The following is a 72,089-nucleotide window of genomic DNA, read 5'->3' on the forward strand; positions in this document are numbered from 1 at the left end:
TTCCCCAGATACAAAATAAGAAGAAGAAGAAAAAAAAATATATATATATATATATATCACAATGTAAAATCTCACCCCCTTTCCTAACTAGTCCACAAGTGTTACTGTATTGTTTTCCCATTGAGTAGAGGATGTCTCAGAAACCTAGTTAATCCACAAAGTCATTCCAATAAAAATATGTCACCAAAAATTTTATTATTGACCACTATCCTGCTTATAATCAAAAGAGAAAAACACCTATATTCCGACCTAAATCGAGAGATGGACGTCTTTCTCTCGCGAGTGCCCAAAACGGTATAATCAAAAGCCGATTTCGGGCGTTTTAACTGTACTCCGTCGCAGGAACAAACAAAGTTGATGGGGGCATGTCGGAGGCGTGGTGAAGGCAGGACTTGGGCGTGGTTATCGGCTGAGCAGAGATGTACACCCTCGGCCGATAATCGAAAAAATAAAGGCGTTTTTAGCAAGAATTTAGGACACTTTTGGTGGACCCTTTTTTTTCACGAACAGGTCCCAAAAAAGTGCCCTAAATGACCAGATGACCACCGGAGGGAATCAGGGATGACCTCCCCTTACTCCCGCAGTGATCATTAACTCCCTCCCACCAAAAAAAAAACGAACTTTAAACACTTTTTTTCCAGCCTGTATGCCAGCCTCAAATGTCATCCCCAGCTCCATCACAGCAGTATGCAGGTCCCTGGAGCAGTTTTTAGTGGGTGCAGTGGACTTCAGGCAGGTGGACCCAGGCCCATCCCCCCCCTACCTGTTACACTTGTGGTGGTAAATGGGAGCCCTCTAAACCCCCCCCCCCAAAAAAAAACCCACTGTACCCACATCTAGGTGCCCCCCTTCACCCATAAGTGCTATAGTAATGGTGTAGAGTTGTGGGGAGTGGGTTTGGGTGTATTTGGGGGTCTCAGCACCCAAGGGAAGGGAGCTATGCACCTGGGAGGTATTTTAATGTTTTTGTCTATTTTTTAAAAGTGCCCCCTAGGGTGCCCGGTTGGTGTCCTGGCATGTGAGGGGGACCAGTGCACTACGAATCCTGGCCCTCCCACGATCCAAAGCCTTGCATTTGTTCGTTTTTGAGCTGGGTTGCTTCGGTTTCGATTATCGCTAAAAAATGAAAACGCCCAGCTCAAAAAACACCCAAATCCAATGCATTCGCCTGGTACAAATGGTATTTTCGAATAAAAAGATGGACGTCCATATTTTTCGAAAATACGGTTCGGCCCGCCCCTTCACGGACCCGGTCTCGGAGATGGACGTTCTTACACATAGGCATTCACGTTCGATTATGCCCCTTCACATCTTCTTAATTTTATATTCAAACTGTGTATAATATCTAATTTTATCTATAATATAACATATGTGAAATTTAGGATGGTCTCAACCAATGATGTAGTTTCTTTGTAAAAAAAAAAAAGACATTCAACTTCGACTTCCCAACAAAAGATAACAATATTTAAATTAATTCATCCTTTAAACAAATATTAATAATTCTTGTATTTTGATAAGCATTCTCTGCTGTTCCTTTCAGGTCTCAACAGAATAACGTAACACTTAGGGAAAAAGATACAGCCCAGAAGTCCAGCACTGGAGGCCAGAATAGCAAATATCTCCACAGCCACCGTGTATTTGCCCTTGGTACTCAGGTATGTTGGGATGAAGGAGACCCAGACACTGCAGAACACCAGCATGCTGAAGGTGATATACTTGGCCTCATTGAAACTATCAGGCAGATTTCTTGCTAGGAAAGCTACGATGAAGCTGATAGCAGCCAAAAGTCCCAGGTAACCCAAGACACAGTAAAAAGCAAATATTGATCCTTCATTACATTCAGTTAGTATTGTTCCAATTTCTGAATTCTTATTAAGATATGGGAATGGGGGAGCAGTGAACAACCAGACAAGACACAGAACAGTTTGAATAAGGGAACAGGAAATTACTATAGAAAATGAAACCCTGGAACCCATCCATTTCCGGAGCTTGCTTCCAGGCTTGGTAGCATGAAATGCTATGACCACAGTGATGGTTTTGGCCAATACTGAGGAGAGAGCGATGGAGAAACTGATCCCAAAGGCAGTCTGTTGGAGAATACAGGTCACTTTGTCAGGATGGCCGAGGAAAACTAAGGAGCAGAGGAAGCAGAGCATGAGTGAGATGAGGAGAATGTAACTGAGTTCTTGGTTGTTTGCTTTCACTATGGGGGTGTTCTTGTAATGAATAAAAATCCCCAAGATGACAGTATTAATGAAAATGAAGAAAATGCAGATGAAAGTCAAAGTTATCCCCAAAGGTTCTTCATAGGTCAGGAAAGTTATCACTTTCGGGATGCAGACATCTTTCTTCTGATTGGGCCATTGTTCCTCTGGGCATTTCATACAAACATCCATATCTAAGAATGAAAAATATTGTTCAATTAGCTCACAAATGGCATCAGTTATAGGACAGTAGCTTTTCCTTATAATAAGGCTTGTTTCAAAATGACAGACAGTATCAAACACTAAAGAGTAATGAACAATGAGCTTACTGGAAATGTAATCATGCATTATCTTTTAGAAGAGCAAAAGAGGAGCAGACCCACATAGAAAAATGAAATAATATTTATTTAATGCAGATACATAAAAACAGCATACAATTTTCCTCTAACCGCCCAATATGGCCATATTTCACCCTAAAAAGAGCTGCGACAGGGGGTTAACATAAAACTGTATAATGAATACATAAAATGCCATCAGATAATATCCTATATAATAATTTGCACCATGAACGTTCCATGAAGCTGCTTGGGCCCGTACCTCCATTCTGATTGGCTGTGCCTGGGACTGAAGCCTCGGATTACGTCATCCAAAGAGCCCAAGCAACAGCAGTGCGGCCCCGGGCCCCAGGCAGCTTCATCGAACGTTCATCTTGCATTCCCAACGTTCCAATGTCTCTGACTGCGTTCGTAACATTGGAATGTTGGAGGAGCAGTTTCAGCCCTTCGCCACGCCCTCCCGAGGTCACCGCTCCTCACCCCCCCCCCCCCCCCCCCCCGATGTCGCCACCACTCCCCCCCTCGGTCCGACGTCAGCTGCCATTTCCGGCCACTGCTGCTTCTCTTGTTGAGCAGCAGCGGCCGGTACAAAACCAAAAAAAGCAACTTAAACCTGAAAAAATGCTTTTAGAAAGGAAGCGGGGCACCGCAGGCAGCCATCAGGCATTGGCTGTCAGCTCTGCAGCCGCTCCTCCTCTCACGTCGCTGCGCTTCTCCGGGATTCTACTCCAGGGGCAGTGACGTGAGAGGTGAGAGGAGGAGCGGATGCAGAGCTGACAGCCGATGGCTGCCTGCAGTGCCCCGCTTCCTTTTTAAAAGCATTTTTGCAGGTTTAATTTGTTTTTGTTTTTTTTTTGTACCGGCTGCTGCTGCTCGACAGGAGAAGCAGCAATGGCCAGAAATGGCAGCTGAGCTGACGTCGGACGGAGGGGGGGAGCGGCAGCGACCTCGGGGGGGGGGGGGTGAGGGGAGGAGGGGTGGCACCCTGGGGGGATGGAGGGGTGAGTGGCTGCGACCTGGGGGAGGACATGGTGGTGAGGGCGGCAGGGGCGGGCCCTGAGACCACGGAGGGGGAGGGGGTCCTGAGACCAGAGGGGAGGGGGGTCCTGAGGCCAGAGGGGAGGGGTCCTGTAACCAGAGGGAAGAGGGGTCCTGAGACCTGACAGGAAGGGGGGATGGAGACCTGAGAGAAGGGGGTGGGAGGGGACCAGAGAGGGAGGGGGAGGGGGTCCTGAGACCACAGAGAGGGAGGGGGGAGGTATCTACACACACTCTCTCACACACACTCTCTCTTTCTCACAGTCAGTGTCTCTCTCACTCTTATACACTGTCTACCACACACTCTATATCTCACACTGTATCTCATTCACTCTCTATCCAGCTTATTTTCGAAAGAGAAAAACGCCTATAGTGCGATCTAAATCGGGAGATAGACGTTTGTCTCGCAAAGGTGCCCAAATCGGTATAATCGAAAGCCGATTTTGGGCATTTCCGACTGCACTCACGGAACGAATAAAGTTGACGGGGGCGTGTCGGAGGCGTGGTGGAGTCGGAACTGGGGCGTGGTTATCAGCCGAGGAGAGATGGGCGCCTTTAGCTGATAATCGAAAAAAAAGGCGTTTTTACCGCAATTTTGGGTCACTTTTTTTGGACCCTTATTTTCACGAACAAGTCCCAAAAAAGTGCTCCAACTGCCCGGTCTCCCCCAGTGGTCACTAACCCCCTCCCACCAAAAAAACCCCACTTTAAAATCTTTTTTTCCAGCCTGTATGCCAGCCTCAAATGCCTTACCCACCTCCATGACAGCAGAATGTGTTCGATCATGTCACAGCCTTTCCCTGGGTCAGATGTGGCTCTCGGGTGCAGTACAGAGTCACATCAGCATTGCATTGTGGTGGGTGTAGGGTATTGGGCTCCGTGATTTCATTAGTTTGTGTTACAGTCTCACGATGTTGGTAGTTGGTAGGCTCTTCTCCCATGGTGCTTTTCCCCCTGCCTACTGGGTCAGAGTGTGCCCTGTTGTGTTTCCTGTTGTAGTCCATGCGGTAGTGGCCGTTTTTGTAAGCCAGTTTTAGTTCCCTTTCCTGTGTTAGCCACGTTAGAGAACTTAGTTCTTCCCTTGAATGTGGCTGAAAGAGGGCATTGTACAGCATTCTGCCAGCTCTGACCTACTACTCATCTCAGTACCAGGGAGACTCGTTGCCAGTGGGGCACAACCTCTGATCTGCAGTTAACTGTGAGTAAATGCAGTTATTCCAATAAAGGACGTTTTCTGAGAGATTAGTCTTCAGGTGTCAACTGGTGTGCCAAGGTTATATAGCAGCAACCAGTCCTAGAGGCCTGCGTGTATGCAGGTCCCTGGAGCACTTTTAGTGGATACCGCAGTGCACTTCAGCCAGGTGGCCCCAGGCCCATCCCCCCCACCTGTAACACTTGTGCTGGTAAATGGGAGGCTTCCAAAACCCACTGTACCCACATGTAGGTGCCCCCCTCGCCCCTAAGAGCTATGGTAGTGTTGTACATTTGTGGGTTTTGGGGGAGGGGGGTTGGGTGTTCAGCACCCTTGGTAAGGGAGCTATGCATGTGGGAGCTTTTTCTGAAGTCCACCGCACTGACCTAGTGTCGCGTCCCTTACCTGCGCCGCCCTGCCCGCTGGGATGCCTCGCTCCGCGAGCAGGAGAGAGCGGGGTATCGCTGGCTATGGGCGGCGTGGGCGGGGAGTTGTGCCCCTCTCCTGGACTATGCCGGTTCGCCGCTTTAGCGCGGTGGCGGCCGGAGAGCGCCGGCGCTGCCAAAATGGCCGGCGCTCTCAAACTAGAGAGTCTCTTCCGGGTGCGGGACCTGGGAGCAGAGGAGACGCCCCTTCTGGGCCCGGATTGGCTGGTCGCGGCTGGACTCCGCCTTCTCTCGGGGACCAGCCTATCCAGAGCCCTGGGGCTGGTTGTGGGTCCCACCTTTCGAACAGCTGAAGAGGTTTCTCCAGATGGAGGGGGCTATTTAAGGGCAGACGCTGGCAGAGTTCTTTGCTTCGGCTTCTGCTTGCGGACCCCTGAGTTCTGTGTTTTGGATTGTCTTCCGTTTGCCTTTGAACCCTTCTTTGAACCTGGTCTTGCTGTTGCCTGCCGCCTGCCTTAGAACCACTGATTGAACCTGGACTTTGCTTTTGCCTGCCGCCTGCCTTTGAACCACTGATTGATCTTGGACTTTGCTGTTGCCTGCCGCCTGCCTTTGAACCACTGATTGAACCTGGACTTTGCTTTTGCCTGCCGCCTGCCTTAGAACCACTGATTGAACCTGGACCTTGCTTTTGCCTGCCGCCTGCCTTAGAACCCCTGATTGAACCTGGACTTTGCTTTTGCCTACCGCCTGCCTTTGAACCACTGATTGAACTTGGACTTTGCTGTTGCCTGCCGCCTGCCTTTGAACCACTGATTGAACCTGGACTTTGCTTTTGCCTGCCGCCTGCCTTAGAACCACTGATTGAACCTGGACTTTGCTTTTGCCTGCCGCCTGCCTTTGAACCACTGATTGATCTTGGACTTTGCTGTTGCCTGCCGCCTGCCTTTGGACCACTGATTGAACCTGGACTTTGCTTTTGCCTGCCGCCTGCCTTTGAACCACTGATTGATCTTGGACTTTGCTTTTGCCTGCCGCCTGCCTTAGAACCACTGATTGAACCTGGACTTTGCTTTTGCCTGCCGCCTGCCTTTGAACCACTGATTGATCTTGGACTTTGCTGTTGCCTGCCGCCTGCCTTTGGACCACTGATTGAACCTGGACTTTGCTTTTGCCTGCCGCCTGCCTTTGAACCACTGATTGATCTTGGACTTTGCTATTGCCTGTCGCCTACCTTTGGATCACTGATTGAACCTGGACTTTGCTTGTGCCTGCCGCCTGCCGTTGTAACCCCTGGTGGGACCTGGACTTTGCTTGTGCCTGCCGCCTGCCTTGAACTACTGACCGGACCTGGACCTTGTCTTTAGTCCTCTGTCTGCCACTGCCTGTCCTTCTTTGGAGGCCTCTGTCCTGACTCTCCAGGTAAGATCAGAACTGTCTGGCTGCCAGACGTTGTTTGGCCCAAGGGCTCACTTTTCGTGACAGAGGCTTGACACCTAGGGTGCCCAGTTGGTGTCCTGGCATATCAGGGGGCCAAGTGTACTTCGAATCGTGGCCCCTCCCACGACCAAATGGCTCGGATTAGGACGTTTTTGAGCTGGGCGTTTTTAGTTTCCATTATCGCTAAAAAAAACAAACGCCCAGCTCAAAAACGTCCATTTTTTTGAAAATACGGTTCGGCCCGCCCCTTCACGGACCCGTTATCGGAGATAAACGCCCATGGAGATAGGCGTTTCCGTTCGATTATGCCCCTCCACGTGTCACACAGTCACTCTCAAACACTCTCTCGATCTCACAGAGAGTCTGTGTATCGCACATTACTCTCTCACACTCTGTCTCACACACACACTCTCTCACACACACTGTATCTGTGTGAAACACACTCTCACTGTGGCTCACATACGCACTCGCACACACTCTCATTCTCACACACACACTCTCTCACAGACACACTCGCACCCACACTCACTCTCTCTCTCTCTCTGTCACACACACACACTCACACATTCACTCTCTCTCTCTCACACAGTCCCTCTCTGAAACATACACACTCTGAGGAAAACCTTGCTAGCGCCCGTTTCATTTGTGTCAGAAACGGGCCTTTTTTACTAGTGATTTAATAAAAAGAACTATAACTTAATACACCCTCCCTCAAATTTCTATAAAGGGCGCCTTAAGTTGTGTGCGCCAATTTGGTTAATTGATTAACAAGCCAATCAGTGCTGATAATTGGTAATTAACAACCAATTAGCAGTAACAATGAACGCGGACAGATCACCACCATGGATACCTGAATGTGGAGTCCCCCAGGGATCCCCTCTATCACCAACATTGTTCAACCTAATGATGATACCTTTAGCCAAACTACTAGCCAATCAAACCCTCAACCCCTACATTTATGCAGATGACGTCACAGTTCACATCCCATTCAAACAAGATCTAAATGAAATTACCAACGAGATCAACCAAAGCCTCCAAATAATGCACACCTGGGCAGATGCATTCCAATTAAAACTTAACGCAGAAAAAACACAATGTCTTGTACTCACCTCACAACATAACACAAAAAACTTCAACGCCATAAACACACTATACTGTTCTCTTCCGGTCTCACAAAACTTGAAAATTCTCAGAGTCACCATTGACCGAAACCTCACTCTTGATACCCACGTGAAAAACACAATGAAAAAGATACACCATGTGGAAACTTAAAATAGTAAAACCTTTCTTCCCGAGATACATCTTCCGTACCCTGGTACAGTCAATGGTAATAAGCCATCTGGACTACTGCAATGCACTATACACCGGGTGTAAAGAACAGACAATCAAAAAACTCCAAACTGCCCAGAATACAGCCGCCAGACTCATATTTGGAAAAACCAAATATGAAAGCGCAAAACCCCTAAGAGAGAAACTTCACTGGCTTCCACTTAAGGAACGCATTGCGTTCAAGATCTGCACGATTGTACACAAAATCATTCATTCAGACGCCCCAATCTACATGCTAAACTTCGTGGACCTACCTCCCAGAAACACCACAAGATCATCCCGCAAATTTCTCAACCTGCACTACCCCAGCTGCAAAGGACTTAAATACAAGCTGATGCACGCCACTACCTTCTCTTACAAGAGCATGCAGATGTGGAATGCATTACCTACAGACCTGAAAGCAATCAAAGAAACATCTATCTTTCAAAAATCTCTGAAAACATTCTTCTTCAACAAGGCCTACAATGAGAACCTATAACCTCACAAAGTCCACTCAACTATGAACGCACACCTTCTATAACTACCCTAACAACTCTCTTCCTTCTTCCCTGTCCCCTTCCTTAATCGCTACACATTACTAACTGTATCTGATATCCTCTTATGACAATGTTATCAAATCTATGTAAGCCACATTGAGCCTGCAAATACTACTACTACTACAATAGGTGGGGGAATGTGGGATACAAATGCAATAAATAATAATAATAAATAATTTACATGTACAATTTTCTAGGCTTATTCTAAAATATAGAACACATAAATTCTAATGCACGCAGCTGAAAAGGGGGCATGGCCATGGGCGTGGAATGGGCAGGATATCGGTGTTTCAAAAAACTATGCACACTATTATGGAATACACCCGATCTCCACCTAAGCTAGGCGCAGGCTTTTAAGCATGGTTCTAGGTGGCCTAAATGTGTGCACCTAAATTTTAGTTGTAAGAATGGCATGTGAGCATATTCCATAAACTGCGCCTAACTTTAGGCATAGTTTATAGAATCACGCCAATCGCATGGTTTTTCAGTGCCAATACTTAAAGCACCATTTATAGAGTTTGGCCCCCTAACTGCCACATTCTATATCTCATGCCTTAATTTCCGTGTGGAAATTCATGCGTATTCTACAACAATGCACATAACTTAATTGGTTGACTAGCTAATCAGCGCTGTCAATTGGATGTTAAGAAGCAATTATCAGCACTAATTGGCATAAATTTGAATTTCCGTGCACTACTGTCAATGCGTATTCTGTAATGTTGTGCACTTAAATTCTAAGTCACATGGTTGAAAATTGGGTGTGGAATAGTCAGGACATGGACATTTTCCACTTGGGATTTACACAAGGTTTTAGTTACTGTAACTGACCATGACTAAGTTTAGTCGTGCAGACTCTTGGTCAGTGTATTCTATATACTGCATGGAAATTTAAACCTATTCTTAAAATGCAGGTATACATTAGAGAATACATCTAGGTGTATTTTTTTTTCTGCATGGAATTATCAGGCACCTTATGTAGAATCTAGCTCTTAGAGTGTATTAAGTTGTAGTTTTCTTGTTAAATCATATTATTTGATGGACTTTTATGTTTTCATTGTACAGTTTTATGTTAAGCCCCTGATGCAGTCTTTGATAGGGTGAAACATGGTCATGTTGGTTGGTTAGAAGAAAATTATGTGCTGTTTTTATATATGTGCATTGAACAAATATTATTTCATTTTTCTTCATGGTTCTGCTCCTCTTTTGCTGTTCTATATATTGCAAACCACTTGTCTGTGTGCTTTTTGGGATTACTTGTTAGAAGTACCTGAAATGGATGCTTTTAAAGGATTCCATACATCTTATCCAATCAGGTTGTGATTAGTTTTGCTGGCAGTATCCAGCTCATATTTTTGGATTAGACATAAGGTATTCCACTAGGCCACGTGAAGACCCATTTTATATAGAATACTGAGATTGTAATTTAGTTATCCAGATCAGGATGTCTCAATTCTGGTGATATTTTGAAAATGCAGGAATGGATACATATTTGCTAGCCCAGTTTGGTCTTCAATAAAGGCATTTAAAAAGGAGATAGAGCAGCTTTTAAACTAGAAACAGGGGGAAGACTGACAGTTGCTCAAAAGCACATGGTTCGGGATAAGGTATCTTTCAAAGACATTACCGAAACAGGGAAGATAGGGTATCCTGATATTGAGGTTGCAAAAGAGACCATAGTAGATCATTAGGGGCATAATCAAATGTCGCCGGCGATCTATTTTGACGGCGGCGCACAACTGGCAGGAACCGTATTATCGAAAAAAATGGCCGGCCATCTTTTTTTTGATAATACGGTTTAGCCCGGCCAAATGCCAGAGTTCACTGGGTTTGAGATCGCCGGTTTTGTTTTTCAGCGATAATGGAGAAAATGCAGGCCATCTCAAACCCGCGAAATCCAAGGTATTTGGTCGTGGGAGGAGCCAGCATTTGTAGTGCATTGGTCCCCGTGACATGCCAGGACACCAACCGGGCACCCTAGGGGGCACTTCTAAAAATTTAAAAACAAAATACAAATAGCTCCCAGGTGCATAGCTCCCTTACCTTGGGTGGTGAGCCCCCCAAATCCCTCCACAAACCCACTCCCCACAACTCTACACCATTACCATAGCCCTTATGGCTGAAGGGGGGCACCTACATGTGGGTACAGTGGGATTTGGGAGGGGGGGTTGGAGGGCTCAACACTTAGCACCACAAGTTTAACAGGTAGGGGGGGATGGACCTGGGTCTGCCTGCCTGGAGTGCACTGCACCCATTAAAAACTGCTCCAGGGACCTGCATACTGCTGTCAGGGAGCTGGGTATGACATTTCAGGCTGGCATAGAGGCTGGTAAAAAAGTGTTTTATTTTTATTTTTTAGTGTGGGAGGGGGTTGGTGACCACTGGGGAACTACGGGGAGGTCATCCTCCATTCCCTTCGGTGGTCATCTGGTCAATTGGGGCACCTTTTTGAAGCTTGGTCGTGAAAATTAAAGGACAAAGTAAACCCGGCGAAATACTGCTTAACGCCGCTTTTTTTTCCATTATCCGCGAAAGCCGGCCATCTGGTAGCCATGCCCATGCCTGCCCATGTCCCGCCTTCGCTACACCACCAACATGCCTCCTTGAACTTTCGCCGGCGAGGCAACGGGAAAGTGGCGATGCTGTCAAAAAAGCCACTTTCCATTATACCGATTTTGCCGCTTTTGAGAGATCGCCGGCCATCTTCTGATTTATGTCGGGAAATGGCTGGCGATCACTTTCGAAAATAAGCCTGCAGGTGTCCTTAAATAAAAATAGAAAGGAGACAAAAGATTGCAAATTAATACTGTCAAGTACTGAGTATGATGTAAATAGGAAGAACAAACATAGTTTGAAATGTCTATATGCGAATGCCATGAGCCTAAGAAATAAGATGGGAGAGTTAGAATATATTGCACTAAATGAAAAATTAGATATAATAGGCATCTCTGAGACTTGGTCTAAGGAGGATAACCAGTGGGACACTGTCATACCGGGGTACAAATTATATCGTAGTGATAGCGTGGATCGAATTGATGGAGGGGTAGCATTGTATATTAAGGAGAGCCTTGAATCAAATAGATTGAAAATTCTGCAGGAAACAAAACACTTCTTGGAATCACTGTGGATTGAAATTCCATGTGTAAAGGGGAAAAGGATAGTGATAGGAGTGTACTACCGTCCGCCTGCCAGGATGAACAGACGGATGCAGAAATCTTAAAGGAAATTAGGGGCTCAAACAAACTGGGCAACACAATAATAATGGGTGATTCAATTACCCTGATATTGACTGGGTAAATGTAACATCGGGGCATGCTAGGGAGGTAAAATTCCTTGATGAAATCAAGGACTGCTTTATGGAGCAGCTGGTACAGGAGCCAACGAGAGAAGGAAAAATTATAGACCTAGTCCTTAGTGGAGCGCATGATCTGGTGCGGGAGGTAAAGGTGCTGGGGCTGCTTGATAACATTGATCATAATATGATTGGATTTGATATTAGCTTTGAAGTAAGTATACTTAGGAAATCAAATACGTTAGCGTTTAACTTTAAAAAAGGAGACTATGATAAAATAAAAAAAACGGTGAAAAAAAAAACTTAGAGGAGTGGTTGCGAGGGTCAAAAATGTACATCAGGCATGGATGCTGTTCAAAAACACCATCCTGAAAGCCCAGGCCAAATATATTCCGTGTATTAAAAAGGGAGGACGGAAGACCAAACGACAGCCGGTGTGGTTAAAAAGTGAGGTGAAGGAAGCTATTAGAGATAAAAGAAAATCCTTCAGAAAATAGAAGAAGGAACTGACTGAAAATAATAAGAAACAGAATAAGGAATGTCAAGCCAAATGCAAAGCGCTGATAAAGAGAAATGGAAATGGGATTTGATATACTGCCTTTCTGTGGTATTTTGCAACTACATTCAAAGCAGTTTACATATATACAGGTACTTATTTTGTACCTGGGGCAATGAAGGGTTAAGTGACTTGCTCACAGTCACAAGGAGCTGCAGTGGGAATCGAACCCAGTTCCCCAGGATCAAAGTCCGCTGCACTAACCACTAGGCTGGACTTCGAAAAAAAGATTGCATTGGAGCAAAAACTAATAGTAAAAAGTTTTTAGGTATATTAAAAACAGGAAGCCAGCAAAAGAATCAGTTAGACCGCTAGATGACCGAGGAGTAAAAGGGGTGATCGGGGAAGACAAAGCCGTAGCAGAGAGATTAAATGAATTCTTTGCTTTGGTCTTCACCGAGGAAGATTTGGGTGGGATACCAGTGCTGGAAATGGTATTCGAAGCTGACGAGTCGGAAAAACTTAATGAATTCTCTGTAAACCTGGAGGATGTACTGGGGCAATTCTACAAACTGAAAAGTAGTAAATCTCCTGGACCGGATGGTATTCATCCCAGATTACTGATAGAATTTAAAAATGAACTTGCGGAGCTATTGTTAGTAATATGTAATCTATCCTTAAAATCGAGCATGGTACCAGAAGATTGGAGGGTGGCCAATGTAACGCCGATTTTTTAAAAACGTTCCAGGGGAGATCCAGGAAATTATAGACCGGTGAGTCTGACGTCGGTGCGAGGCAAAATGGTAGACACTATTATAAAGAACAAAATTACAGAGCATATTCAAAAGCATGGATTAATGAGACGTGAAAGTCAACACGGATTTAGTGAAGGGAAATCTTGCCTCACCCATCTACTACATTTCTTTAAAGGGGTGAACAAACATGGATAAAGGTGAGCCGGTTGATATTGTGTATTTGGATTTTCAGAAGGCATTTGACAAAGTACCTCATGAAAGACTTCAGAGGAAATTGGAGAGTCATGGGATAGGAAATAGTGTTCTATTATGGATTAAAAACTGGTTAAAATATAGAACACAGAGAGTAGGGTTAAATGGTCAGTATTCTCAATGAAGAAGGGTAGTTAGTGAGGTTCCCCGGGGGTCTGTGCTGGGACCGCTGTTTTTTAACATATTTATTTAGTGAGGTAATTACATTTGCTGATGACACAAAGTTATTCAAAGTCGTTAAATTACGGGAGGATTGTGAAAAATTACAAGAGGACCTTACGAAACTGGGCATCTAAATGTCAGATGACGTTTAATGTGAGCAAGTGCAAAGTGATGCATGTGGGAAAGAGGAACCTGAATTATAGCTACATCATGCAAGGCTCCACGTTAGGAGTCACAGACCAAGAAAGGGATTTAGGTGTTGTCGTCGATGATACGTTGAAACCTTCTGCTCAGTGTGCTGCTGGGGCTAAAAAAGCAAATAGAATGTTAGGTATTATTAGGAAAGGAATGGAAAACAAAAATGAGGATGTTATAATGCCTTTGTATCGGTCCATGGTGCGACCACACCTTAAATATTGTGTTCAATTCTGGTCACCGCATCTAAAAAAAGATATAGTGGAATTAGAAAAGGAACAGAGAAGGGTGATGAAAATGATAAAGGGGATGGGATGACTTCCCTATGAGGAAAGGCTAGAGCAGCTGGGGCTCTTCAGCTTGGAGAAAAGGCGTGTGAGAGGAGATATGAGAAAAGTCTATAAAATAATGAGTGGAGTTGAACGGGTAGATGTGAAGCGTCTGTTTACGCTTTCCAAAAATACTAGGACTAGGGGGCATGCGATGAAGCTACAATGTAGTAAACTTAAAAAGAATTGGAGAAAATTGTTCTTCACTCAATGTGTAATTAAACTCTGGAATTCGTTGCCAGAGAATGTGGTAAAGGCGGTTAGCTTAGCAGAGTTTTAAAAAGGTTTGGATGGCTTCCTAAAGGTAAAGTCCATAGACCATTATTAAATAGACTTGGGGAAAATCTATTTCTGGGATAAGCAGTATAGAATGTTTTGTACTTTTTGGGGATCTTGCCAGGTATTTGTGACCTGGATTGACCACTGTTGGAAACAGGATGCTGGGCTTGATGGACCGTTGGTCTGTCCCAGTATGGCAATACTTATGTACTTGTGAATATAGGCCTGATAGTGACTAAACAGTGCCCATGAGCGTGGCACATTAAAATATGAATTCACTCACCAGTTTGGTTGGAGACCTCTCCCTCTGGACAGGGGATACAGTCATAGCAGCAGAGAGGCTCTCCTTCCCTAGTTAATTTCCTGAAACCAGGAAGGCAACTCGGGCTGCATCTGGACTCTGGAGGTATCTGAAGATTGAGAAAAAATCTGAATAACTTGACATAATACTGGATTATGGCTTTGCAAATGCAGTGTTACTTTTCTGTCTAAATATGAGCCAGTTTTCCCATTTAGTTTTTGAGCTCTTTACCAAGCTATTTGGTAGAATATAGCGGTCAGTATGTGCTCTATTTTGACTGGAAATATAAATAATATGAAATAAGTTTGACCTGGAATCAGTCATTCAGGCTGATTGGGAAATTATCCCTTACTCATAAGACTTGCGCTGTGAGAAAAGGACTTTTAGTTGATGTCTTTGTTGGCTTCTTTTCTACCTCTAACACTGAAAATTTACCTAATGGATCTGCTCACCATTGTTTGCTTACTCTTTAATCATTTAGCTATCACCTTTATCCAGAGTGAGTTTCATTCAGGTACAAAAGGTGTTTGTTGTTTAAAGTTGTTGCCTTGTGAAATGGATATATTATGGCCATTTAAGGCTTCATATAACCCAAGTTTATCTTAATATCTGAAGGATGCAGCAAGGTTGTTTCAGGAACAGGGTCTAATGTTACACAAATAGCAACACCATTCTGCTACTGTCTAGATAACATATCCATTGATATGAAATTACACTGCAGAAATAGCAAGTCTAACTTTATATTATTAACTTATCTATATAAAGTTAGGCCGTCATATTCAGCAAGCTAAATTATATAGTGATATGACAATAATACACCATTTTTGCATAAACTTCACTGGCTACCAGTCCAACACAAGGCCAAATTTAAAACTCTGATCTTCAGAACCCTTAAAAGAAATGGCCCGGAGCACTTGCAGAACAGGATCTTCCTCTACACTCCTCCAAGGTCACTAAGGCCCTCCCAAGGAGTATCCTTAACCACACCCTCTCCTAAGGAGATCCCATGATGTGACACCTGCAAGTGAGCCTTCTCCACTCTGAAAGGCTTTGCTTCAAGGAGCAGGTAAAAAGTTGGTGTTTCAACCAGGCCTTTAATGGAAGAAGCAACTAACTTTCTAGTCACTGTTTTTCCACTCCAACCCTTGCTATGATAATATTAAAGCACTTTCTGACCTCATTTGTCACTTTCTCTACATTGGTATCTTATTTTCTTACTCCTGTTACTCTATCTTAGTAGCCTATTGGTTAGTGCAGTGGACTTTGAGCCTGGGGGGGGGAGTTGTTTGATTCCCACTGCAGCTCCTTGTGATTCTGGGTGAGTTACTGAACCCTCCATTCCTCCTGGTATAAAATAAGTATCTGAATATATGTGAACTGCTTTTAATGTAGTTGCAAAAACCTCAGAAAGGCAGTATATCAAGTCCCATTTCCCTTTCCCTATCTATATGTTCTGTCTTTGCTGACACCCTATCCTATTAAAATGATTTATTGCATATTTTGTTGACTTTGCAATGTAGCTTAGTATTATATCACAAAAGAGAAAGACAGCAATACTATCAAGTAATCAAAAAAACAAGAAAAAAGCTCTCATAATAGCTGTGGCACAGAAAAAAGTACTTGAATCTATCTCACTATATATATAAGGCTTCACATTGAGAGTCGTAGTGCTCTTCTAACATCGGAGGGGGTTCTCATCACAGACAGAAAAACCCTTGTGTTTCAAAAGGTAAAGGATACTAAAAGAATCCACAGAATCAAAAAAGGAGCGGATCCATATCAAAAGAACTAATAATAACAAGTTGAAATTAACTTTTAAGCATGCAGGTATAGATAAAGAAGTGTCATGGGTTCCAAACACACCGACTCAGGCCTCAGTTTCACAAAACATCGCTGTATCAAGGCGTGTATTTACCACAAATTTAGACACAGCTCTGTTTCCTGCTTGTTAGGGGGATAGATTCAAGTACTTTTTTCTGTGCCATAGCTATTATGAGAGCTTTTTTCTTCTTTTTTTGATTACAATATAGCTTAGTATACCATACTTTGTATTGTTGTTTGAATATTTTTACTACTGTAATTGTCTATTGCTTATGTTTGGCTTATCTTACTGTGCACTACCTTGAGTGAATGCCCTCAAAAAAGTGGTAAATAAATCATAAGTATAAATGTTACTATTGAATATAGCCTGAAAATATGCAGATAAATTAACATATCTTTAAGCAGCCATAGTAACATAGTAAATGAAAATTCAATTAAATTCAAATCAAATGCTGCAAGGTATTCGTGACCTGAATTGACCACTGTTGGAAGCAGGATACTGGGCTACATGGACCATTGGTCTGACCCAGTATGGCTGTTCTTTTTTTTTTTTTTTAATTTGTATGAAGTCTTTATTAAACAATTGTGAAGACATCTTCACAGAGTACAGCAAACCAGAACATATATGCAATAACATATCTAGCCAACACTACTACTACTACTACTACTTAACATTTCTAGAGCGCTACTAGGGTTACGCAGCGCTGTACAATTTAACAAAGAGGGACAGTCCCTGCTCAAAGAGCTTACAATCTAATAGACAAGTGAACGGTCGGTCCGATAGGGGCAGTCAAATTGGGGCAAAACTTCCAGGAGTGCCATACCCCCACAGAATACCACAGTATTTTTTCTTGAAGTAAACAAAAGATGGACGCCCATCTCGTTTCGATAATACGGGTTTCCCCGCCCCTTTGCCAGGAAGTCCTGCAAGGACGTCCTCAGGAAAACTTGGGAACCCCTTTCGATTATGTCCCTCTCTGTGTCCTAATGATACTCAGTAGCTGCCATTGATGAGTAATATTAGCCCACCAAACATTTGTCATTGGAGCACCACAGGTAGTTTACTCGCTTGGATCCAAGAAATCCTACAGCTTCCACTTCACCATGACATTTACAACTCACTCTCAAGACACCTATTATGGAGAAATCCAATCTGATTTCACATTCCAGACTCAGACCTGACCGAAAGCAGTCTGTGGTGCAAAATAGTTGACCACAAATACATGTTACTTGGATCTTGTACAAGTTCTGATGACCTGGTTTCAACTTTCCACATCATTTGTGGTCATAGTTATAAACCAGTTTCAGTCAGGCTATGATCAGTATGTATTCAATGAATGGCACTAGAGCTTTAAAGATTATCCAGACTGTCTATGTACTGTTTACCAGAAATTGGAATACATCAACAATACACGTCCACACACATGTCTGCCTGGTGGTCTTGAGGCTTTGTACACTGCATCAGACTCTGTTATCAACTGGCTTATTGAATGATAAGCATCTGTTTGTTTGTTTGTTTGTTTGTTTATTTCAGCATATTTGATATACCACTATGGTCTAGAACACACAGGAAGTGGTTTACAATTCATAAAAAAGCAAAGATACAGGTAGAAAGGAAGATCAGGGAGAAAGAACGAGATATTGATCAAGACATCAAGAAGAGAGAGGGAAAGCCATAGAGAACAGATAGTCTTTCAGGGCTTGTTTGAAGGCAGGAAAAGAGAACTGATTACATACGTTGAGTGGGAGATTGTTTTTTTTTGTTTTGTTACATTTGTACCCCATGCTTTCCCACTCATGGCAGGCTCAATGTAGCTTACATGGGGCAATGGAGGGTTAAGTGACTTGCCCAGAGTCACAAGGAGCTGCCTGTGCCAGGAATTGAACTCAGTTCCTCAGAACCAAAGTCCACCACCCTAACCACTAAGCCACTCCTCCAGATAACTAAAAGTGAACATTGTTGTTCAAATAGAGTCAATGATTGCTCAAATTGGCCACACTATTGCTTAATAGTGTGCCCTATTACTCAGTATTAAGCACTGTTGTTCTATAACACGTAATATTATTGAATAGGCACACATATCCTGAATGCTATATATGGCAACTACAGTTGCACATGCAAATTAGCTTGCATAGCCAATTTGCGTGTGCCACTTGATTAATGAACCAATCAGCACCAATAATTGACTGCTAACAATCAATTATTGGCCTTAATTGGGAGTTGGAAATATATATTGCATTCTATAATGATGTGCATGTACCTCCTAAAGCATATAATTTCAGGGGGGGGTTGCTTAGGAGAGTTTTGGGGCATTCCTATGAGTTACACATCTAGTTATAGAATAAGCCCAATTCATACCAAGTTATAGAATAACCCAATTCACATCTAATTTAGGCTCTGGTATCTACACCTGGATGCAGCAGGCGTAATACATGTGCCTTAAATATGACACAGATTAGGCACTTAAGCGCAATGTTATAATCATTTTGTTTGTAGTGCTCTGAATCTTTTCTACTATATGTTTTTTGAGATGTGGGGGTCCAGAATTGCGCATAATGGGCTAGATTTTTTTCAAAAATTATAAAGACCGTATCGCCCCATCTCGATTCTTAATACAGACGTAAAAATCTTGGCCAAGGTGTTGGCAAACCACTTGGGTGATATGTTGCCTAGCCTGGTGCACCCTGATCAAGTTGGTTTTGTAGCAAATAGACAGGCCTTGGACAACATCCGTAGAACGCTGGACCTACTCTTTGCAGCTCGGTCGAAGGCCTTGCCAGTGGTATTACTGGGGTTGGATGCGGAGAAGGCCTTCGACCGAGTTCACTGGGGATATCTGGATAAGGTTTTGAATAGAGTGGGAATTGGCCCCTATTTTAGAACTTGGATTCAAGCACTATACACCTCGCCACAGGCCTGTGTAAGAGTAAATGGTGGTAACTCGGGGATGTTTGGCCTGGGCCGTGGCACTCGCCAGGGATGTCCTCTGTCGCCTCTGTTGTTCGCTCTGGCGATGGAGCCCTTGGCGGTTGCTATTCGGGAGAACGTTGATATTACTGGAGTGCGGGTGAGGGCTAAGGAATACAAGATTGCTTTATTTGCGGACGACGTGCTCTTATCATTAACTAACCCGATAATTTCCCTTCCAAATTTAATGAAAGAGATAGGGGCCTATTCTAGGATATCTGGATATAAACTCAACGCGAGTAAGTCTGTTGGGCTGGCTGTGGGGATATCGCTGGAGCGATTGGAGGCGTTGAGGGCCTCCTTTGCTTTTAAGTGGACAGACCGGGACATTAGATACTTGGGGGTACAGATCCCAGGGAACCTAGCAGATTTGTTTGCAGTAAACTACCCGGCTCTTCAGAAAGAGGTACTGAGGGATTTAGATAGGTGGAATTTGATGGATCTTTCCTGGTTAGGGCGAATAGCTGCACTTAAAATGAACATTTTGCCCCGCTTGCTGTACTTATTTCAGGTACTGCCGTTGCGTGTCCCCAGGGCATTCATATCTAAGCTTCAGGATAGCCTGATCCGTTTTGTTTGGCATCAGAAACGACCACGTTTGCCAAGATCCTTCCTGTATAAAAGTAAGCGAGCTGGAGGTCTTGGAGTGCCTAATCTGTATTGGTACTATTGTGCTGCGCAGGCTAGATCGGCTGTGGAGTGGTTCCGAAGGGCAGATCATAAACTGTGGGTCCATCTTGAACAAGATTTAATCGGTTCACGTAGGCTGGGGCACTTGATGTGGCTTCCGGGTAAATATAGGGGACAAGTTGACCGGTTTCCGCCTATGATGCAGGCTACATTTTATTACTGGGACCGAATGTTCCGGGAGCGCCGGCCTCCAGTATCTGGACTGGCCCCGATTGTTGACAATCCCCTGTTTGGTCCGGGAATGGGGAACACAGTTTTCCGTAAGTGGGCTGCTTCGGGAGTGGAAATGTTGGGTCAACTACATGTAGGAGAACAGTTAGTGCCCTTTGAGACATTGATGGCGGATTATCGGCTTCAAATTTGTGATAAATTTGCTTATGGGCAATTGATACATTTTCTGAAAGAGCCTGCTTATGTGGAGTGCCGGAGGCGAGAGGTTCATCCCTTAGAGGAAGTGTGTGTGGACTCTCGCAGTACACGTGGACTGATAACTTTCTTATACGGTTATTTGGGGACGCATCTAAAACCCTCCCACTTGCACCGTAGACGATGGGAACAGGAGTTGAATTTTACTTTACCTGATGCGGATTGGTTGCAATTGGAGAAGTGCATTTTGAAATCCTCTATAGCAGTGGCTGTTAAGGAGAACTCGCTTAAGGTATTCTATAGGTGGTATCTTACTCCGGTACGTTTGCATCACATGTTCCCTAGAGTAACTGCGAGTTGCTGGAGAAATTGTGGAGGAGTTGGGACGATGGGCCACATTTGGTGGTCCTGTCCTAAAGCTATAGCTTACTGGAAGGGAGTTCGATCTCGCCTTCAAACCTGTGCAGTGGCATCCTTTAATTTTCTTGCTGGGGCAGAGACCCATGGGCTTAACGGGTAACCAATGGTTTATGATGAGAGGGTCCTTGCAGGCAGCTCGTTTAAACCTGGCAAGAAGTTGGAAATCTCCGCTAGTACCCTCATTGGTGGGTTGGATTACAAAGGTGCATTATATATGTGAGATGGAGCGATTGACGGCAGTTAAAAAGAAAACCCTGCCTAAGTGGGAAAATGTGTGGAGACCGTTTTTGGATGCTTGTTCTGGATAATTAGTTGATTGAATTGCAAGGATGGGAGGGGGGGAGGCAGGGGTGGAGGGAGGGGAGAAGGGGGGATTAAGGGTCCCAATAGGGTACCCTATCGTCCCAATAGGGTAGTAGAATAGGGGACTTATAACCTTATAAACTGTTAAATCCTGAAGTAAAATTGGATGATGGAATAGTGCTGTTATCTTTTGTTATTGTAAGGTATTTTGCTATGTTTACTGCAGAATTGATATGGTGTGAAATGTTGTGCATTGTTCTTGGTTTGCTTTGTCTTAACGACACCTAATAAAGACTTCTATAAATTAAAAAAAAAAAAATTATAAAGACCAGGGGAAACTCAATGAAGTAACATGGAAATACTTTTATAACAAAAAGGAGGACATATTTTTCACTCAATGAATAATTCAGCTCTAGAGCTCATTGCTGCAGTTAGTGTATCTGGGTTTAAAAAAGGTTTGGACAAGTTCCTGGAGGAAAGGTCCATATTCTGCTATTGAGACAGACATGGGTGAAGCCACTACTTGGCCCTGGATGGGTAGCATGGAATGTTGCTAATTGGGTTTCTGACAGGTACTTGTGACCTGGCTTGGCCACTGTTTGGAAATGGGATACTGTAATAGACTGACCATTGGTCTGACCCAGTATTGCTTTTCTTATGTTCTTAAAGATAGGCAGTGAAATAATGAGTGCTATGACAGTATTCTGTAACAGATGCTCTGCATAAATTGACCTTTAGAGAATATTAGGTTACTACATAAGTATTGCCATACTGGGAAAGACCAAAGGTCCATCGAGCCCAGAATCCTGTTTCCAACAGTGGCCAATCCAGGTTACAAATACCTGGCAAGATCCCAAAAATGTACAAAACATTTTTTACTGCTTATCCCAGAAATAGTGGATTTTCCCCAAGTCCATTTAATAACGGTCTATGGACTTTTCCTTTAGGAAGCCGTCCAAACCTTTTTTAAACTCCGCTAAGGTAACCGCCTTTACCACATTCTCTGGCAATGAATTCCAGAGTTTAATTACACTTTGAGTGAAGAAAAATTTTCTCCAATTTGTTTTAAATTTACTACATTGTAGCTTCATCGCATGCCCCCTAGTCCTAGTATTTGTGGAAAGCGTGAACAGAATCTTCACATCTACCCATTCAACTCTACTCATTATTTTATAGACCTCTATCATATCTCCCCTCAGCCGCCTTTTCTCCAAGCTGAAGAGCCCTAGCCGCTTTAGCCTTTCCACATAGGGAAGTTGTCCAATCCCCTTTATCATTTTTGTCGCCCTTCTCTGCACCTTTTCTAATTCCACTATATCTTTTTTGAGATGCGGCGACCAGAATTGAACACAATATTCGAGGTGCGGACGCACCATGGAGCAATACAAAGGCATTATAACATCCTCATTTTTGTTTTCCATTCCTTTCCTAATAATACCTAACATTCTATTTGCTTTCTTAGCCGCAGCAGCACACTGAGCAGAAGGTTTCAACGTATCATCGACGACGACACCTAGATCCCTTTCTTGGTCCGTGACTCCTAACGTGGAACCTTGCATAAGGTAGCTATAATTCGTGTTTCCTCTTTCCCACATGCATCACTATGCACTTGCTCACATTAAACGTCATCTGCCATTTAGACGCCCAGTCTCGTAAGATCCTCTTGTAATTTTTCACAATCCTCCCGTGATTTAACGACTTTGAATAACTTTGTGTCATCAGCAAATTTAATTACCTCACTAGTTACTCCCATCTCTAGGTCATTTATAAATATGTTAAAAAGCAGCGGTCCCAGCACAGACCCCTGGGGAACTCCACTAACTACCCTTCTCCATTGAGAATACTAACCATTTAACCCTATTCTCTGTTTTCTATATTTTAACCAGTTTTTAATAGACAATAGAACACTACCTCCTATCCCATGACTCTCCAATTTCCTCTGGAGTCTTTCATGAGGTACTTTGTCAAACACCTTCTGAAAATCCAGATACACAATATCAACCGGCTCCCCTTTATCCACATGTTTGTTCACCCCTTCAAAGAAATGTAGTAGATTGGTGAGGCAAGATTTCCCTTCACTAAATCCATGTTGACTTTGTCTCATTAATGCATGCTTTTGAATATGCTCTGTAATTTTGTTCTTAATAATAGTCTCTACCATTTTGCCTGGCACCGACATCAGACTCACCGGTCTATAATTTCCCGGATCTCCTCTGGAAACTTTCACACCTAACTTTGGGCGCGAGCATTTACACCTGTTGAAAAGTTGGTACTGGAACCCAACCGATGGCAATTAGGTGTGCAAATGTAGGTATTCTATAACATCGCAGCTAACTTATGGGATTGCCCTTTACCTGTCCATTCCCTCCCCATGGCCACACGCCCTTTGGAGTTGCATGCTGTGAAATTCAGGCATGCATGTTACAGAAATGGGCAGAATGCAGATCCATAAGCAACTCCTAATTCTCCGAGGACAAGCAGGCTGCTTGTTCTCACTGATGGGTGACGTCCACGGCAGCCCCTCCAATCGGAAACTTCACTAGCAAAGGCCTTTGCTAGTCCTCGCGCGCTCATGCGCACCGCGCATGCGCGGCCGTCTTCCCGCCCGAACCGGCTCGTGTTCGCCAGTCTTCTTTTGTCCGCGCTCGGTACGGTCGTGTTTCGCCGTGTCGGGCCCCGCAAAGTCGACCTCGCGCGTTCGTCATGTGTTTTTCGAAAAAGAAAAATTCTAATCCATTCTGTGTGGGAAAAGACTCTTGGTCTTTTCTTCCCCCGCTATTTTCAGCTTTCGCCCCGGTAAGTTTTCTTTCGTCGTCGGGGTAAGCCGCTTTTAGGCCTCGGGTCGAAGTTTTCTTCCCCTTGTTTTTTCGGTGCCTTTTCCGCCATTTCGACTTTTGATCTCGCCGGCGTGATTTTTCCGCCCATGACATCGAAGTCTACCAGCGGCTTCAAGAAGTGCACCCAGTGCGCCCGGGTCATCTCGCTCACTGACAGGCACGCGTCGTGTCTTCAGTGCTTGGGGGCTGGGCACCGCCCGCAGGCCTGTAGTCTGTGTTCCCTTTTGCAAAAGTGGACTCAGGTAGCGAGATTGGCCCAGTGGAACGTTTTGTTCTCGGGCTCTTCGTCGGCATCGGCACCGGGGGTATCGAGTGCATCAACGTCTTCAACGTCCAGAGCTCCATCCTCGGCCACCAATGCATCGAGTGCATCGAGGCATCGGCCCTCTGCATCGGCGCCGAGACATCGGATAGCTGCATCGACGTCGGTGGTACCGGGACCTCGTCTGCTGATGTCGTCGGACGGTGGTGCTTCGTCTGGAGTGCAGGTGAGGGCTGTCCATTCCCCTGCTGGTGGCGGTGAGCCTTCGGGTGGGTCTCCCCCTACCCTGAGGGCTCCTGCGGTACAGCCCCCCCGAGACCGACCTCCTTCGGCCTCGGCCCCGAGGAAGCGACGACTGGATTCTACGTCCTCCTCGTCGGTGCCGGGAAGCTCCGGTGACATGCTTCGTTCCAAGAAATCGAAGAAGCATCGTCATCGGTCTCCTTCCCGGGTCGGCACCGAGAGCTCTGGGTCACCGAGGGAGTCGGCACCCACCAGGCATCGGCACCGAGAGGACCGCTCACCCTCTGTTCAGGAGGTGTTGATGCGCTCCACTCTGGACAGCCCGGAACAGCCTCCACGCCCGGAACAGGTTCTGACGTCGACGCCTGCATCGACCTCCATGCCTTTCTCTGCAGCCGCTCTGAACGAGAGCCTCCGGGCCGTTCTCCCAGAGATTCTGGGAGAGCTGTTGCGCCCTACCCCTCCGGTACCGGCGGTGCTTGCGCCACCGGTACCGTCGAGCGTGGCGCCGGCCGGGCCATCGCCCGAGGTGAGGTCTCCGGCGTCGGTGCCGCGTGCGGTACCGGCTGCCGTCGCCTCCCAGGAAGGCTCCCCGACTACGTCGGCGGAGGGAGCTTCGCCGATGCGGGCGAGGGAGTCTACCTCTCGACGCCCCCATCGTGGACGTGGCTCCACAGAGTCGAGTCGGGCACGGTTGCAGACACAGGTCCGTGAACTTGTGTCTGACACCGAGGGTGAGGCCTCGTGGGAAGAGGAAGAAGATCCCAGATATTTCTCTGACGAGGAGTCTGAGGGTCTTCCTTCCGATCCCACTCCCTCTCCTGAGAGACAGCTTTCTCTTCCCGAGAGTCTGTCTTTTGCTTCCTTTGTCCGGGAGATGTCTACGGCCATTCCCTTCCCGGTGGTTGTGGAGGACGAGCCCAGGGCTGAAATGTTTGAGCATCCACTGTACCCATGCACCATGTCCTAAAAAAGACATTGCTGGCGAACTGGACCAAGCCTTTAACTAATCCCCACATTCCCAAAAAGATCGAGTCCCAGTACCGGATCCATGGGGACCCAGATCTGATGTGCACTCAGTTGCCTCATGATTCTGGAGTTGTGGATCTGGCCCTAAAGAAGGCTAAGAGTTCTAGGGAGCATGCTTTGGCGCCCCCGGGCAAGGACTCTAGAACCTTAGACTCCTTTGGGAGGAAGGCCTACCATTCTTCTATACTCGTGGCCAAAATTCAGTCCTACCAGCTCTACACGAGCATACACATGCGGAACAATGTGCGGCAGTTGGCGAGCTTGGTTGATGCGCTCCCCCCTGAGCAAGCCAAGCCTTTTCAGGAGGTGGTCAGGCAGCTGAAGGCGTGCAGAAAATTCCTGGCCAGAGGGGTGTATGACACCTTTGATGTTGCGTCCAGGGCCGCTGCTCAAGGTGTGGTGATGCACAGGCTCTCATGGCTGCGTGCCTCCGACCTGGAGAATAGAATCCAGCAGCGGATTGCGGACTCGCCTTGCCGTGCGGATAACATTTTTGGAGAGAAGGTCGAACAGGTGGTAGAGCAGCTCCACCAGCGGGACACCGCATTCGACGAGTTCTCCCGCCGGCAGCCTTCAGCCTCTACCTCTACAGGTAGAAGATTTTTTGGGGGAAGGAAGACTGTTCCCTACTCTTCTGGCAAGCGTAGGTACAATCCTCCTTCTCGACAGCCTGCAGCCCAGGCTAAGCCCCAGCGCGCTCGCTCTCGTCAGCAGCGTGCGCCTCAGCAAGGCCCCTCAGCTCCCCAGCAAAAGCAAGGGACGAGCTTTTGACTGGCTCCAGCAGAGCATAGCCGACATCCAAGTGTCAGTGCCGGGCGACCTGCCAGTCGGAGGGAGGTTGAAAGCTTTTCACCAAAGGTGGCCTCTCATAACCTCCGATCAGTGGGTTCTCCAAATAGTCCGGCAAGGATACACCCTCAATTTGGCCTCAAAACCTCCAAATTGTCCACCGGGAGCTCAGTCTTACAGCTTCCAGCACAAGCAGGTACTTGCAGAGGAACTCTCTGCCCTTCTCAGCGCCAATGCGGTCGAACCCGTGCCATCCGGGCAAGAAGGGCTGGGATTCTATTCCAGGTACTTCCTTGTGGAAAAGAAAACAGGGGGGATGCGTCCCATCCTAGACCTAAGGGCCCTGAACAAATATCTGGTCAAAGAAAAGTTCAGGATGCTTTCCCTGGGCACCCTTCTTCCCATGATTCAGGAAAACGATTGGCTATGCTCTCTGGACTTGAAGGATGCCTATACACACATCCCGATACTGCCAGCTCACAGACAGTATCTGCGATTTCAGCTGGGCACACGTCACTTCCAGTACTGTGTGCTACCCTTTGGGCTCGCCTCTGCGCCCAGGGTGTTCACAAAGTGCTTGGCTGTAGTAGCAGCAGCACTTCGCAGGCTGGGGGTGCACGTGTTCCCATATCTCGACGATTGGCTGGTGAAGAACACATCCGAGGCAGGAGCCCTGCAGTCCATGCAGATGACTATTCGCCTCCTGGAGCTACTGGGGTTTGTGATAAATTATCCAAAGTCCCATCTTCTCCCAGTGCAGAGACTCGAATTCATAGGAGCTCTGCTGGATTCTCGGACGGCTCGCGCCTATCTCCCAGAGACGAGAGCCAACAACTTGTTGTCCCTCGTCTCGCGGGTGCGAGCGTCCCAGCAGATCACAGCTCGGCAGATGTTGAGATTGCTGGGCCACATGGCCTCCACAGTTCATGTGACTCCCATGGCCCGTCTTCACATGAGATCTGCTCAATGGACCCTAGCTTCCCAGTGGTTTCAGGCTGCTGGGGATCTAGAAGACGTAATCCACCTGTCCACGAGTTTTCTCGAATCCCTGTATTGGTGGACGATTTGGTCCAATCTGACTCTGGGACGTACCTTCCAAATTCCTCAGCCGCAAAAAGTGCTGACCACGGATGCGTCTCTCCTGGGGTGGGGAGCTCATGTCGAGGGGCTTCACACCCAAGGAAGCTGGTCCCTCCAGGAACGCGATCTGCAGATCAATCTTCTGGAGTTACAAGCGATCTGGAACGCTCTGAAGGCTTTCAGAGATCGGCTGTCCCACCAAATTATCCAAATTCAGACAGACAACCAGGTTGCCATGTACTACGTCAACAAGCAGGGGGGCACTGGATCTCGCCCCCTGTGTCAGGAAGCCGTCAGCATGTGGCTCTGGGCTCGCCGTCACGGCATGGTGCTCCAAGCCACATATCTGGCAGGCGTAAACAACAGTCTGGCCGACAGGTTGAGCAGGATTATGCAACCTCACGAGTGGTCGCTCAATTCCCGTGTAGTGCGACAGATCTTCCAGGTGTGGGGCACCCCCTTGGTAGATCTCTTCGCATCTCGAGCCAACCACAAAGTCCCTCAGTTCTGTTCCAGGCTTCAGGCCCACGGCAGACTGGCATCGGATGCCTTCCTCCTGGACTGGGGGGAGGGTCTGCTATATGCTTATCCTCCCATACCTCTGGTGGGGAAGACTTTGTTGAAACTCAAGCAAGACCGAGGCACCATGATTCTGATTGCTCCTTTTTGGCCGCATCAGATCTGGTTCCCTCTTCTTCTGGAGTTGTCCTCCGAAGAACCGTGGAGATTGGAGTGTTTTCCGACCCTCATCACGCAGGACGAAGGGGCGCTTCTGCATCCCAGCCTCCGGTCCCTGGCTCTCACGGCCTGGATGTTGAGAGCGTAGACTTTGCCTCTTTGGGTCTGTCAGAGGATGTCTCCCGCATCTTGCTTGCTTCCAGGAAAGATTCCACTAAGAGGAGTTACTTCTTTCTATGGAGGAGGTTTGCCGTCTGGTGTGACAGCAAGGCCCTAGATCCTCGCTCTTGTCCTACACAGACCCTGCTTGAATACCTTCTGCACTTGTCTGAGTCTGGTCTCAAGACCAACTCCGTAAGGGTTCACCTTAGTGCAAACAGTGCATACCATTACCGTGTGGAAGGTAAACCGATCTCAGGACAGCCTTTAGTTGTTCGCTTTATGAGAGGTTTGCTTTTGTCAAAGCCCCCTGTCAAGCCTCCTACAGTGTGATGGGATCTCAATGTCGTTCTCACCCAGCTGATGAAACCTCCTTTTGAGCCACTGAACTCCTGCCATCTGAAGTACTTGACCTGGAAGGTCATTTTCTTGGTGGCAGTTACTTCAGCTCGTAGAGTCAGTGAGCTTCAGGCCCTGGTAGCCCAGGCCCCTTACACCAAATTTCATCATAACAGAGTAGTCCTCCGCACTCACCCTAAGTTCTTGCCGAAGGTTGTGTCGGAGTTCCATCTCAACCAGTCAATTGTCTTGCCAACATTCTTCCCCCGTCCTCATTCCTGCCCTGCTGAACGTCAGCTGCACACATTGGACTGCAAGAGAGCATTGGCCTTCTATCTGGAGCGGACACAGCCCAACAGACAGTCCGCCCAATTGTTTGTTTCTTTTGATCCCAATAGGAGGGGAGTGGCTGTGGGGAAACGCACCATATCCAATTGGCTAGCAGATTGCATTTCCTTCACTTACGCCCAGGCGGGGCTGGCTCTTGAGGGTCATGTCACGGCTCATAATGTTAGAGCCATGGCTGCGTCAGTAGCCCACTTGAAGTCAGCCTCTATTGAAGAAATTTGCAAAGCTGCGACGTGGTCATCTGTCCACACATTCACATCTCATTACTGCCTGCAGCAGGATACCCGACGCGACAGTCGGTTCGGGCAGTCAGTTCTTCAGAACCTGTTTGGGCTTTAGGATCCAACTCCACCCCCCCGAGGGCCCTGTTTGTTCTGTTCCAGGCTGCACTCTCAGTTAGTTGGTAAATTTTTTAGGTCAATCTCAGTTATGTCCTCGCCGTTGCGAGGCCCAATTGACCATGGTTGTTGTTTTGAGTGAGCCTGGGGGCTAGGGATACCCCATCAGTGAGAACAAGCAGCCTGCTTGTCCTCGGAGAAAGCGAATGCTACATACCTGTAAAAGGTATTCTCCGAGGACAGCAGGCTGATTGTTCTCACAAACCCGCCCACCTCCCCTTTGGAGTTGTGTCTTCCCTTGCTACATATGGGACTGACGAACACGAGCCGGTTCTGGCGGGAAGACGGCCGCGCATGCGCGGTGCGCATGAGCGCGCGAGGACTAGCAAAGGCCTTTGCTAGTGAAGTTTCCGATTGGAGGGGCTGCCGTGGATGTCACCCATCAGTGAGAACAATCAGCCTGCTGTCCTCGGAGAATACCTTCTACAGGTATGTAGCATTCGCTTTACTGCCAACTAAGGGCTTGTTATCGCTTAATTGGCTAATTAGTTTATACACAAATTTGCTATCTATGCCCAAATTTGCATATCCAACTATTAGCGATCTATACAGAATGCAGCGGAATACTCATTAGAGCACTGCATAATAGGGAAGGGCAGCCAAAAGTGTTTGTTTCCTTTCATTTTCCATGTCTTTTACAGTTATGTTCGTTTCATTTGGTTCTTTTGGCAATGCTGTTATCATGAGAACAAAATCACTGAATGTTCACTCTTACAGAATACTGTACACTATGTGCAAATAGGACAACACTCTTGGTTTGAATGGGTGCATTATCATGAAAAGAGTGTGTACTCTTTTGAAAGGGTGCATATCACTATCGTTATACATATGCAAAGAGCCCATACACCAATACTGAATAGCAGCTCCCTTGTGTAGAATTTGATAGGGTAATTATCAAAGGATTAATAGGCCTAATTTTGGGAGTCAGTATCCTAAATGTATCCCTTTTTTAACAAATTTGCTGTTTCTTTCAGTGTTCTTGGCTGTCAGAACCTATTGTTTTGCTTTGCATCTGTTTTTTGCTGCCCTGAAGAAGCTGGCTTCCTAGATGTCTAGCTACTCATGTCTTATGGTTGGACCAGCCCTTTGAGAACAAGTGCTTTGTTGATCTGTTTCACTCTGCTGGAGTAATGGGCCAATTTGATGTACAACTGCTAAATTCCACAAAATAGATCATTTTTGACACACTCGGGCTCATTTTCAAAAGAGAAGAACATCCAAAAAGTGACATAAGTCTGCATTTGGATGTTTATCTCACAAAGACGTCCAAATCAGTATTTTCGAAACCTATTTTTGGACATCTTTCTCTGAAGTCTGTCAGAAGGACGTCTAAATCTCAAGGGGGCATGCCAGCGCTCATAGGAGCCAACTTTTCAAAATGATTGAGGGTGCAGAATTTTTTTTTACAGGTGGTGCATTCCCCCTCCCCGTCTCCCCCTCTCCTCCTCCCCCTCCTCTCCCCCTCTTCTCCTTCCCCTCTCCCCCCTACTCTCCTCACCCCCTTCTTTCCTCTCCCCCTCTCATATCCAGCAATTCTCCTCTCTCCCCTGCCCTCTCCTCCATTCATATCCAGCAATTCTCCTCTCTCCCCTACCCTCCCCTCCCTCCATTCATGTCCAACAAGTCTCATCTCTCCCTGCCCTCTCTTCCATGTCCAACGATTTCTCCTCCCCCCTCCCCTCCATGTCCAGTAACTCGCCCCAAACACCACCTGCCCCTTTTCGGTCCCCCCTCTCCTCCGAGTTCCAGGCCCTCCACCCTCTCCTCTGAGTTCCAGGCCCCCTCCCTCCAAGTTCCAGGCCCTCCCTCCCTCCGAGTTCCAGGCCCCCATCTCCTCCGAGTGCCAGTCCCAACCTCAACCTGACCTCCCATAACAATTCTCCACCCTCGCCTTCCTGCGTGCCGCCCAGAATTTAAAACTCATCTTACCTCGGGGTCCCAGCGGCAGCAGTGAAAAGTGAGCAGGCTTGGCGCTTCAGCCTTCCCTTCTCTCTCAGCTCTGGTCCCACCCTCATTTCCTGTTTCCGCAAGGGTGGGACCAGAGCTGAGAGAGAAGAGAAGGCTGAAGCACCGAGCCTGCTCGCTTATCACTACTGCCGCCGGGACCCCGAGGTAAGATGAGTTTTTGGGATCTTGCCAGTTATTTGTGACCTGGATTGGCTACTGTTGGAAACAGGATGCTGGGCTTGATGGACCTTTGGTCTTTCCCAGTATGGCAGTACTTATGTACTTATATGTACTTACGACTGTTGTGGGAGAAAAGGGCAGGCACCAGGCAGGTCAGGCTGGCTGGGAAAGGGAACTTCCGATGGGTCAAAATATTGGGAATGCTTGAGCACCCATTGAGTCGGCGCCTATGCCAGGGCTGTAGGGCTGTGTTCAACGCGGGACTTGGGCATTCCTAAGACAGACATCTTTCAGCCTTAATGGAACAAAACAAAGACGTCCAAGACTAAAACTTAGATGTTTTGAGCTAGACATGTTTTTATAACAAATGGTTGTAGTGGGAATTGAACCCATTTCCCCAAGGTCTGCTGCTCTAACCACTAGGTTACTCCTCTACTCCACACAAGGTACGCCCCAAATGACCAGATGACCACTGGAGGGAATTAGGGATCACCTCCCCTTACTCCCCCAAATCACAAAACAATTTTCCAAACAGGACTTTTTTTGTAGAAAATGTCCTTTCCTGTTCTGATTTTTGGCATTTTACAAAAAACGTCCAAATTCAGACTTAGATATCATATCCAGAAATGCCCCTTGTGCATTTCACTTGCCCAAAGTCACAAGGAGCAGTGGAAATTGAACCCATGCTTCCAGAATCAAAGCCCGCTGCACTAACCTTTAAGCCACTCCTTCTTTGTTTTGGATGTTTTACATTTGGATGTCTTTTGTTTGAAAATGGACCAAAAAAAAGACGTCCAAATCACAAAATGTCCAATTCACAAGACATTCATAGCATTTTCGAGCACAAAAGATAGACATCTCTCTTTTTCGAAAATGACCTTCTTTCCTGTTCAGAATTTGGATGTTTTTGTAAAATGTCCAAATTCTGATTTACACTTTCTATCGATAATGCCCCTCTCTGTGTCCTACTGATACTCAGTGACTACCAATGATAAGTAATATTAGCCGATCAAACATTTGTCAATGGAGTACCACAGCTAGTTTACTTGCTTGGATCCAAGAAATCCTAGAGCTTCCACTTCACTGTGACATTTAGGACTCTCAAGACACCTATTGTTGAGAAATCTAATCTGATTTCACATTCCAGACCTGGTTTACAATGCATAAAAAAAAAGATACAGGTAGAAGGGAAGAATAATCTGGAGATCAGGAAGAAAGGACGACAGATTGGTCAAGACATCAAGAAGAGAGAGGGAAAGCCGTAGAGAACAGATAGGCTTTCAGGGCATGTTTGAAGGCAGGAAAAGTGGACTGATTACATGTATTGAGTGGGAGATTGTTCCATAATTTGGCGCCTAGATAACTGAAAGTGAGCATTGTTGTTCAAATAGATCCAACGTTTGCTCCAATTGGCCATGCTATTGCTTAATTGTGTGTCCTATTGCTCAATATTGAGCTCTGTTGCTCTATAGCACATAATATTATTGAATAGGCACATATACCTTGAATTATATATATATATGGCAACTACAGTTGAACATGCAAATCAGCATGCATAGCAAATTTGCACATGCAGTTTAATTGATTAATGAGCCAATCAGCACCAATAATTGGCTAACAATCAATTATTGGCCTTAATTGGAAGTAGGGCGTATATCACATTCTATAGCAATGTGCATGTAACTCCTGTAGCATGTAATTTCAAGGGGGTACTTAGGGGAGTTTTGGGGCAGTCATAAGAATTACACACCTAGTTATAGAATAAGCCCAATTCACATCTAATTTAAGCTCTGGCAGCTACACCTACTACTACTTATCATTTCTATAGCGCTACAAGGCATACGCAGCGCTGTACACCATGGACACAGTCAAGGAATATGTTCAATATTGAGGATGCAAGTGCATTAAATTTGTCACAGATCAGGCACTTAAGCGCTGTTCTATAAAGTGTGAATACCCTTTATAGAATAGAGCTCAATGTATACTTTTTTCTGTGTCAATGAAACAATTTACTGAATTTAGGGCCCTGTTTACTAAGTGCTCTAGCGTTTTTAGCATGCACTAAAAATTAGCATGTGCTAATGCTTGAGACACCCTCCTATATGCTTATAGCGCAGCTTAGTAAACAGGGCCCTTAGTCTATACTGTATAATTTGGAGAGATAGGGCACATTATTTGAGCAATACTGTGCACTGTTTGAATAACAGTGCAGACTATTATATAATAGGGTGCACTATTGATGACATTGACCCAAAAATGAAAAAAAAAAATCAAAACCCTGAATAAGGCAATCAATCCAGTAAACAATACAGGTGACTAAAAAAAATGGAAATTTAAAAAAACCTTGAATAAAAAAAAAAACAAGTAAACCACACAGGAAAGTTAAAAATGGACATTTTTGTTCTGCATATCCTTGCTAAGAGCAAGGAGTTTAAATTGAATTGAAATCTGACCTCGGTGAATGTGCTGTCCCACGTCATCGCCTTTTCATAGATAGTAAATTCCTGCTCTGGTGGAGCATAAGGGTTATAACTTCCAACAATTTCTTTAATCCGTGTTCCATCAGGTAGGATAACTGGGCTTATAATATCATAACCAATGGCAAGATCACCATTCTCATCAAAAAAGATTTCCTCACCCAGAGCATTCTTAAAGTGAAGGTTCTTCAGATAATGATGAAGCTAATGAAAAAGAGAAAACATTTTGTTAGTGAAGCTCAGTGCAGGGATACACTCCTAACTTCAAGCAATACAAACTGCTCCTGATTTAGCAGACATGTTTTCATTTTGAAGCAACATTAGGGTAGAGCTTGTTTTTGAAAGGGGTCCCTTATCACTACTATTGGCAGTGTTTACAATATACATGTAGGGCTAGATTGTATTTATGTCACCTAAAAAATCAGCATTGAAAAAATATATCTAATAGAAGTCTATAACTTTGTCTAAAGTTCAGCACGTTTTTAGACAATGACTAGTTCCTGTGACTAAATGTAGGCATGACCATTTACGCCAAGTAAATTCCTACACCTAACAGGCGCAGAGCAGGAATATTCTATAGCACTGCATATAGGGAATCTTTTACTAAGGCGCACTCACGTTTTTAGCATACGATAAAATTGTGGTTGTGCTAAATGTTAGAGATGCCCATAGGAATGCATTGGTGTCACTAACGTTTAGTGCACCCACAATTTTAGCACAAGCCAAAAACGTGAGCATGCCTTAGTAAAAGACCCTCATAAATTTTAGGAATGCCCATGACTGCCAATGACACAACCTTGCTCATCCCCCTTTCGAGATCCGCATGGAAGAATTTATGAGTATCCCAAAAATCAGCAAAGCAAACGATTTGCAAACTCCAAAGTGGAAAACAACAAAGCAGATCAGTGGTAGATGTACACAGTCTTTATTAATAGAATCGCATTAAAAACATAAATGCCCGACACAGGTGTAAGTGGTAAAGTCGAACAGGATACACCAGGGAAATCTTCTACCATACAATGCTGACTGTATCACGGGTCGTCTCTCAGTTATACAAATTTGATCTGAGCTGTTTTTTTCTGACTTCGGAACAGTTGATAAACATTGTTGGAACAAACATCTTTTTAGAAGAATTTCATAGTAAGGATCATTCAGTAGCCCCTGACGCAGCCCTGCTGGGCGAAACACAGCCTTTGTCAGGCATTTATGTTTTTTAATGCAATTCTATTAATAAAGATTGTGTACATCTACCACTGATCTGCTTTGTTGTTTTCCACATTCCAGAATTTATGAGTATTACTTTATAAAATACGCTTAGCAAGTGTGCACATAAATTCTAATTATTAGCAATTCTTGTCATTAATTTCTTGATAGGGTCCATTTATTGGTGCTGAATGATTATTAATTAAGATATGTGTACAACTCGACTGCCAAAATTGCATGTAAATCTCGCCTGGATGAAGACAGGATAAACTGTAGGAAGCACATGATAAAGTACTGCCAAGGCTTAACAGCAACCAAAAAGCAATATTTCTCTCAATGCATTCCACAGGCTGCCAATTCAACCAAGCAGTTCTTCAGTATAGTAAAGAGCCTACTGCAACCCCCACAACAGAACCAGCCTGCCCAGTCTAAACTGAACAGCAATGATTTTGCTGCATACTTTGCCAACAAAATTAAAAGTCTTCACCAGGATTTGCAGACAATCCCACCCGGAGTGCACAAACTCACTCCCTCCTGACAGAGACAGATGGGACACTTTTAACCCAATGCCAGAAGAGAGCCTTGACAAAATCCTAAGAGACTTTCAACCAACTACCTGCTCCCTTGACCCCTGCCCATTAAAGCTAGTGCAGCAAGCAAGTATGGGCCTCATAGAAAGCCCCTCAAAAATTATGAATGCCTCTCTTTCTAATGGGCAACTACCAACAGCATTAAAAAGGGCAGTGGTTCACCCTTTGCTAAAGAAAAACAACCTTAACCAGGACAAACTTGAAAGTATCCAACATTCTATTTCTAGGGAAACTTATAGAACAAACAGTCTATGTTCAACTTAATGAGTGGCTAGAAGAGAGAAACTGGCTAGATACGTGTCAATGTGGATTCCAACCTGGTTATGGAACAGAAACAGTTCTTGTATTCCTGCTAGATGATTTTCACAGAAACCGAGACAGAGAATTTGCTTTGATGTTAGTTCTGCTAGATTTCTCAGCAGCTTTTGACACTGTGGATCATGATATCATGATAACACGACTGACTGAAACAGGTATCAGTAGAACAGTATTTGCTGGTTCATATCCTATCTATCAGACAGGCAACAATGCATAATGTTTGGCAGCAACTCATCGCCAACATGGACATTGGCCTGTGCGGTATCACAAGGTATTACGCTTTGCTACAGTTCTCCGGGATGGGTTGGTTTCTGTTTCCTAACCTGGCAGCCGTCATCCGGCTTGGAGCAAGAGCAGCAGCCATCTTTGCTAGCTCAGGAGGGGGCAGCCATCTTGTCTAAACGAGAACAGGAAGGAACTCCATATCTGGTCGTGGGAGGATCTCCTATGGGGGCTGCCATGTTGAATGCACCTGAGTTTGGTTTGCTCTGATTGCTTCACTATTTAAAGCACTGCCTCCAGGCCTTCTTTGCTTCGGCCTCAATTGTTCTGAGGAGTTGCTGTCAGAGTGCTGTTCACCGGCTATCTCCTGTTCCTGATTTCCTGTGTACCGGACCTTTGCTACTTCTTGGATTTCGCTTGTTTGCTGCCTACCTTGACCCTGGACTGATTTTTGACTATTCTTGCCTATTTGGTGTTCTGGTGCTGGACTGTGTCTGTTTTCCTGCCATCCTGGTCAGCGGCTGTGCAACCCCGCTGGTTCCAGAAGTCCTGATGGCCACCTGCAGCTGAGGGCTCAACTCTCGGTGAACGGTGGTCGCTTTCCAGGTGAAGCTAGGGGTTGTCTGGCTGCCTGACCGAGTACGGCATCTCTCCATCTTTGCTGTGCTCAGTCGGGGCACAAGGGCTCACACATCTCCAGTCATAACAGTAGGCCGAAGCCATGAGCTCGCCAGACAGGTCCGAGCTGTCTCACCTGGCTCAGGTTCTCAACCAGCAGCAGGAGCAACTAACCCGCCTGTCCAGCGCCTTGCAGGAGGTCTGAAGTCAGCTACCAGGACTCCAGCGGCAGGCGGCTGTGGCCCCTCCAGGCTCTAGAGTGGAGACTTCCGCTGCACGTCTGTGACTTCCAGAGCCACCTCGTTTTGACAGTACTCCCGCAGCTTGCCGGGGGTTCCTGAACCAGTGTCAGATCCTGTTTGAGCTGCAACCGGAGGCTTTCCCGTCTGACAAAATAAGGTGACCTACATCATCTCCCTGGTTTCCGGTGCCACGCTGGCTTGGGCGTCCCCGCTGTGGGAACAGCGGAGTCCGGTTCTGGCAAACCTGGAGGAGTTCTTGCGGCAGTTCCGGATGGGTATTCGACATTCCTGGCCGACCGTCTTCTGCCTCAGGGGAGCTGCTGCGGATCCAGCAGGGCTCTGGGTCAGTTGGGGCATATGCCGTCCGGTTCCGTAACCTGGCCGCAGAACTCAGGTGGAACCAGGAGGCCTTAACAACCATTTTCTGGCAGGGTCTGGACGTCCAGATAAAAGATGAATTGGCAGACAGAGAGATTCCCGCTACTTTGGATGTCCTTATTGCACTCTGCACAAGAATCGATATCCGGTTCCAGTAGCGAGCCCAGGAGAGGGCCACGCAACCGGCACTGCAGAAATCCAGAGACCTTCCCCGCCGCCCGGAGACGTCTAGGGTCCTCGAAGAGGGTTCGGAAGGAACCGAGGAGGTACCCATGGTGATGGGCCGGCATCGCCTGTCCAAGAAGGAGAGGGCCCATAGTCTCCAGAATCAGCTATGCCTGTACTGTGGGCAGGCCGGGCATTTCACAGGCACCTGCCCGAATAAGCCTGAGAAGTCGGGAAACACTCCGGCCCGAGCCCTGTGAAGGGGGTGGCTCTGGGCTGGTTATCTTCCCTTCCAGATAATCTGCTCTCGGTCCCTGTACTGCTCCGTGGAGAGGGGTTCCAGGGCCAGACGATGGCCGTGCTGGATTCTGGGGCAGGGGGAAACTTCATAGATGCTGAGTTCCTGTCCCAGTTGGGGGGCTCTTCGGTGCCCTGTCAACCAGCTCTCAGGGTTACCTCCATCCAGGGGGAAAGTCTTCCCCGGACGATCTCCCAAATTACCTCACCCCTGGGTATGCAAGTGGGGGCACTTGATCAGGAGGAGATCCAGTTTCTGGTGCTCTCCCGAGCTATTCACCCGGTGATCCTCGGTCTACCCTGGCTTCGTCTCCACGCCCCGGTTATTGATTGGTCCACCGGGGAGATCAGACAATGGGGTTCCCGTTGCTTCCAGCACTGTCTTCAGCAGGTCAAGCTGCCCGTTCCTGTCTGCTCCACCCAGCTCCAGACTCCGCAGGGGATATCACCTGGGCTGCCAGAAGAATACCAGGATTTCCAGGATGTATTCAGCGCACAGGCTGCAGACACGCTTCCTCCCCATCGGACTTTTGATTGTGCGATTGACCTGCTTCCAGGAACCAATCCGCCCCGGGGACACCTGTACACCTTGTCCCGGGAGGAATCTCAGGCCATGCGAGTTTACGTCCATGAGAACCTACTAAAGGGGTTCATTCAGCCCTCTACCTCGCCAGCAGGGGCCAGCTTCTTCTTCGTGTCCAAGAAGGACGGGTCTCTTCGGCCCTGCATCGATTACCGGGGCTTAAACAAGATCACCATTAAGAACCGGTACCCGCTCCCACTCATCCCAGAGCTGTTTGACCGGTTACAAGGGGCCAAGATTTTCACGAAGTTGGACTTGCAAGGGGCCTATAACCTGGTGCGGATCAGGGAGAATGATGAGTGGAAGACGGCGTTTAACACCCACGAGGGGCATTTTGAATACCTAGTGATGCCATTCGGTCTCTGTAATGCCCCTGCGGTGTTTCAGAATTTTGTGAACTACATCTTCCAGGATCTGGTATACTTCTCCGTCATAGTGTACCTTGACGATATCTTGATTTTCTCACCCTCATTGCCGCAGCACATCACACACGTCCGCACAGTGTTACAGCGTCTCAGGGAGCACCGGCTATACGCCAAGTTGGGAAAGTGCTCTTTTCACCAGCAGAGACTTCCTTTCCTGGGATACATTGTCTCATCCACAGGGCTGCAGATGGACCCAGATAAGCTGAAGGCGATCCGCAACTGGCTGGTACCCCAGGGTCTTCGGGCTTTACTGAGATTCCTGGGATTTGCCAATTACTACCGGTAGTTTATCCGGGACTACTCCCTGATCACGGCTCCTCTGACGGCCCTCACTAGGAAGGGCGCTGATGTGAAGAACTGGACGTTGGAGGCTTTCGCTGCTTTCACCACCTTGAAGGACGCCTTCCTCTCTGCCCTGGTACTCCGCAGTCCGGACCCAACCAAGCCGTTCCTGGTAAAGGTGGACGCCTCCTCCCTGGGAACGGGGGCTGTACTCTCCCAGACATCCGCATCCAGGAAGAAACATCCCTGCTTCTTTTTCTCCCGCAAGTTCACCCCAGCGGAGCGGAACTACACGGTAGGGGACCGGGAGCTCCTGGCACTTAAGTTGGCTTTTGAGGAGTGGCGTTACTTGTTGGAGGGAGCAGCACACCCAGTCACAGTAATAACGGATCACAAGAACCTCTTGTACTTGCAGAACGCCACCAGACTGAACCCTCGCCAGGCCCGGTGGTCTTTGTTTTTCGCCCGGTTTGACTTCCGTCTGATCTTTAGGCCGGGTGAGAAGAATGTCCAGGCGGATGCCCTGTCTCGCAGCTTCGAGGCTCCGGAGGACCAGGAGGAGCCCTGCCCAATGCTGAATCCGGCATGTATTCCCTCCATGTCCGGGGCCAGTGCCACTTGCCAGAAGGCCGTTCCGGTGGGTCTCCGTAGGAAGGTGCTGCGCTGGGGGCATGCGTCCGAATTTACCGGACACTTTGGTTTCCACAAGACCTTACATCTGATCTGCCGATCGTATTGTTGGCCCCGGATGGTGCAGGATGTTCTCCAATATGTGTCTACCTGTCCGGTGTGCGCCCGAACTAAGTCTTCACATCAGCAGCAGTGGGGGCTGATGCAGCCCATGCCGATACCACAGCAGCCATGGGAGGACCTGTCCATGGATTTCATCACCGACCTGCCACCCTCGCAGGGCAATACGGTCATCTGGGTAGTGATCGACCGGTTCTCCAAGATGGCCCACTTCATTTCTATGAAGGCTTTACCCACTGCCGCTACCCTTGCCGCAAACTTCATTACACACATCTTCCGGCTCCATGGACTGCCACAGAGGATCATTAGTGACCGAGGCTCGCAGTTTACCTCGCGCTTCTAGAAAGCTTTGTGTTCAGCTTTTGGGGTTACCACATTATTCTCGTCTGCATATCACCCCCAGACCAATGGTATGGTGGAGCGGGTCAACCAGACTGTGAAGGCGTTCCTCAGGGCATACTCTAACCAGCGCCAGGATGACTGGTCTACTCTGCTACCCTGGGCTGAATTTGCCTATAATAACAGTCTGCATTCGGCCTCCCGGACGACACCTTTCAGCACCATCTATGGACGCCACCCCCGTCTACCTCCGCCAATTTCCCCCGCTGAAGTTCCACCTCAGGTGCAGTCTACAGTCTGTTCCTTTCAGGAAGCTTGGAAGAAGGTCCAGGATCAGCTACGACGGGCAGCGGTCAAGGCCAAGGAGACCTATGACTGTAGAAGACAAGCGGCTCCCACGTTCCTGCCGGGAGAAAAAGTATGGTTGAGCACCCGATACCTGAAACTGCGGCTCCCATCTCTGAAGTTTGCTCCCCGGTTCATTGGACCTTTTGCAGTACGATCCAGGATAGGAGCAGTGACTTACTGGTTGCACCTATCCAGCCAACTCCGGGTGCACAATGCCTTTCATGTGTCCCTCCTGAAACCTTTCCGCAGGTCCAAGTGGCATCCTGAACCCAAGAAGGTGGCCGTGCCTGAGAGTGATCCAGATCCAGAGTATGAGGTGGATCGCATCCTGGATTCCAAGCGTCGTGGAAGGACGCTGTACTATCTCCTCGCCTGGAAGCAGTTTGGACCGGAGGATAACTCCTGGGAGCCGGCGGCCAATGTGCATGCTCCAGATCTGATCCGGGAGTTCCACGCTCATCATCCTGCTAAGCCCAGACCAAACCGGTGAGGGGGAGATCTTTCCGGAGGGGGTACTGTTACGCTCTGCTACACTTCTCCGGGATGGGTTGGTTTCTGTTTCCTAACCTGGCAGCCGTCATCCGGCTTGGAGCAAGAGCAGCAGCCATCTTAGCTAGCTCAGGAGGGGCAGTGGCATATCAAGGGGGGGCGGTGGGGGCGGTCCGCCCTGGGTGTCAGTGGGTGGGGGGTGCTCCGTTGCTGACTGCAGTCAGCCCTCGTCTCCTCTCCATCCTGTGCCTTTAAAATAATCTGAAAAGCAGCATGGCAGGCAGCGCTTCGCGTCTGCCCAGCCTGCTTGTAAAAGAAAGCGCCAGCAAACCTCCTTGTCGACGTCGATGAGGAGATTTGCCGCTTTCTTTTACAAGCAGGCAGGGCAGACACGAAGCGCTGCCTGCCATGCTGCTTTTCAGATTTTTTTTTAAAAGCCCCGGATGGAGGCAGGAGATGAGGGCTGTCGTCGAAGGTGGTAGGTGGGTCGAGTTGGGGGGGGGCTTAGATGGGTGAGGAGGGTTTCAGATGGGAGAAGGGGACTTGAGAGGGGGGCCTCAGATGGGAGAAGGGGACGTGGGGAGGGGGGTCTCAGATGGGAGAAGAGGGGAGAAGGGGACGGGGGTGGGGGGTCTCAGATGGGAGAAGAGGACGTGGGGAGGGGGTCTCAGATGGGAGAAGAGGGGAGAAGGAGTGGGCTGGGGAGAAGGGGGGTGGGGGTCTCAGATGGGAGAAGGAGACGTGGGGAGGGGGTCTCAGATGGGAGAAGAGGGGAGAAGGGGACTGGGCGTTTCAGATGGGAGAAGGGGACGTGGGGAGGGGGTCTCAGATGGGAGAAGAGGGGAGAAGGGGACTGGGCTGGGGAGAAGGGGGTGGGGTCTCAGATGGGAGAAGGGGATGTGGGGAGGGGGGTCTCAGATGGGAGAAGGGGACATGGGGAGGGGGGTCTCGATGGGAGAAGGGGACTGGGGTGGGGAGGGGAGGGGGTCTCATGGGAGAAGAGGGGAGAAGGGGACTGGGGTGGGGAGGGGGATCTCAGATGGGAGAAGAGAGGAGAAGGGGACGGGTGGGGAGAAGGGGGGTGGGGAAGGGGCCATGCGAGAAAATGGGAGCCATGCCTGGGGCTGGTGGGAAAATGGGTCTGGGGCAGAAAAGGGGTCCCTAATGCAAGGCATGTGGATGAAGGGGGCTGGAACTGGGGGCTGAAAAGGAGGGTAGGTGGGATAAGGGGGCTAGTACTGGAACTGGGGGCTGAAAAGGGGCAGAGGCTGAAGCTGGGGGGACTGGGGGCTGAAAAGGGGACAGGGAGAAGTGGCTGGGGCTGAAGCTCGGGACTGGTGAGAGAAAAGGGCTGGGGCTGAAACTGCGGACTGGTGGGATAGTGGGGCTGAAAAGGGGGAGCAAGTGGGAGATGTGGGCTGGGGCTAGAACTAGGGGCAGGTGGGATAAAAGGGCTGGAACAGGGGACTGAAAAAAGGGGCAGAGAGAGAGAGAGGGGACAGACGATGGATGGATGGATGGATGGATGGATGGATGGATGGGGGGGAGAGGGAGGGCAGACCCTGGATGGATGGGGGGAGAGGGGTGGACAGACCCTTAATGGATGGGGGGGTGAGGGAGGGCAGACCTTGGATGGATGGGGGGGAGAGAGGGAGGGCAGAAAGTGAATGGAAGGGGGAGAGAGAGGGCAGACAGTGAATGGAAGGGGCAGGGAGAGAGGGCAGACATTGGATGGAGGGGACAGCAGAGAGGGCAGACACTGGATGGCAGAGAAAGAACGAAGACAGATGCTGGATGGAAGGAAGACAGTGAAAAGAAGATGAGGAAAGCAGAAACCAGAGACAACAAACTGTAAATAAAATATATATTTTTGTTATTTTTGCTTTAGGATAAAGTAGTATTGTAGCTATGTTAATAAATGTTTATAATAGAACATGTAAATAAGGTAATCTTTTTATTGGACTAATTTTAATACATTTTGACTAACTTTCGGAGAACAAAACCCCCTTCCTCAGGTCAGGATAGGACACTGTAACACACTATACTGTATTGACCTGAGGAAGAAGGTTTGGCCTCTGACAGCTAAATGTATTAGTCCAATAAAATGGTATTTTATTTTCTATTTTTGTTTTATTTCTATTTGTTAATTTGTAAAGTGGTGATTGGTATTTGTTAGTTTTTTTTCCAAATTTACATCTGCTGCCTTTATATTTTGCACAGTACTAGGGGACATTTTCTGTTTCTGTGGTGTTGCATTGCATGCAGAGTCTGGCATCTTGGGGGTTCAGTTTAATTTTTGCCTAAATAGTGTTTTTAATTACCCCTCTCTAGACCCCCGCAGGACCCTTGCCCACAGAGGTGTACAGAGGGCTTGTTCTTCTAAAATCTTGTTAATCACCCCCTCCTTGAATTCCAGTGACACCCCATTCCATGGTGTTATGTCTCGGGGTTCTAAGGAGCGCCTCCGGTCATGGAGGCGTAGGGGGGGGTGACAGAAGGCGCAGTTCAAATCTAATTCCCATGACCACAGCTTTCTGTCTATCTGGATCTAAGTGAATCTTTGGCCATTTATGTTCCCACATGAAATCTATGTGAGTGAGAAAGAATCTTACTTGTGAGTGTAGTGTTCTGTGAAACAGGTGGAGGAGAGAGCTCTCAGCTATAAAGTTTATGATTACTTGTTCTATAGTGGATTAGGGTGTATCTGTGTTTGTGAAAAAGACATGACTTTCAGTTGGCATTGACTGTGCAGGATTGATGATCTGTACTATCTGTCTGGTTTCGTTTTACAATAGGTGAATTGATGTTCTAGTGCTCACTGTAGTGTTTAAGATTCCTTTTTCCATGTGTGACTCATAGAAATGACTGCTTATGGTATTGTAGAATTGCTCTATAGGTCCTGAGTGTTTTGTATTCTTGGTATGCCTAGTACTGGATTTTGGAGGGGGGTGTTAAAAAATGACCGGCCTCGGGTGTCAACTACCTTAGGTACGCCACTGAGGAGGGGGCAGCCATCTTGTCTAAACGAGAACAGGAAGGAACTCCATATCTGGTCGTGGGAGGATCTCCTATGGGGGCTGCCATGTTGAATGCACCTGAGTTTGGTTTGCTCTGATTGCTTCACTATTTAAAGCACTGCCTCCAGGCCTTCTTTGCTTCGGCCTCAATTGTTCTGAGGAGTTGCTGTCAGAGTGCTGTTCACCGGCTATCTCCTGTTCCTGATTTCCTGTGTACCGGACCTTGGCTACTTCTTGGATTTCGCTTGTTTGCTGCCTACCTTGACCCTGGACTGATTTTTGACTATTCTTGCCTATTTGGTGTTCTGGTGCTGGACTGTGTCTGTTTTCCTGCCATCCTGGTCAGCGGCTGTGCAACCCCGCTGGTTCCAGAAGTCCTGGTGGCCACCTGCAGCTCAGGGCTCAACTCTCGGTGAACGGTGGTCGCTTCCCAGGTGAAGCTAGGGGTTGTCTGGCTGCCTGACCGAGTACGGCATCTCTCCATCTTCGCCGTGCTCAGTCGGGGCACAAGGGCTCACACATCTCCAGTCATAACACAAGGATCGATTCTGTCTCCTATTCTGTTCAATATCTACCTGAAGCCATTTGCAGAGCTGATTCGGTCAACGGACACTCAGTTCTACATCTACGCAGTTGATGTGCAGCTACTCATACCCATTGAACCTGACTTACCCACAGCCTTGAATAAACTGATTACTTGTCTAATATCAATTCAAGAATGGGCTAAACCCAACAACCCTTGCCTGAAACCAAGTAAAACCAAGGTTCTCTCAGTCCCTAACACAAGTGGATACATACCTGACATCAAAATCTCTTTTGGAAAGAGATTTCCAAATCACAAGTCAGGAACCTTGGAATACAATTAGATTCAACACGTACTCTGATTCCCCAAATCAAAGCAACTTTCAAGAGCTGCTTCTACTATTAGCGACGGTTACGCTGTCTCTCTCCTTACATCGAGAAGGTAAATCTTATCGCAGTTGTGCATGCCATGATAACATCAAGACTGGATTACTGCAATGCACTATACAATGGTCTGACTACAAAGGGCCTGCACCAGCTTCAACTGATTCAGAATGCTGCAGCAAGACTCATAGAAGGTTGCAAGTGACAGGACCACATCACACTATTCTTACAAAGACTTCATTGGCTACCAGTACAATACAGGGCTAAATTTAAAACTCTATGTCTGATCTTCAAGGCCCTGAAAGGAAATTGCCCTGAGTGAAGAATATGATGATCCTCTACACACCGCAAAGGACACCACGCCATTACTATCACTAACCATGATACCTGCAAGCGAGCCTTCTCTGGAGCAGCCCCCACACTCTGGAATGCACTGCCTGAAAGGCTCCGCATAACCCAAGACTATCTCTACTTCAGGAAGCAAGTGAAAGCTTGGCTCTTTGACAAAGCCTTTAATGAACGAAGTGACTAACATTTAGTCTCACACACATACTGCAGCAGGTCATGTTTATCTACTCCTATTCTAGCTGATATAAAATGTAGCCATCTTTCTAACCTCATATGCACGTCTCCTTAAATTAGTCACCTTATTTTCTAACTTTTCTTACTCTCTTACCTATCTATATGCGAACCATCTCTCTGACCCAGTGATGTGCTGGAGCCGGCTCGCAAGAGCCGGTTGTTAAATTTGGAACCGACTTGCGAGCCGGTTGTTCCCTAGTGCGAGCTGACTCTCCTACCGCCCGCCCGCCCAATTGATCGATCGCCCAATCCGGTCCCTCACATCACCGACCTGACTCTTCTAATTCTACCAGCGCTGATTCTCCCCTGCCGGTTCGCGCTTTATGAATGGCCGCTGAAACTTCCAGAGGCGGCCTCGCGAGACTTCTGCTGAAATCTCGGCAGCCATTTTGAAGCGCGAACTGGCAGGGGAGAGTCAGTGCTGGTAGCGGGCAGGCAAGACTGCCTGCCCCGAAGAATTTGAAGGAGAGGTCGGTGAGGGACGGATCCGGAGGGAGGGAAGAGAAGTCGCCGGTGAACAACTCGGGAGGGGTGGCAGGGGAGAGAAGGGAGTCGCTGGGCATGGGTGGATGAAGGGGAGAGAAGGGTCGCTGGGTATGGGTGCATGCAGGGCAGGGGAGAGGAGGGTCCAGGGGAGAGGAGGGTCACTGCTGGACATGGGTACATGGAGGGCAGGGGAAAGGAGAGTCACTGGGTATGAGTGCATGCAGGGCAGGGGAGAGGAGGGTCACTGCTGGGTATGGGTGCATGCAGGGCAGGGGAGAGGAGGGTTGCTGGGTATGGGTGCATGGAGGGCAGGAGAGAGGAGGGTCACTGCTGGGTATGGGTGCATGCAGGGCAGGGGAGAGGAGGGTCACTGCTGGGTATGGGTGCATGCAGGGCAGGGGAGAGGAGGGTCGCTGGGTATGAGTGCATGGAGGGCAGGGGAGAGGAGGGTCACTGGGTATGGGTGCATGCAGGGCAGGGGGAGAGAAGGGTCGCTGGATATGGGTGGATGGAGGGCAGAGGAGAGGAGGGGAGAGAGAAAAAATGCTGGACATGGATGGAGGGGAGGGAAGAGTGAGGAAGGAGATGAGATGAGGGAAAAGGAAGAGAGGAGAAAAACTGCACATGGATGAAGAAAATAGGCAGAAGCTGAGGACCAGAAATGAAGAAGAAAGGAGGAAAGGAAATAAATAAATGGAAAGGAAGCCCTGGAAACGGAGTTAAGAGGACAGATAGCAGCAGAATCGGATACTGGGCCAGCATGATCAGAAAAACAGTCACCAGACAACAAAGGTAGAAAAAAATCATTTTATTTTCATTATAGTGTTTAGAATATGTTCACTTTGAGAATCAGGTGCTCAACATTAAAAGGTTATATTTATTTACTTATTTATGGCATTTTATCACACATTAAACATGAATTAGATTGGAACCTGGGATCATTTAATTTTTTTTTCCTGGAATAATGCATTGCCACCCCCCCCCCCCCCAGGCTCTCTCCCCGGCTATAGCCAGCTCTGCATTTTGGGGGGGGGGGGGCGCAGAGGGGGACCGGGGACAGAGCCTGTTGTTAAACATTTACCAGCACACCACTGTAAGTAGTATATTATGCCATACTTTCCAGCTTATAATCGAAAGAGAAAAACGCCTATATTTCGACCCAAATCAGGAGATGGGCGTTTTTCTCGCAAAGGCGCCCAAATCGGTATAATCGAAAGCCAATTTTGGGCGTTTCCAACTGCACTCCGTTGCGGAAACGAATAAAGTTGATGGGGGCGTGTCGGAGGCATGGTGGAGGCGGGACTGGGGCGTGTTTATCAGCCGAGGAGAGATGGGCGTCTTTAGCTGATAATCGGGAAAAAAAAAGCGTTTTTACCGCGATTTTGGGTCACTTTTTTTGGACCCTTTTTTTTCACGAACAAGTCCCAAAAAAGTGCCCCAACTGACCAGATGACCATTGGAGGGAATCGGGGATGACCTCCCTGGACTCCCCCAGTGGTCACTAACCCCCTCCCAACAAAAAAAACCCCACTTTAAAAACTTTTTTTCCAGCCTGTATGCCATCCTCAAATGCCGTACCCACCTCCATGACAGCAGAATGTGTTTGATCTTGTCACAGCCTTTCCCTGGGTCAGATGTGGCTCTCGGGTGCAGTATAGGGTCACATCAGCATTGCATTGTGGTGGGTGTAGGGTATTGGGCTCCGTGATTTCATTAGCTTGTGTTACAGTCTCACAATGTTGGTAGTTGGTAGGCTCTTCTCCCATGGTGCTTTTCCCCCTGCCTACTGGGTCAGAGTGTGCCCTGTTGTGTTTCCTGTTGTAGTCCATGTGGTAGTGGCCATTTTTGTAAGCCAGTTTTAGATCCCTTTCCTGTGTTAGCCACGTTAGAGAACTTAGTTCTTATCTTGAATGTGGCTGAAAGAGGGCATTGTACAGCATTCTGCCAGCTCTGACTACTGCTAATCTCAGTACCAGGGAGACTCGTTTCTAGTGGGGCACAACCTCTGATCTGCAGTTAACTGTGAGTAAACGCGGTTATTCCAATAAAGGACGTTTTCGGAGAGATTAGTCTTCAGGTGTCAACTGGTGTGCCTATGTTATACAGCAGCAACAATTCCTAGAGGCCTGCGTGGGTACCGCAATGCACTTCAGCCAGGTGGCCCCAGGCCCATCCCCCTCCCCACCTGTAACACTTGTGCTGGTAAATGGGAGGCCTCCAAAACCCACTGTACCCACATGTAGGTGCCCCCTTCACCCCTAAGAGCTATGGTAGTGTTGTACATTTGTGGGTAGTGGGTTTTGGGGGAGGGGGTTGGGAGCTCAGCACCCGTGGTAAGGGACCTATACATGTGGGAGGTTTTTCTGAAGTCCACCGCACTGACCTAGGGTGCCCAGTTGGTGTCCTGGCATATCAGGGGGGCCAGTGTACTACCAATCCTGGCCCCTCCCACGACCAAATGGCTTGGATTAGGACGTTGTTGAGCTGGGCATTTTTAGTTTCCATTATCGCTAAAAAAAACAAACGCCCAGCTCAAAAACGTTCACTGTAATAGTGCTATTTTTGCTCTAATAGTTTAATGTAAGTACTTAAGTACATAAGTATTGCCATACTGGGACAGATCAAAGGTCCATCAAACCCAACATCCTGTTTCCAACATTGGCCAATCCAGGTCACAAATATCTGGCAAGTTCCCAAAAATGTACAAAACATTTTATATTGCTTATCCCAGAAGTAGTTGATTTTCCCCAAGTCCAATTTCCAAGACGTATGAAGAGAGACTTGCTGACCTGAACATGTATACTCTGGAGGAAAGGAGGAACAGGGGTGATATGATACAGACGTTCAAATATTTGAAAGGTATTAATCCGCAAACGAATCTTTTCCGGAGATGGGAAGGCAGTAGAACGAGAGGACATGAAATGAGATTGAAGGGGGGCAGACTCAGGAAAGATGTCAGGAAGTATTTCTTCACGGAGAGGGTGGTGAACGCTTGGAATGCCCTCCCGCGGGAGGTGGTGGACATGAAAACGGTAACGGAATTCAAACATGTGTGGGATAGGCATAAAGGAATCCTGTGCAGAAGGAATGGATCCACAGAAGCTTAGCTGAAATTGGGTGGCGGGGGGAAGAGGGGTTGGTGGTTGAGAGGCTAGGATAGGGGAGGGCAGACTTATACGGGGTCTGTGCCAGAGCCGGTGATGGGAGGCGGGACTGGTGGTTGGGAGGCGGGAAATACTGCTGGACAGACTTATACGGTCTGTGCCCTGAAAAATACAGGTACAAATCAAGGTAAGGTATACACATATGAGTTTATTGTGGGCAGACTAGATGGACCGTGCAGGTCTTTTTCTGCTGTCATCTACTATGTTACTATGTATATTTAATAATGGTCTATGGACTTTTCCTTTAGGAAGCCATCCAAACCTTTTTTAAACTCTCCTAAGCTAAATGTCTTCACCACATTCTCTGGCAACGAATTCCAGAGTTTAATTACACGTTGAGTGAAGAAACGTTTTCTCCGATTCATTTAAAATTTACTACTTTGTAGCTTCATCATATGCCCCCTAGTCCTAGTATTTTTCAAAAGCGTAAATAGATGCTTCATGTCTACCCATTCAACTCCACTCATTATTTTATAGACCTCTTTCATATCTCCTCTCAGCCGCCTTTTCTCAAAGCTGAAGAACCCTAGGCGCTTTAGCCTTCCCTCATAGGGAAGTCATCCCATCCCCGTTATCATTTTTGTCGCCCTTCTCTGCACCTTTTCTAATTCCATTATATCTTTTTTGAGCTGCGGCAACCAGAATTGAACACAATATTTGAGGTGTGGTCGCACAATGAAGCGATACAAAGGCATTGTAACATCCTCATTTTGTTTTCTATTCCTTTCCTAATAATACCTAACATTCTATTTGCTTTCTTAGCCATAGCAGTACACTGAGCAGAAGGTTTCAACATATCATCAACGACGACACCTAGATCCCTTTCTTGGTCAGTGACTCTTCACGTGGAATCTTGCATGACGTAGCTATAATTTGGGTTACTCTTTCCCACATGCATCACTTTGCACTTGCTCGCATTAAACATCATCTGCCATTTAGACGCCTAGACTCCCAGTCTCTTTTGGTTCTCTGGTAATTTTTCATAATCCTTCTGCGATTTAATGACTTTGAATAACTTTGTGTCGTCAGCAAATTTAATTATGTCACTAGTTACTCCTATCTCTAGGTCATTTATAAATATGTTAAAAAGCAGCAATCCCAGCACAGACACCTGGGAAACCCCACTAACTACCCTTTTCCATTGAGAATACTGACTATTTAACCCTACTCTCTGTTTTCTATCTTTTAACCAGTTTTTAATCCACACTAGGACAGTACTTCCTATCCTATGACTCTCTAATTTCCTCTGGAGTCTTTCATGTGGTACTTTGTCAAACGCCTTCTGAAAATCCAGATACACAATATCGACCAGCTCACCTTTATCTACGTTTGTTCACACCTTCAAAGAAATGTAATAAATTAGTGAGGCAAGATTTCCCTTCACTAAATCCATGTTGGGTTTGTCTCATTAATCCATGTTTTTGAATATGCTCTGTAATTTTGTTCTTTATAATAGTCTGTACCATTTTGCCTGGCACTGACGTCAGACTCACCGGTCTATAATCTCCCAGATCTCCTCTGGACCTTTTTTTAAAAATCGGCATTACATTGGCCACCCTCCAATCTTCTGGTACCACGCTCTATTTTAAGGATAAATTACATATTACTAACAATAGCTCCACTAGTTCATTTTTCAGTTCTATCAGTACTCTGGGATGAATACCATCCGGTCCAGGAGATTTGCTAGTCTTCAATTTGTACAACTGCCCCATTACATCCTACAGGTTTAAAGAGAATTCATTCAGTTTCTCTGACTCGTCAGCTTCAAAAACCATTTCTGGCACAGGTATCTCTCCCAAATCTTCCTCAGTGAAGTGCAATATATCAAGCTGAAAAAGTCATAAACCATTAAAATACCTCAACACCTCCAATGTTTTGTGATGTTTCATCTCTGCTGGAGTTTTTGTTACTGTTTTACTGGTACTGGGTCTGAGGAAAGGACAGAAGATTAACATTCAAGTGAATCATTCCCACTCTTCCAATACCTGCTCTATATTTGAAGGGGGGATTCTTCTTTACCACTTAGCATGCTCAACAGACAAGAGTAGAGGCTGACAAAGGACGAATCCCCACCGGAGATATGAATCCAGCAGGCTTTATTATAAAGTTAAAAAGAAGGACCCGACACGGGCCGTGTTTCGACGCACAAAGGCGTCTGCATCAGGGGTCAAACTTGTAAATTCTATGAATGACGAATAATAGGACAATCATAATTGTAAAAAATATATAAATATAATTATGATTTTTTATTCTTAACATTGATTCACATTTTTGCAAATACAACACTTTTGGTTTGTTATATGTTATAAAATATAATTATTTCGTTTGAAAACTAAGCTATTTAACATGGCATTATTTATTTTATCCTGTTTTTTAAATACATTTTTTACAATTTTGTTTTGTACTTCATTATCAAACATTTCAATAGTTTGACCATCATTTATATGATGTTATTGGTGTTGGTATTCATGATATTACTATATTTGTGTCTCCATTTTTTATATCTATTTTAACCAAATATGATTGGTGTTGGCATATATTATTATAATTGTGTTCTAATTTATTATTAATATATGTTTCTATTAAATGTTTTTTATGATTATATTTTCATGTCACTATATGTTTGTTTTATTCATATATTTTTTACAATTATTATTGTCCTATTATTCTTCATTCATAGAATTTACAAGTTTGACCCCTGATGCACACGCCTGTGTGCGTCGAAACACGGCCCGTGTCGGGTCCTTCTTTTTAACTTTATAATAAAGCCTGCTGGATTCATATCTCTGGTGGTGATTCATCCTTTGTCAACCTCTATTCTTGTCTGTTGTGTTTACTCATCGTAGAGGTTTTTTCCTGTGTTGTATTTTGGCCACTTAGCATGCTTGCATTCACATTTTGCAAACCTCCTCAGCAAATAAACTGTCAATATCTGATGCTTTTGATAGATTTTCCTGAAACAAGGATCCAACAGAATATGTATCTCCCAAAAGCTTCTCCATGACCTTCTCAGCAGACAGTAGAGGTTGCCTCCTGCTGCACTCTGTTGGCTTTACATGTCGCTGGTCTCTTGTTCCTTCACCCTGTGTTGCCTCTGCCTTCGTTCACCTCTGTGTAGAGATAGGAGCAAAAAACTAGTCTCTCGTAGGTGTACTAGAGGCTGCAGATGTCTGTCCTCTATTCTTTACAATAATCTCTCTTAGACTTCTAGTAAGCTACTGCAGATGAATATGGATTTGATTCAAACTAGCATTATTTCATCTGGTTTGTTAAAAATATAGAAAGTGCAAATGCCCTAATTAGTTGCACATTAACTTTTTTCAAACAATAACTGTACACACAGAAGAGATTTACCACTATGATCAATGTTGGTAAAACCTTTTCCTCAGAATGAGCTCCATTTACCACTACCCTCTGTCACATTCCACTAAACCAGTTTCTTACCTAGTCAGTCACTTTAGAGCCCATACCGAGGGTACTTACTTTATTTATTAGACGTTTTTGTGGAACTGTGTCAAAGGCTTTGCTAAAATCTAAATGCACTGTATCTATTGCTGTCCCTGAATCCAACTGTCTGCTCACCTAGTCAAAGAAATTAAATAGATTTGTCTAACAAAACTTACTTCTACTGAAACCTTTTTGCCTCAGGTCCTGTAATCCATTGGATTCCAAATACGTTACTAAACACTAGAGACGCCAATGTATTCCTAAGGGCATCTTTAGCATTATACCACGTGCCTATTTTTAACATGTGCTAAAAACGTCAGCATACCTAAGTAAAAGACCGCCTAACTTCTCTTTCTTACCTTGTCAGCCAGTACTTTTGAGAACTGTTACTTTTATTTACTTTCCTTACAAAAAGGTTTGTTGCCCTTACAATAGCTCTTACAATAGCAACGGTAGAAGAAATCAACGAGAAATTAGACTCCCATGCCAGGCGAATATCTGTGGTGGAGCAACGGGTGTCGACTCAGGAAGATGAATCGCATAACATGGCGGCCCAAATCACCGAATTACTACTACTACTACTACTACAAATCATTTATACAGCGCTACCAGTCGTACGCAGCGCTTCACAATTGAACATGAAGAAAAGACAGTCCCTGCCCAAAAGAGCTTACAGAAAGAAACGGTGGCACTCAGAGAAAGGCTAGAGGAGCAAGAAAATCGAAGCCGGAGAAGCAACCTTAGAGTTGTGGGACCCCCGGAGTCGATGGATGATAAAGGCCTGCGCCATTTTTTCAGCTCCTGGCTGCCTGAAAACTTGGGGCTGGAGAAGAGGGAGAGGATTTTTCAATGCGACTGAATGCATCGAATTGGACCGCTAGGGGAGAGCAAGAACAAGCCCAGGACCGCAATTGCTCACTTTATAAACTGGTTGGAGAAAGAACAGCTGTTGAAGGCCTTTCGCACAAAATCAATTCTGGAATATGAGGTACAGCGTCTGATACTATTTAATGACTACTCCGCAAGGGTGGCAATGCTGCGCAAAGCGATGGCACCAACATGCACCGCACTATATAAGAAAGGGGTACGCTTTTCCCTCCTATACTCAGCTAAACTTCGGATTTGGCATGAGGGCCAGGCGACGTTGCTGACGGAAGTGGCAGAGATGCGAGTATTCCTGAATCGCTTCAACAGAGGAGAAGCACAGGAACCAGACTCAGGGCCTGGATAGATCAGAGTACTTTGGGTGTATGCTTTCGAGATGCGACCCCAGATGGACATTGTTGAAGCGGTTGCACATTCCAAATGCAACAAGTTCCCTTTATGCTTAGGATTTCGGAGTGTGAAGGACAAAGATGGCTGATGAGACGACAGCACACTACACAAAGGGGTGCCCCTCGCGCTGGAACCACTCCGGGGTGCATCGGCATGCCTGATTAAGTACAGGGAATATTCTGTTCCAAATATCTAGTTTGGGACACTCGAGAAAGGCATGCAGGAGCGTCCCATAGCCGTTTTGGTATCTCAGACATTGATTGGATCCCCACATTTTCATCTGGGCCCCCTTCACCCTCAAAATATATGCTCTATGTATGATTTTGTATTGTGTCTCTTGCAGATCCGCCGACTTGACCATCTCATATAATGTGGCAATCAGTGTGCTGAACTGTAAGTTTGAGTCCTGGGTACCAAGATCAGTATTCCAACTCTGTATGACGGTGTCAATGATGCTATATGGGCCTAATCATTTCAATACTTTATACCAGGTAGTCAATCTATTTCCCTCAGCTGTCATGCTCGTGATTATGGGGTCACCCGCCCCGTATGTCCCCTTCTCCCCATGTTTTGTTCTCACTTGCTGCCAGTAGTGTCTAGCCTGCAAATATGATAACATGTATCCATTTTGAAGGCCCCATTTCTCTTTTACTTGTGCAAAGGATAGGAACTGGTCTGTACCTGGCGCAAGCATTTTCCCCATACTAATGCATCCCATTTTCACCCACTCGCGGAAGGGTGAGGGGCCCATACCAGGCTGGAAGTCCTCATTGCCCTCCAAAGCAAGAAGGATGACGTATTTGGGCTTTGTTGTTGCCGAGTTCTCCACCAGCACCAGGCCGCCCATATTGGTGCCAGGAAGCTTAGCTGCATATTATGTGGGGTGCCTAGCCCAGCAGGTGTGTGCAGGAGATTTATAAAAGAGTTTGGCACACTCCATCCCTCCAGCCATCCCTGGGGTGTGAACTGATGGGTCCCCGTAATGCCCTTTGAAACAATCCTCATTAATGCTGCCACATTGTACAGCCGTAAGTCGGGGAGGTTGAGTCCACCCCCTTTCTTATCCAAGGCCAATTTGGGATGCCCTATGCGTGCCCCTCGTCCCCTCCATAGAAAGGAGCATATTATGGACCTAATTAGTCTTTCATCTTTCCTTTTAATCCAGATTGGGAAAGCCTGTAATGGGTATAGTAATTTGGGCACCATCTTCATCAAAGCCACTCTACTGAACAAGGATATTGGGAGATTTTTCCACCTGAAACACAATTTCCTGATTTTATCTATCGGTTCTAGGATGTTGCATCTATACATCTCTGCATGTCGGATGCTAAGGAAGATCCCCAGATAGCACATAGGGTGCTTTACTGGAGGGAAGGCATGTCTCAAAGTCTCGGGTCTGGTTTCTCCCCTCCCAGTGGGAGGAGTTCTGATTTATCACAGCTAACCCGCAGTCCGGAGATATCCCCAAATTCCCTTACTAGGGTAAGCGCCTTCGGGAGGTGTATTGTGGCATCCTTAAGATAGAGCAGTATATCGTCTGCGAAAAGGTTAATATGGATATCCTGCCTTCCCACCCGGTCCTTCTATTTGATCGCTTTGGCGGATTTTAGCAGCTAGGGGTTCAATGGCCAGAAGAAATAGGATAGGCGATAGAGGACATCCCTGTCTCGTCCCTGGTTGTAGATTGAAGCTCTTTGTCAATTTATTGTTTATCATTAACTGCGCCTGTGCACGGGTATATAGAGCCCCGACCCATGCCAGAATTGTGCCCTGGAGCCCGTATTTCCCTATAACCCACATGAGGTACTGCCATGATATACTATCAAATGCTTTCTCCATATCTAGGCCCGCGATGGCTTCTAGTCCCCCCTCCCCCCAAATGTGTGTATTGCCGCCAATGCACATATGAGGATCATGGAGGCGTACCGGCCGGGTACAAAGTCCACCTGGTTCTCGTGTACAATGGATGGGAAAAAGGCGTTCAGTCGGCGAGCCAGAATGACTGCCAACAGTTTGACATCTTGGTTAAGGAGAGATATGGGATGATAGGAACCCACCTGTGATGCATCTTTCCCTGGCTTAGACAATAAAATAATGTGGGCCAGTTTTTGGTGTTGCCCCATCCAATCCTGTCGCACCGCATTGTACATGTTACTCAGGGGTTGTGCTATGAGATCGGCTAAAATGTGATAGTATTCAGGCCCGAACCCATCAGGGCCCGGGGCTTTAGTTAGCTTCAGCTGTTTAATGTCAAATCTGACCTCTTTTGTTGTTATTGGCCTATTTAGTGCCTGTACCTGTTCAACCTTTAGCTGTGGCAGATGCAAGTCTTTGAAAAATTCATCCCTCTTGTGTTCATCTAATTCCCTTTCTTTGTATAGAGAGCTGTAATATTGGACAAACTGGGCCATAATTCGGTGTTCTGAGGTGTATTGCCTCCCTGCTCCACCTTTAATAGATGTGACAATTTGCCTCTTCCTATACGGTCTTACCATATTAGCCAGTAACTTCCCTGCCTTACTTCCCCACTGGAATAGTTTGTATCGCTAATAATATATATCCCTCTCAGCCCTAATACTCAGCAAATTATCAATCTGCCTTCTAACCTCCATCATGTTTTGCTTCAGGGCCCCATCTAGTCTGGAGACATGATGCCTCCTGAGGGCCTAGTAGTCCTGTGATAGCCTTAACAGTTTTGCTTCCTGTAGTTTTTGTCTTTCTCGATGTGTAGGCTAGTATGTGTCCCCTTAATACTGCCTTGGATGCTTCCCAATATGTCACAAATCCCACATCCGTTGTGTCATTAGTGAAATGATATTCTACCCATTTTTCTCTCAAATAGGTTTTGAACTGGGTATCATTATATAGCGCGGGCGAGAATTTCCAGACTCTATCCATCGGGTCTCTCACAAATGATAGGCCAAGCATGATTGCTGAGTGATCAGATAGGGAATTATCTATGATTTGCCCCTCTCGCGCCACAGGGAAGAGTGACTGTGATATTACTACTACTACTACTACTACTACTTATCACTTCTATAGCGCTACAAGGCATACGCAGCGCTGTACACCATACACAAAAAGACAGTCCCTGCTAGAAAGTAGTCTAGAGGGGCAAATCATAGATAATTCCCTATCTGATCACTCAGCAATCATGCTTGGCCTATCATTTGGGAGCAATGGGATCCCATTCTTTCAGATCTGGGAGAGTTCCTGCGGCGGTTCCGCATGGTCTTCGATGTTCCGTGCCGGCCAACGTCGGCTGCTACCAAGCTGCTGCATATCTAGCAGGGCACCGGGTCTATGGGGGCTTACTGTAGTACAAAAAACAGAAGAAACCAGTCTTCGCACAAAACACCAAAATAGCAAAACAGCGAAGATGACTAACAAAAACAAAAATAATCAAAGATTAAAAACAAGAAAAAATCAAACTTGTATTTAAAAATACAAATACATAAAAAATATAAAAAAAGACGACACTTATTTATAAAAAATTAAAACACTTTATTGGACACCCAGTTTGCTTCCAAGAACGAGCAATCACCACCCGACCAGCACTAAAGCAGTGCTAAGCCAAGACCCGACTCCCACCCATCACCCCTGGGACAGGCCTATTAAACAAGAACATGGCCGGATCCCAAGGAATAGGGGAGCCCACCCACCCACAGCTGTACTCGCCCCTGAATCGCCCTCCAGTAGGCCTTCACCTTCCGGCAAGACCACCAAGTATGGTCATGGGTACCCTTTTGACCGCAATTTCGCCAACATAGGGAAGAAACCCCCACAAACATGTGGCTCAAACGGGCTGGGGTAAGGTACCACCGATACAAGACTTTGGTACAGTTCTCTTGAATATTGACCGCTGGGGAACTATTAACAGTTGCCCTCTCCATTCTCTGCCACTCTGCCTCCTCATAACTCACACCCAGTTCCTTTTCCCATCTAGTACGGTAAGGACAGACCTCAGGTAGATGGTCCCTTAGATGGCCATACAGCAAGGTGATCAACCCCCTAGATCCTAAATTTCTAACACAGATTTCTTCTAAAAAGGTCACATCTCCAAACAGCCTCTCCCTAATCCCAGGTGAGTGAAGAAAATGTATAAGTTGGTGATAAGCATATTGGTCCCTACACGGCAGTCTAAAGGTATCTGCCAGCTCAGCAAAAGAAACAAATCCATTACCCTCCACCAATTGACCCCATAGATCTAAACCTTGTCACTGCCAGCGAGTGAAAGCTGAAGGGACACAGCCTGGCTGAAATGCAGAGTGGTATGCTATAGGGGACAGGCGGGAGTTGTAAAAACCCTTTGTACGTTCCAATTTATCCCAACATGTAAATGTATGCTGAATAATAGGGGGCAAATGGTTACCCAGATAACGACGCCCAGGGGCCAACCAAATCAAGTGTCCCAATTTCAATGGACTGCAAATCAAGCTTTGCTCCATCTGTACCCATAGCTTATGAGCTGGCTCCTGAAACCACTCTACAGCAGCTCTGGCTTGTGCAGCCAAATAATATGTCTAATTTAGGAACGCCCAACCCGCCCTTAGCCCTACGCACCCTATACATAATGGCACGTGGGAGTCTTGGTCTGCCTCCCCTCCAAATAAATTTATGCAGTCTATCCTGCAATGACTGGAGCAACTGTCCCTTAATTGGTAGAGGTATAGCTTGAAATAGATAGAGTAAGCAAGGAAGGATATTCATTTTAACAGTGGCTATCCGACCAAACCAGGATAAGGACAAGGGTTCCCAATGCTCCAGATGGTTCCTAATCATCGTCAGCAATGGAACATAGTTAGCTTCGCTCAACCTTTCAAGATTACTAGTAAGGTAGACCCCCAAGTATTTTATACTCTCAGTCACCCAAGTTAGAGGATACAGTTGTCTACACCGACAATAATCTGCATCCGGCAGCCCCAATGCCATTGCTTCAGTCTTAGTAACATTAATTTTAAACCCTGAGACCTGCCCGTATCTCTCTATCTCCTGAAACACCGCTGGCAAGGATGGAAGACCGCTTTTAACACGCATGAGGGGCACTTCGAGTATCTAATGATGCCATTCGGCTTATGTAACACCCCAGCGGTGTTTCAAAACTTTGTGAACTTTATCTTTCAGGACCTCCTCTACAAGACGGTCATTGTCTACCTGGACGACATCTTGATCTTCTCTCAGTCCAATCAGGATCATCCTTCACATGTTCGCACCGTTCTCCAGCGGCTTCGGGAGCACAGGTTATTCGCAAAACTGGAGAAGTGCATCTTCCACCAGCACGACATTCCCTTCTTGGGTTATATTATATCTGGCCAGGGACTGTGGATAGATCCGGCGAAGCTCCAAGCCATTCGGAACTGGCCGGTACCCCAGGGACTCTGGGCTCTACAAAGATTCCTGGGGTTTTCAAACTACTACCGGCAATTCATTCTGAATTACTGTCTGATCACTGCACCCTTAACTACCCTTAACTGCCCTTACCAAGAAGGGAGTGGATGTGAGAAATTGGACTCAAGAAGCCTTTTTTTAAAAATCATTTTACTTAATTACATTCACATTTATCACATGAATGTAAGGGAAAACAGAAATTGATATTAAAAAAGAAAACATTTTCTCCCACCAGTATATGTTATATAATCGTCCACAACTGGCCTCCACAGTTCATGTGACTCCCATGGCTCGGCTTCACATGCGATCTGCTCAATGGACCCTAGCTTCCCAGTGGTTTCAAGCTGCTGGGGATCTAGAAGACGTGATCCACCTGTCCACGAGTTTTTTCAAATCCCTGTATTGGTGGACGATTTGGTCCAATTTGACTCTGGGACGCCCTTTCCAAATTCCTCAGCCACAAAAAGTGCTGACTACGGATGCGTCTCTCCTGGGGTGGGGAGCTCATGTCGATGGGCTTCACACCCAGGGAAGCTGGTCCCTCCAGGAACGCAATCTGCAGATCAATCTCCTGGAGTTACGAGCGATCTGGAACACTCTGAAGGCTTTCAGAGATCGGCTGTCCCACCAAATTATCCAAATTCAGACAGACAACCAGGTTGCCATGTATTACATCAACAAGCAGGGGGGCACCGGATCTCGCCCCCTGTGTCAGGAGGCCATCAGCATGTGGCTGTGGGCTCGCCGTTACGGCATGTTGCTCCAAGCCACATATCTGGCAGGCGTAAACAACAGTCTGGCCGACAGGTTGAGCAGGATTATGCAACCTCACGAGTGGTCGCTCAACTCCAGAGTAGTGCGCCAGATCTTCCAGGTGTGGGGCACCCCCTTGGTAGATCACTTTACATCTCGAGCCAACCACAAGGTCCCTCAGTTCTGTTCCAGACTTCAGGCCCACGGCAGACTGGCATCGGATGCCTTCCTCCTGGATTGGGGGGACGGCCTGCTGTATGCTTATCCTCCCATACCTCTGGTGGGGAAGACTTTGTTGAAACTCAAGCAAGACCGAGGCACCACGATCCTGATTGCTCCTTTTTGGCCGCGTCAGATCTGGTTCCCTCTCCTTCTGGAGTTGTCCTCCGAAGAACCGTGGAAATTGGAGTGTTTTCCGACCCTCATCACACAGAACGAAGGGGCGCTTCTGCATCCCAACCTCCAGTCTCTGGCTCTCACGGCCTGGATGTTGAGAGCGTAGTCTTTGCCTCTTTGGGTCTGTCGGAGGGTGTCTCTCGTGTCTTGCTTGCTTCCAGAAAAGATTCCACTAAGAGGAGTTACTTCTTCTTATGGAGGAGGTTTGCCGTCTGGTGTGACAGCAAAGCCTTAGATCCTCGCTCCTGTCCTACACAGACCCTGCTTGAATACCTTCTGCACTTGTCTGAGTCTGGTCTCAAGACCAACTCTGTAAGGGTTCACCTTAGCGCAATCAGTGCATACCATTACCGTGTGGAAGGTAAGCCGATCTCGGGACAGCCTTTAGTTGTTCGCTTTATCAGAGGTTTGCTTCTGTCAAAGCCCCCCATCAAACCTCCTACAGTATCATGGGATCTCAATGTTCTCACCCAGCTGATGAAACCTCCTTTTGAGGCACTGAATTCATGCCATCTGAAGTACTTGACCTGGAAGATCATTTTCTTGGTGGCAGTAACTTCAGCTCGTAGAGTCAGTGAGCTTCAAGCCCTAGTAGCTCATGCTCCTTATACCAACTTTCATCATAATAGAGTAGTCCTCCGCACTCACCCTAAGTTCTTGCCAAAGGTGGTGTCGGAGTTCCATCTGAACCAGTCAATTGTCTTGCCAACATTCTTTCCCCTTCCTCATTCCTGCCCTGCTGAACGTCAGCTGCACACATTGGACTGCAAAAGAGCATTGGCCTTCTATCTGGAGCGGACACAGCCCAACAGACAGTCCGCCCAAATGTTTGTTTCTTTTGATCCCAACAGGAGGGGAGTGGCTGTGGGGAAACGCACCTTGTCAAATTGGCTAGCAGACTGCATTTCCTTCACTTATGCCCAGGCTGGGTTGGCTCTTGAGGGTCATGTCACGGCTCATAATGTTAGAGCCATGGCAGCGTCAGTGGCCCACTTGAAGTCAGCCACTATTGAAGAGATCTGCAAAGCTGCGACGTGGTCATCTGTCCACACATTCACATCTCATTACTGCCTGCAGCAGGATACCCGATGCGACAGTCGGGTCGGGCAGTCGGTGCTTCAGAATCTGTTCGGGGTTTAGAATCCAACTCCACCCCCCTAGGCCCATGTTTATTCTGTTCCAGGCTACACTCTCAGTTAGTTGGATAAATTGTTAGGTCAATCTCAGTTATGTCCTCGCCGTTGCGAGGCCCAATTGACCATGTTTGTTGTTTTGAGTGAGCCTGGGGGCTAGGGATACCCCATCAGTGAGAACAAGCAGCCTGCTTGTCCTCGGAGAAAGCGAATGCTACATACCTGTAGAAGGTATTCTCCGAGGACAGCAGGCTGATTGTTCTCACATACCCGCCCGCCTCCCCTTTGGAGTTGTGTCTTCCCTTGTCTTTGTCTTGCTACATATGGGACTGACGATCACGAGCCGGTTCGGGCGGGAAGACAGCCGCGCATGCGCGGTGCGCATCGGCGCACGAGGACTAGCAAAGGCCTTTGCTAGTGAAGTTTCCGGTTGGAGGGGGCTGCCGTGGACATCACCCCATCAGTGAGAACAATCAGCCTGCTGTCCTCGGAGAATACCTTCTACAGGTATGTAGCATTCGCTTTAGGGGAAATATAAATCGCTTTAGACACCGGAGGGTGGCTATCAGAAAATGTTTGCAAATTATCAGAGAAATAGTTCTTCAACAGTTCAATAAAGGAAACAATTCCATAGTCAAAGTCTCTATTTTTTTATCTTGGACTTCCACTTTGCTAGATAAGTATTGATATAAATTCTTTAATTCACATGTTTATTCCTGAAAAATGTTTTACATCTGAAGAAGAAAGTTATTCACACTTGTGACATTTTTTTGCTTCACCAGGTCCAATTTCTCCACAGAAACCGCTCCAGATATCTTCGGGGGGGGGGGGGGGGGAGAACTCACTCTCCAATCCCCCAGTTGGTTTATTATCCGGAGTCGATGCTGCGCCAGGACCTCCTCGGGTCACGTGAAAATCCTGACCCACTTCGGGCGTTTCCACTGTTGACCTCCATAGCGAAGGTCTTGGAGGGGTCGTGCCAACAGGGGGACGCAAAGTCACTCCCTCTCCACTGAGAATCGGCGATAAAGCCTTGCTGTGCCCCGAAGCAGGAACCGATATCCCCGACGTTATGACCCCGAATCTCTCCAAAGTAGGCTGACAAGTGGTGGGAACCCCAGCCGTGTTCGAGGAGGACAACACCACGGCTTTACCTTTTCTCTTCCCCATTCTCTGGGGAGCGCGCCTACTTCTTCAGGTATTCTGGCGTAAAACGGGAGCTCAACTAACGTACGTCCTCCCTCAACGCCATCTTGGATCCTCCATTTTGGGACACTCTTTGTCTGGTTTCTCCTCAGAGGCCTGTCTGATATGGGTAACCCTAAAGCATAGCCTTCTGAGTCATTGAAACACTGAAGCCCCTCCACCTCTACAAGGTGGTGTCCCTTCGGAGGGGATTCAAGAAGCTTTGACTGCATTCTCCACGTTGAAGGAGGCTTTTCTGGTTGCTCCAGTATTTCAGAGTCCTGATCCAGCTAAGCCTTTTCTGGTGGAAGTGGACGCCTCTTCTTTGGGGGCCGGGGCAGTGCTGTCCCAGACCGGTGAATCTGGCAAGAGGCATCCATGTTTCTTCTTTTCCCGTAAGTTCTCCCCTACCGAGAAGAATTATACTATAGGAGATTGAGAATTGCTTGCACTCAAGTGGGCCCTCCAGGAGTGGCGTTATCTGCTAGAGGGAGCCGCACATCCCGTCACCATCATGACGGACCACAAGAATTTATTATATCTACAGGACGCGAAGAGACTGAATCCACGCCAGGCTCGATGGTCCCTTTTCTTCACGCATTTTGATTTCCGACTGGTGTTACGACCGGCAGAGAAGAATGTGCAGGCGGACGCCCTCTCCCGGGTATTTGAGGCATCTGGAGAACCAGAGGAACCTCATCCTATGCTAAACCCAGCTTGCATTCCAGCCGTCCTTGGTGTTTCCACCTCACAGAAGACCACAGTACATCCTCGGCTTCGAAGGAAGGTACTCCAATGGGGGCATTCATCGACTTTCACTGGCCACTTCGGTTTCCAGAAGACCTACCATCTTATCTCCCGTTCTTACTGGTGGCCACGGATGGCACAAGACATTCGGCAATTTGTTTCCACCTGTCCCGTTTGTGCCCGGAGTACATCATCCCATGGAAGACCTTGGGGGCAGCTGCAGGCTCTACCTGTACCCCAGCAGTCGTGGCAAGAGATATTGATGGATTTTATCACTGACCTGCCAGCTTCCCAGGGAAACACGGTCATCTGGGTGGTAATCGACCGATTCTCCCGGATGGCCCATTTTGTATCCATGAAAGCGCTACCCATGGCTTCCACCCTTGCTACCAGTTTCATCTGTCACATCTTCCGCCTGCATGGATTACCCCAGCAGATTATTAGCGACAGGGGTTCTCAGTTCACATCCCGATTTTGGAGAGCTCTTTGCACTGCCTTTGGTATCACGACACTATTCTCATCAGCGTACCATCCACAAACTATCGGGATGGCAGAAAGGGTGAACTAGACCCTCAAAACTTTTTTGAGAGCCTACACTAATCATCGCCAAGATGACTGGGCTTCTCTACTGCCCTGGGCCAAATTCACTTATAATAATAGTGTTCATTCCGCCTCTCAGACCTCTCCATTTTTTTTTGTTTTTGGATGTCATCCACCTTTGCCTTCACCTGTTCCTGTCACTCAAGTGCTTCTGCAACTTCAGCTAACTCTTGCTACTTTTCAGAGCATGTGGAGAGACGTCCAGGAGCATCTGCAGCAAGCCGCAGTTCGGGCGAAACGGTCTTTTGACTAGAGGAGACGAGCGGCTCCTATTTTCCAGCCACGGCAGAAGGTATTGCTTACCACTAGACATCTGAGGCTTCGGTTGCCGTCCTTCAAATTTGCTCCCAGATTCATTGGGCCATTCTCGGTTTTGTCCCGAGTACGATACATCACCTACCAACTCCAGTTACCCCAAAACCTTAAGATACATAATGCCTTTCATGTGCCTCTCTTAAAAATGTTCCTCTCCCCAGGTGACACACGGACCGTAGGAAGGAGGCGATTCCTGGAGCAGAGCCCAATCCTGAGTACGAGGTGGAGGAGATACTAGACTCTAAACATCGGGGGAGACAGCTTTTGTATCTATTCTCCTGGAAGCACTTCGAGCCAGAAGACAACTCATGGGAACCGGCTAAGAATGTCCATGCTCCTGAGCTGGTGAGGGAATTCCATACCCGATATCCTGCTAAACCTGGACCGGGCCGGTGAGGAGGGGGTCTTCCGGAGGGGGTATTGTTACACTCCTACCTTGCTACTCCTGGCGGCGGCCATCTTAGGAGGTTCATCTGAGGGGCAGACATCTTGGAATGTTCACCTGTATCTGAGTGGCAGCCATCTTGAGAAGTTTATTTGTATCTGTTCCTGAGAGGCAGCCATCTTGGGAAGTTCATTTCTATCTGTTCCTGAGAGGCAGCCATCTTGGGAAGCTTATCCTTATGGGGTGTGCCCAATGAGAGTCCTCGCCTGACAGCTGTGGCAGAGATCCTCTGATGAGAGGCCTACTTAAGAGCAGAACACAGTCAGCATTTTGCTTCGGCTTCAACTTCGGTGGAGTTGGTGGTGTTTCCGGTGTTCCTGTGTCTAGTGGTTTGACCATTGCCTGTATCCGGACCATCTCTTTGTTTGCTGCCTGCCTTGACCATTGCCTGAATCCTGACCATCTCTTTGTTTGCTGCCTGCCTTCACCATTGCCTGAATCCTGACCATCTCTGTTTGCTGCCTGCTTCGACCATTGCCTGAATCCTGACCATCTCTTTGTTTGCTGCCTGCCTCGACCATTGCCTGTATCCTGACCATCTCTTCTGTCTGCTGCCTGCCTGGACCTTTGCCTGACTTCCGACCTTAATTTTGGCGTGCCTTTTCTCTCGATTGGAATCTCAAAGTCCTGTCGACCCTGGGGCCTGGGGGCTCAACCCCCAGGGGAAGGGGTCACTCCAGGTGAACTCTCAGTACTGTCCGGCCGCGTTGGGGAGCTCAGGTCTGAGTTATCTCATTTGTGCTTCGCTGGGTACAGGGGCTCACAAGCTACAATTCCTTAACACATACATGCTCCTAATTCTGATATTCCTGATTTCTTTCACACTGCTGTTGATGTAATATCTAATGGAAGTGACTAGGGAGAAATTTTAATTTAATTCAAAATCCTGAGATCGATAGAAAATCTGTTTATCCTTCCAAAAAATTCTAAGGCTTGGTCACCTCTACGTGATGTAATGATACAGCTGCATGAACAAGATGCTTGGCACCTTATGCATAATAATTTGAGGTATTACCCATTTTATTCCCTACCACACAATTCATATTCCAGAATAGATTATTTTTTTATATCCAGCTCCTTTTTAGATAAAACATGCCACTCCAGTATTGAAAGTATTCCACTATCAGATCATGCACACATAGTCCTTCAACTTAACATCACTGATTTCAGATTTGTGAGTTCTTGTACCAAGTAGAGCGCTGTTGAGCCCGGTACTTCGACCAGGTTCTTCTTGGTGGCCAGACAACCCCGGGTTTCACCTGTGCTGACCGCCATTCCCCAGAGGTTGAACCCCTAGGTGTGGACGACCTGCAAGACTTACGAGACGGAGCTGGAAGCGGGGTGGTGAATGTATCGGCCAGGCAGGCAGCAGGCAAGAGAGTGAACCAGGTACTGGCAAAGTCAATAGGCAGGCAGCAGGCAGGGGAGTAATCCAGGAACAGGCAATGTCAATAGGCAAACAACAGGCAAGAGAGTAATCCACGTACAGGCAAAGTCAGCAACAAGGGACAAGTAGATAAGAAGCAAACTATAGAGCAAGTAACACATACCAAAGTTTAAGCCGATGTATGGAGTCCAGGAAGAGCTCAGCTAATAAAGTGCTGGCGTCTGACATCAGCAGGAACCAGCAGGGAGAAGGAGCACAGCCATAGGACAAGAGCAGGGGGAGGAGGAACCGGAAGACCAATAGGAGAGTAGTCCCAGGTGCATGGAAGCAAAGCAATCAAGGAGCCTGAAAGCCAGGCAGAGAGAGAGCAGACACAGGTGCATGGAAGCAAAACAATTAAGGAGCCTGCAACCACCGCTCTCTGAACAAACCCAGAGAAGGACTACACACAGATGGCTCAGGGTAGTGCCAGTCAAGCGTGCGTGTCGATGGGACCCCCCGCAGCCCAAGAATGCCACTTGCGTTGAGTAGGGGACATGATAACTGAGCAGGCAAAACATAAGACAAACTGGTGATTTAATGCCACATTATTAGATTATTTAAATTTCCAAAATAATATCTCTATTTCATTCTATTCAAAGTATTTATATCCCACTAATATCAATACAGAATCTATTCTGGTTACATAATTTCAAAAACACACATGTAGAAACAAGAAAGCCCTACAAAATTGTTCATTCAAATACTTAATAAAAAGATAAGTCTTCAAACCATTACAGAATTGTATATACTGTAGCTAGAAATCACCCAAATTTAATTTGTACAGGTATATAATTCTACAATTTACTAGCTTGAAAAATAAAAGAACCATGCTTTACTTTTTGCAATTAGCTGCATGTCCATGATGTTTGACATGAAGCATCTATGTGAATATACAGACTTCACTGCATCGTGCTTCCCTTTCACATTGTGTAAACATATAGCATATCTTCTTTCTGACAATAACATTCTTCTAACATAGGATATTACCTTCCATGGCAAAAAATAAAAAAAACTCTCACTTTCTCCACTCCATATGGTGGTATTTCCAGATCTAGAAGTGATCATGTCATGCAGTGCATGTGCCAAGCTGTACACAGCATTGTATACATTGTAGCTGTCCCCAGAGTTTATGATGTCACAGTGTATGGTGTAGGCAGATGTTTCATCATTGCTGCAGGATCTTTGGATGCTTTTGGGGCACTGGTTGTTACAGAGGTCCTTCCACCACATCTCTATGAATGAATCATTTGGAAACATTGAAGGATTAACCTCACGGACAAATTTGTGAAAATTTGGAATAATTTTCTTTCCCACTGTGAAAGCTAAGGTATTTTTTCTATCAATAAAGTATGAGGGCAAGACAAATTGCCATTCAGCTGTCATGATCCAGACCTTTCCAGGTGCTTCCCAAATGGATGTATGACTTACAGCCTCTGTGTAGTCTTTACTACAATACAAAATAATCACTTTAGTTGAAGATTTATGGATGATCTCAGAAATATTTTTCATATCTTGAAACAGCAGAGAACTGGACTGTCTGAAGGTTTCTATGAATTCAATGCAACCTCCACTCTGCTCAATCCATTTTCTCAGGATCTGCACAGCCCTCATGCTGTTCTCATCACTAGATGCAATGATACCGACCCAGGTCCAGCCAAAATGCGTCAATAGTTTGACTATCCCAGCACAGAGGTGCAGATCACTAGGTACAGTTCTGTAGAAATAAGGAAACTCAACCTTGTCGCTCATGACAAGATTCCCTGAGGTGTAACTGATCTGCTGAAAATAAAAGATGGAATTTATCATCACCTTTATCATGAAAAGATCACATTTTATTCATATATCAACTACTTAGAGCTTAATTCTACTGTAAAGAGTGGAGGAGAAAATAGGTGACATGATAAAGCCAGTAGTATAGTAAAATACTAATGATGGCAGAAAAAGACCTGAATGGTCCATCCAGTCTGCCCAAAAATGACATTCATTATCAACTCCTGATTATAGAAAAAAAATGAATGTGATATACTTGATCATTGTCTCTCCTGGCATTTCTGTGACACAGACCATAGAAGTCAGCCCAACTCTGTCCTTAGGTTCCAAGTACTGAAGTTGCCTTCAAAGCCCACTTTGTCATTTTTGGTACATCAACAGTAAAGTCTGCCTAGCCCTGTTCTTGCATTCCAAATTACTGGAATTTCTATCAAGCCCTCTCCAGCCCATCTTAAACCGATTGACATACACATACAGCTATTTAAGTTATGATTTTTATACCATCAATTTTCTAACTAAAGATTCTCTGTGTTCATCCCATGCCTTTTTGCATGCCTTTTTGAATTCTGTCACCATTTTTTTCTTCACCACCTCCCTCGGGATTGCATTCCAGTCATCAACCACCCTCTCTGTGAAAAATAATTTTCTAACATTACTCCTAAGACTACAACCCCAATTCATGTTCTCTAGTTTTACCATTTTCCCTTCTCTGGGACACTGCTGAGTAAAAGGAAATTTTCCCCCATGTGACCTCTGTAGCTGCTACTGATGAACTTCTGAAATAAAAGCCCCACCCTGGGACCTTCCTCCAGAAACTCAAACTCCACGTATCCTTTGTTTACTAATTTTTTCACAAGACAGGGGCAATACACTGTTATTCTCTCCAACTTCTGTACATCAAGATTGCTATACAATTTAAGGGTGAAAGGTTGCTTTGCATATGACTGAACAGGGACAGCTGCAGAGAAAAGGCTCTGGGTTGGCCAAGGCTGTTCATTATGACTTCTGTTAACGGCAAAGGGCTGAAGATTGACCATCAGTGGAGGGGGCTAGTGAAGGAGGGGAGCAGGAGTCATGGGAGAGAGGGAAGGAGCTGAGGTCAGAAGAGTTGAGGCTCTTGATTCATGGCAGGAAGGATGGGTGAAGGATAATAAAGTCGCTTTGGGAGCTGGCCCGACACACTGGTTCAGAACTGCTGAGTTACAGCAATTCACCTTGTTTCCAGGAAGTAGAATCATGCAACCTGATACGTTGATTTGTTTCATTCAGGAAATTACGTTAGTTATAATGAAACTTGCAACAAAATTCCCTCTCAGACTTCTTATTATACTAAGAATTAATAATTTTATACTCATGAGTTCAAATTATACGTCATACATATTAATCACATTGGCCTTAAAGTTTGAACCATGTAGTTCATTTTACAAACTTTTGTCTCTGAATCATTATCTAAATTCTACAATTTGTCACAGTTAAGGGTGAGAGGATAATAATTTGGTTTACTTTTGCTAAAGGTTGATGTTCCTGAAGGAAGGTTTACAGAAGAGTGAATGAAGTGCAATCAAAGATGCTCTCTGACCTGTGGATAGTGGTATATCTTGGAGAGGCTGGAAAACTGGCTCGAATGCTCAGCTGGAAGACCTTCAATAACAGCAGCCAGTGGTCCAGATGTTTTGCAGATGTAATTTGGGATCCCAGTGTCCATTCCTGAAAATATGCCCATGGCAGCTGTATACATTAGTAATATATTGTTATAAGGGTTATAAATGTGGAATCCCAGTGTGAGGTTGGGTAAGAGCTCCGAGCTGTTGTTAATCTCCTCCACCGCAGACACAAAGGCCAGGAAGTTGTAATAGTTCAATAGTACAGGACTTTAAGGACAATAAATGTCATTTAATATGAAATTAGCATCAAACTATAAGATACAGAAACACATACATTAGTGTTAGACAAGAGTAAAATAGGTTTAGGATAAGGAGTGGCCTAGTGGTTAGGGAGGTGGACTCTAGTCCTGGAAACTGAGGAACTGAGTTCAATTCCCACTTCAGGCACAGCTCCTTGTGACTCTGGGCAAGTCACGTAACCCTCCATTGCCCCAGGTACAAATAAGTACCTGTATATGTAAGCCGCATTGAGCCTGCCATGAGTGGGAAAGCGTGGAGTACAAATGTAACTAAAATAAAATATTGGTCTGATAACAAAGACCAAAGCATGCATGCACCAGGTTCACCACAAATTAATTGTATTTCTATTATTTTTTTCTATTCTAGCCATGAATCAGGCCATAGCAAGTAAATGCACATTGTACCCTCATTCACACACCCATATTCACTAGATTCTAGCACCTCTCTTTCTCTGCCTATACATATGCATGTGAACCAACAATATGGGGGGGGGGGGGCATTTTCGATAGTTCATATGAGTCAGCCTTTGGATGTTTTGAGCTAAACATACCAACTCCAAATAAGAGAAAACTCATTTTTGAAAAAAGAAAAGCATCTACCTTTTTTTCCTAAAATACTGCTTCTAACAAAGTTCTGTTCTTTATGCATTTATCTTTTTAGGCAATTTAAAAAAAAAAGTTAAAAATTCACAAAATCATGCCATTGGGATATAGGAGGGGCCAACATTTTTAGCACACTGGTCCCCAGATATGGCAGGAAAGCAATTGGGCACCCCAGTGGGCACTGCAGTGGACTTCATATAAATGCTCCCAGGTATACATCATTGCTCCCTTACCTTGTCTGCTGAGCCTTAAAAAACCCACCTGAAACCCACTACTCCCAACTGTACACCACTACAATAGCCATTATGAGTGAAGGGGTCATGTATATAATAGGTACAGTGGGTTTCTAGTGAGTTTTGGAGGGCTCACAGTTTCCACCACAAGTATAACAGGTAGTAAGAGGTATAGGCCTGGGCCACCTGTCTACAGTGTACTTCATCCACTACCAACCACACTACTCCTGGGACCTGTATGCTGCTCTGAAGGACCTTGCTATATCATCTAAAGCTGTCATAGAAGCTGGTAAGTACTACTTTTATTCATATTTTTTATTAGTGGGAGGGGGGTCCGTGACCTCTAAGGTAGTAAGGGGAGTATTCCCTGAGCCCAGTGGTCATCTGGTCATTTAGGGCACATTTTTGTGTCTTGCTGATTAAAAAAAAAACAGGTCTAAACCAAAATAGATGAAGATTTCACCCTAGATGTTTTGGTTTTATTCCATTATAATTATGGTTATAAAACATCCAAGTATAATGCACACCCTAATTCCAATTTTAAAACACCTCTTAGACATCGGCTTGTGATTTGGACACACTACAGATGAAATGCATAGATAGATGTCCGCAAAACAGGTTTTGTAAAAACCAATTTGGATATTTAGAGAAAAAAAAACCATCCAAATGGTGCGTTGTGACACTTTTTGGACATTTTTCTCTTTTGAAAATGAGCCCCACAAACTCTTCACCCATGATTATACAGGAACCAAAGGAGGTTGGATGAGGAAGTGGTATCGGGGGAGATTGCATGCTTGGAAGTACAGCCGGAAAGCCCCAATCCCCAGCAACAAAAAAAGAAGCCAGACTCATGATGGAACAGCTAAACATTTTAGCAGAAGTTCACATCAGCCACAGGTGAAGATATGTCCCAGAGTGCAAGGAGAAAGAAAAAAGGAAGGGGGCGGTCATAAGAGGAAGAAGAGAAAGGAAGGGGTAAGAAGGAGAAAGATGAGGTGAGGTGGGAGAAGACCACTAAACTTCAATGAAGTAGTCTATTTTAAAATTTCATACAAAAGTTTGTAATTCAATTTATTTTTATGGGTAACTCTACTTGACTTTTGTGGAAAATAGCAGACAGTTCACAGGAAAACCCTCTGGTTACTAAATCAGTGCCTGAATACTCTGTTCACATGAATAACTTCCCTAAATCTTAATGCACAGATACTGTG

The 72,089-nt window shown here is 46.4% G+C and overlaps 1 protein-coding gene across 1 annotated transcript; it reads right to left on the minus strand.

Annotated features, from left to right (window-relative positions):
• Positions 1 to 1,493: 1,493 nt before the first annotated feature.
• Positions 1,494 to 37,466, minus strand: LOC115464454 (vomeronasal type-2 receptor 26-like). The gene is made up of 4 exons (XM_030194834.1): positions 37,212 to 37,466; positions 33,829 to 34,056; positions 14,501 to 14,627; positions 1,494 to 2,398 (listed from the first exon to the last, which is right to left on the minus strand). The coding sequence occupies exons 1-4, from the start codon at positions 37,464 to 37,466 to the stop codon at positions 1,494 to 1,496; spliced, it is 1,515 nt and encodes a 504-aa protein (XP_030050694.1).
• Positions 37,467 to 72,089: the final 34,623 nt, after the last annotated feature.

This window comes from Microcaecilia unicolor, chromosome 3, assembly GCF_901765095.1.
Source record: "Microcaecilia unicolor chromosome 3, aMicUni1.1, whole genome shotgun sequence".
Classification (NCBI taxonomy): Eukaryota; Metazoa; Chordata; class Amphibia; order Gymnophiona; family Siphonopidae; genus Microcaecilia; species Microcaecilia unicolor.

Excerpts from the sequence above, each read along its gene's own strand:
- LOC115464454 (XM_030194834.1), bottom strand. The coding sequence starts at position 37,466 with ATGGTTGTTAAGGCCTCCTGGTTCCACCTGAGTTCTGCGGCCAGGTTA. Across the intron at positions 14,628-33,828 it reads GGGACAGCACATTCACCGAG|ATACCTCCAGAGTCCAGATG; the intron begins GTCAGATTTCAA and ends CTCAATCTTCAG. Across the intron at positions 2,399-14,500 it reads AGAGGTCTCCAACCAAACTG|ATATGGATGTTTGTATGAAA; the intron begins GTGAGTGAATTC and ends TTTCATTCTTAG.